The sequence below is a fragment of the Miscanthus floridulus genome, chromosome 3 (assembly GCF_019320115.1).
Source record: "Miscanthus floridulus cultivar M001 chromosome 3, ASM1932011v1, whole genome shotgun sequence".
In the NCBI taxonomy this organism is placed as follows: domain Eukaryota; kingdom Viridiplantae; phylum Streptophyta; class Magnoliopsida; order Poales; family Poaceae; genus Miscanthus; species Miscanthus floridulus.
Window position 1 is genome coordinate 60,598,545 of NC_089582.1, and position 72,089 is coordinate 60,670,633.

The following is a 72,089-nucleotide window of genomic DNA, read 5'->3' on the forward strand; positions in this document are numbered from 1 at the left end:
CTCCAAGTTTCATTCTAATTTGGTGGTAGCCACTTCGCAAGTCAATCTTGGTGAAAATTATAGAGCCACACAACTCATAAAGCATGTCGTCTAGCCTAGGAATAGAATGACAATACCAAATAGTAATATTATTGATGGCTCTACAATCAACACACATATGCCAAGTTCCTTCTTTCTTAGGAACCAAAAGTATAGGAACCACACAAGTACTAAGGCTTTCACATACATACCCATGGTCCAGAAGGTCTTGGACTTGCCACTGAATTTCCTTAGTCTCCTTAGGATTGGTTTGATAGGCAACACAGTTGGGCAAGGTTGCTCCTAGAATCAAATTGATTTGATGCTCTATCCCTCTCATAGGTGGCAGCCCTAGGGGTATCTCAGCTAGAAAAATTTCCTCATACTCCTACAAAAGGTTAGTGACAGCAGGAGGCACCAAACTAACAATATCATCAAGCAAAAACATAGCTCGTTTGCATACCAAAGCATAGCAAATATCATCATCAGAAATTTCAGCAAAGTCACATTTTGTTGCAAGCATAACACCACCCTTCAATTTAATCCCATCAGCCTTAGAAATAGATGTAGACTTATCCTTTTTAGGTGGGAGAATATAATTAGCAACTTACTAATTTTCAAATTAAACATCATTCAAACTAGCAACGGGTTCTCTATCAGCTTGTACAATTTGAGCAGGGGTCAAAGGTACCAAAGTAATTTTCTTTTCTTTATGCACACAAGTGTATTTATTACTTCTACCATGGTGTGCAGCATCATTGTCATGTTACCAAGGATGACCCAATAAGAGTGAATAGGCTTGCATAGGTAGCACATCACAATCATCAGAATTAGCATAAGAACCAATGGAAAATAAAACTCTACAAGTTTATGTTACCTTTGCTTTTCTAGAATCATTTAGCCACTAAATATGGTATGGACGTGGGTGTGGGCATGTGGTGAAGCCAAGCTTCTTAACTAATTTAGAACTCACCAAATTATTATAGCTACCTCCATCAATAATGACACGTGCTCGACGGTTGCTGATGATGAAGAAAATCTAGAACAAGTTATGGCGTTGTAGCTTCTCAGGTTGCTGTACTTGTGTGCTAAGCACCCGCTATACAATGATGCTCCTATAGGCCACCGTGGCCTCATCACCAAGGACTTCACCGCCCTCCTCATCTGTATCTTTGTCTTCTTCATCTTCAATGTCAGAGGTGCTGATGTAACCATCTTCTGTAGCAATGTATGCCCACTGACTTGGGCAGTCCTTATGCACATGGCCAATTCCATGGTACTCTTGGCAGGCACCTGCAAAGAATTTTTACCTAAATCTAAAGGCTGTGCAGGAGGTGCCTTAGGTGTAGCGGTAACTCCAGAGGCTGGTGGTCACTGTGGCAGAACCTCCTAAATTATAGGGCCCACATACACCTATCATTGTCTAATGACCACTGATGACTATGCATATGTTCCCAGTAACTTAAGAAGCCTGTCAGGTGTCCTCGGGAAACCTGAATCATCCATAATTTCTTCCGAGCAAGATCCATTATAGAGTCATTACAGTATTACAATAGTTTATTCATTAATTTACATCAGAGTAAAATAGCAGAAGTCTTACAATAACTTAGTTACAAAATAGTTGTTTCAAACCTTACAAACCAAGTACGATTATTATTACAAACCATAGTAGTGGAGTAGCATTAGTAACATAAAACAAAACACATAAATAAGGTGCCTTGCCCAAGGGCCACACATTTACTTATCATCTTCAATTTGAACAACTGTCATGCAGCACGGTCCAAAGCAGACCTGCTCATGAGGTTCACCTGTAACAACGATTAAAGAACCTTGAGTACAAAAGTACTCAACAAGACTTAACTGATGTAAAAATAGAGAAGACTCAGGGATGTAGGCTCAGGGATTTAAGGTAAGGCTTTGGCAAGAATCAAAGTTCTTTTGCGTAAAAGCTCTCTAACAAGATTCTTTATTTGAACCTTTAAATCATCATAAAGATCATAAATAAAGCTGACATGAGCCATATTGAGATCAGGAACTTCATATCAAACTCTTTCTCAAATCTTACTCAAGTTCTATTTGTTAACTACGATGATGAACAGTGAGTTGAGTCTCCATAATCGAGGAGCAACGGCGATTTGAACCGATTATAACCCAGCTGGGGATTCCCAACCACACGACATATGCAGGTCCCTGACCTACATATACCAACCTATCCTCAGATTCTCTAAAACAAGAACAGGTCCGCGCCACCCGAGAGCATAGTACTCCACCAATCTAGCCCATTGCCATGTGGGTACATGCTACTCTCACCATCTCTCCACTCCTAGTGCGTGAGTAGCCATTCTCGTAATAGAATAGCCAAGTGAAGGCTTACCGGAGTATGTGGCCAGTACTACAAAGTCTTACCTCATGCAATTCAACAACGGACGGTTCTTAATCGACACAGGCGGAAAGAACCCGCTCATAAGACATCCATGTCTTGTGGCTCTCATACACCGATTCCGCTCGGTCTAGATTTATTACTCCACATGATTATATCTCATGATTCATAAATAACCAAAAGTATCCAATAAACCATTTGTATCTCGCAGGTGACAAGTAATCACCTGACTTTTATCGGTCTAAGCATGGCTAAGTATAATTAGGCATTCTCGAATTAAAGCTGGTAACAAGGTTGATATGGAAAAACAAGGTTGGTAATGCACCAATTAGGTTTCCACTCAACTCATAATCACTTAATGCAACATTTAAAAATAAAAGCAATATAATTTGTAAACCACAAGGTAGGTTTAAATGCATCCGGGGCTTGCCTTGATTAACGGAATAGTCAGGTTCTGGAGTTGCTCCACATATATCAAACCTGACCTCAACAGGTGGGTTGACTTCCTCAACAACTTGGTTGACTACCAAGTTCTCACTTTCCTTCACTACATGTAGTAACAATGTCATGTTTAAAATGATGTGAGATACAAAACATGATGTTTGACGATGGATGCAAAAGTTAATAACTTGAATACAACTTTCCTTCATGGTATAGTTACAACTAACAACTAACTAAACCTTCTCTAGGGTTTACTTAGATTAACACTAATGACCTTAGTGGGATTATACTAATTAATATTTCTTAACCACAACTTGATCATAAACTCAAACACTTACTTAAAGTACCAAGGATCATTTTATGCTAATTACCCAATGTCATCACTCAATCCCAAATTCAAACAAAACCTAACTCATTAAGGTTTACTATTTGTTTTAATTAATTAATTAATTCAAAATTATGAAACAAATCAACTTTTTCCAAATGAGCCCCAAATTTTTGTGAAGGCTCATCACATGATAACTAAGGCCCCGTTTGGCACGGCTTTGGCTCGTGAAAAAATAGCTCTGGCTCTGGCTCATATGGAAAAGTAGCTTTTTCTGGCTCTGGCTTATTTTGTATGAAAATGTTTGGCAAAACAGCTTCTTCTGGCTTTTCAGATTGGAAAGAAGATGTCAAATGTCCAAAATACCCTTATATTTCTCTTTTTCTCTTTTCTTTTTCTTTTTCTTTTTTCTCTTCATTTTCCTTTTCATTTTCTTTCCTTTTGCCCTTCTCTCTCCTTATCCGATCGGCCTTCCCTTCTTTTCCCCTCCTCTCTCCTTATCCGATCGGCCTTTCTTTCCTTCTTTCTCTCTTGGGCGGCGTCTAGGCCACCACCCGTGCCCCCACCTCCGTGCTCTCCGATGGCGCATCAGGGGTCTACGCTGCCACCACCGCCGGTGCTCCACCCGCGCCGCTGAGCTCCGCCATGGATGCCACCTCTGCTCACGCAGTCAAGCTCCGCAATGGCCGTGGCCTCGGCATGCCACCGAGATCCAACATGGCCACGACCTCAGCACACCACCGTGCTCCGCTTTGGCTGCTGAGCTTTGGCCCGGCCATGGGCTCCGCACGCACCGCCGGCCGCCATGGCGTCCGCCGGCCACCACCCCCACCGCTGCCTCCACGCTGCTACCAAGGTCGTAGGCTTGCCTGATGGCAAATGTTTTAATTTCTATGAAATAGCAAGGGCACATGCATACTTTAGTATTTTGGGTGGAGAAATGAGCCGGTATGAGCCACTATTTTTGGCTTCTCATCGGCGGAAGAACCTAGAGAGCAGAAAAGGTGGGGCTTCTCCTCGCTTTTCCTCGTGAGCCATTTTGAGTTATAGTGTTTGGCAGGGCTTCACCATGAGCCACTCAAGAAGCCACTCGATGAGCCCTGCCAAAGGGGGGCTAAGTGTGAAAACAATTTTCATAATTTTTGGATAATTATTTAAACCTAGAAAAATCATGGAATGTTATTTATTAATTAATTTGAGCAATTTTTATCACTTTCAAAATGTACTAAAAAGTAACATTTAATATTTTTCCTAAATAATTCACATCTTAGAGAGGTCACACAAAAATTTTCATAATTTTTGGAGCTCTATTTATCTCTACACAAAATAAACAAATCACAACACTATTTAACCATTTCTACAAAATAGAAAAAAATCATTTTCACTTAAACAGCCACTGACAAGGTGACCCTACCGGTCAGCCCACGCTGACCACGATGGCGAGGTCCTCTGACCGACGATTACTCATCGGCGGTGAGGTCTCCGGCGGTATGGATGGAACCAACATGACCTCCCCAGCGCTGCGCTTTGACTAAGGGTACAGGTTGAACATCTAGACTACTACAGAGCCCTCACCGGCGATGATGGTGGCACGACGGTGTCCTGCCGAGATAGTGATGGCGATCTATGACTTTGCTGGCAAAACTAAAGTCTCTGGCATAGTTAGCACCTCCTAACGGATGTAACCGAGCACCTAATTGAATCAACAGCACTCCACAACACTAGCAGCGACGCCCGCAGTAGGCACGGTAGAGCAAAACTCACCGGCGTCCTGAGGTCCTGTGTCTACGACATGGTAGAGGTAAAATAGATCACACATGCATGATCAGTGGCTCACCCCGAAGCTGATGCGTGCGAGAACGACTGCTAAGGCGAGGCAGAGCTAAGTCGTCGGTGTTGGAGACGACAACGACGGCATGAACTCACGGCGAAGCTTCGTTCTGAGGAAAATAACTAACCAAATGATCAACGATAAAGCTCATGAACATTATGAGAGAATGAAGATCAAGAAACAACAAAAGATGAAGCAAGAGAACCACCCAAACTACCTGTCCAAGGTGGAATGGATCTCGGCGGATCCTCACCGAAGTTGGAGGAGACGAGGCTACGCTGGACAAATCAGAGGGATAGAAACTATGCAAGTGGGTGATATGGAGGCGCTAGGTGATGGCGATCATGGTGATGTGCTCAGCTGAGGCTGGGAGGGCTCTACGACTCCAGCATAAGCTCATCGGAGCTGGGCGGGGCTGATGGGAAATAGAGGAACTGAGAGAGCGATGGAGGGCGCTCTCAGACTTATCAGGCGAGCGGAGAGCGGCGGGAGAGATGCACTTTACACGTAGCGGCAACGCGGACATGTCAAAGCAGGAGGTGTCGCTCGCAGGCGTGCGTGGAAGCCGATGGAAGCTCGGCGAGAGTTGCCTGCTTGCACTGTTCAAGCTATTTATCGAATTGCCACTCGCTTCATTTTTCAAATTACTTTCAAATTTGTATGGTAACTCAAAAATCTCCAAAAATAAAAGTTGCTCCAAATTCAAAGTTCTACAACTTTGCTTTAATAACCATACTCAAATTCTATCTACATTTAACAATACAAGTTTAAAATAAAAAAGGGACACTTTAAGAATTTATCCCCTTTCAAATTACTTCAAATTTTATATAACAACTTTGAAAACTCCAAAAACCAACTTTGTACACTTTGACAAGCTCTACACTTTTTATTTTAGGCTCAACCCCAAATTGTGCTTAGATTTTGAATTAGGTTTTTCCAGAGTAGAATTAAATGTTGGAAATTAGGGTTTTGGAATTCCAATTTAACACTAAGGTTATGAACTTGATCATCCCATGCAAGTCAACACATATAATCATAAAAGTAAACGTGTTTTAGTGAATGCATATGAAAGTTTTCACTAACACAAGAATGATGTGCAATGAATATGATGACATGGCATATTTTAGTGTTTAAAACACCAAAGGTGTTACAACCTTTCCCCCTAAAACAAATCTCATCCCAAGATTTAAAGTCCTAGGATAAAGTAATGGAAAAGGAAATGTGTCAAGCAAATACATTCAAAACTTGACTATAATACAGCTAAAGTCCTTTTATAATACATGCTTTGTAAAGACATAGTACAACTAATAGTATTTTATATAGAAGCAAGGAACTCCGGAAACTATTCTACCAAGTAATCTTCGGATTCCCAAGTAGCTTCTTCTTTGGAATGTTGATTCCATTGTATCTTGTAGAACTTGACTGTCCTTCTTCATGTGAGATGATCTTTCTGATCCAGAACTTGGATATGATATTCAGAATAGGTCAAATCAGGTTCAAGTTCAACTCCTTCAACATCAACATTTTGATCAGGCACTTGAAGACATTTCTTTAATTGGGAAACATGGAATACATCATATACAACTGAGAGATGTTCTGGTAACTTCAAGTGATATGCCACCTTTCCACACCTCTCCAAAATTTGAAATGGTCCAATCTAATGAGGTGCCAACTTGCCTTTAACACCGGAATAGTTGACTCCCTTTATTGGTGATACCTTCAGATATACACAATCTCCCTTGTTAAACACCAATGGTTGACGTCGTTTATCTGCATAACTCTTCTATCAGGACTTAGCTATCTTCAAATTATTTTGTATCTGTCTAACCTTCTCTTCTATTTCTTTCACAAGGTCAACTCCAAAGAACCATCTTTCCTTAGGTTTAGACCAATTTAGCGAGGCTCTGCACCTACGACCATAGAGTGCTTCAAACGGAGCCATCTTAATGCTCTCTTGATAACTATTGTTGTATGAGAACTCAGCCAAAGGCAAACATTCATCCCACTTATTGGAATAGTTAAGGACACAACATCTTAACATATCTTCAAGTACTTGATTTACCCTTTCAGTCTGACCATCAGTCTGTGAATGATAAGTAGTACTATGCAGAAGTTTGGTACCCAACAGAGCATGCAAATGTTTCCAAAAGTTGGAGACAAATTGTGTACCTCTATCCAACACAATGGTCTTTGGTACACCATGTAAGCTCACGATTCGTGCTAAATACAACTTGGCATATTGGATAGTGGGATATATACTCTTGACTGGAAGAAAATGTGCTGACTTAGTTAGGCGATCTACAATAACCCATATTGAGTCAAAACCTTTTGATGTCTTGGGTAGACCGATGATAAAGTCCATACTAATATCCTCCCATTTCCAAGCTGGAATAGGCAATGGCTGTAACTCTCCAGCGGACTTCAAATGTATAGCTTTTACTTTTTTACAAGTATCACACTTGGCTATATATCGAGCAATCTCTATCTTCATTTTGGTCCACCAGAATCTCTGTTTCAAGTCATGGTACATTTTATTACTTCCTGGATGAATAGAGAACCTGGTGGTATGTGCCTCTTCAAGAATTGACTGTCGCAACTCAGGAACCTTTGGTACCACTAGGCGATTCTTGAACAATAGCACACCTACATCATCAATTTTGAAGCATGCCGCTTTTCCATTCCTGACTATTTCTTTGATATGGGCTATACCCTTGTTTTCTTTCTGAGCGGCAATAATTTGGTCTCAAACAGTTGATTCAATAGTTATATTGGTCAAACTACCTTATTGAATTATCTCTATATTCAACTTCTCTATCTCATGACATAAAGTTAGATCCATTGTCTTCATGGTCATGCAATTGCAATGACTCTTACGACTGAGTGCATCTGCAACCACATTTGCCTTACTAGGGTGCTAATGCACCTCCAAGTCATAATCTTTAATCAATTCCAATCATCTTCTTTGTCACATGTTCAATTCTGATTGAGTAAAGATATACTTTAAACTCTTGTAATATGTATAAATATGACAAGTATTACCAAGCAGATAATGCCACCAAATTTTCAAAGCATGGACAACTACGGCTAACTCCAGATCATGAGTTGGATAATGTTCTTCATGTCGCTTAAGTTGTCTGGAAGCATAAGCGATGACTTGGCCTTCTTGCATCAATACACACCCAACACCAATACCAGAAGCATCACAATAAACGTCGAATGGCTTCTCGATATCTGGCTGTGCTAACACTAGTGCAGTGGTTAATAATATCTTCAAAGTCTGGAAAGCTTCTTCATAGTCAGGTGACCAGACAAACTTAGCTTGGTTTTTCAACAATCCAGTGATGGGCTTGGATATTCTAGAGAAATCTAGAATAAAATGATGGTAATAACCCGTCATTCCTAGAAAACTTCGAACCTCATGAACAGTGGTTGGTGGTTTCCAATCTAGTATATCCTTAACTTTGCTTGGATCTACCGCAACTCCTTTGGCTAACAAGACATGTACTAAAAACTGTACTTCCTTTAGCTAGAAGTCACACTTACTGAACTTGGCATATAACTGATGTTCTCTTAGGCGTGTCAGGACAACTCTGAGATGTTCAGCATGTTCTTTCTTGCTCTTGGAATATATTAAGATGTCATCAATGAAGACCACTACAAACTTATCTAGCTTAGGCATGAATACTGAATTCATCAGATACATGAAGTGAGCTAGGGCATTTGTCAAACCAAAAGACATTACCAGGTATTCATATAATCCATATCCGGTGGTAAATGCCATTTTGGGAATATCTTCAGGCCTAATTTTGATTTGATGATAACCTGACCTCAAATCAATTTTAGAGAAAACTTTGGCTCTAGCCAGTTGATCAAAAAGTAAATCTATTCAAGGTAAGGGATATTTATTTTTAATTATCACTTCATTCAATGATCGATAGTCAACACACAATCTCAGGGTCTCATCCTTCTTTTTCACAAAAATTGTAGGACATCCCCAAGGTGATGAACTAGGTTGGATAAAACCTTTATCAATCAACTCTTGTAGAGTCTTCAACTCAGCTAATTCCTTGGGAGGCATCCTATAAGCTCTCCTAGAGATTGGAGCTGTTCCAGGCTTTAGATCTATTCCAAACTAAACATCTCTATCAGGTGGTAGACCGGGTAAATCTTTAGGAAAAACATCTAGAAATTCACAAACTACAGGGATATCTCTAATCTCCTTGATAGAAATTGCACAAACTTTTTCCACTGATCTCTTTAAGATTGGAAGTTGGATAAGAAGTTGAGAATTACTATCCGGCAAACTTAACGTTATTGTCCTATTCAAACTATCTACAACAGCTTTATGTTGATGCATCCAGTTCATCCCTAGGATTACATCTATATCCTGATCTTTTAGAATAATCATAGTGGTGGGAAAAATGTGCCCACCCAGATTTATGGGTACCTGGTACACTATTTCCTTAGTACACAGACGTCCCCCGGGCAATTGTATATAGAAATTTTCCTTTATTTCCCCAACTAGAATTTCATGCTTTATGACAAAGGTTCTATTGATGAATGTATGAGATGCACCAGAATCAAAAAGCATAACTGCAGGATGATCGGTGACAGGGAACATACCCAGCATCACGGGTTCCCCTTCTAGAATCTCCCCAGCTTGAGTATAGAAAACCCACCCTGTCTTCTTTTCATTTATGCCCTTCTGAGCATTTTGGTTATTGTTCTTGTCCTAAGCTTGACCCTATTGTTGATTTTCAGGAGCATCCTGAAAATTTAGATTATACTGCTTAGGATATAGACATTCCCTAGAGAAATGACCTGACTTCCCACAATTGAAACATGGGTAATTGTGGCCTTGAGGTGTTGGAGCACGAACACCAGGAACATTTGTCTGTTACGAGTTTGGGTAAGTTATGGCAGGACGTACATTTAGTCGTTGCTCGGTTTGGAACTGCGGTGGGCGATAAGGAAGACGGTAGTGATTCATCGGATGATAAATTATCTTCTGTCTCTTTTGATTACCACTGAAAGACCTAGATGGCACGCTCTTTTTCTTCTTAATTTCCTTATGCTGCCGATATTTCTCCTCTGAAGCAATAGCAATGTTAACTGCCTCATGATACGTGACATTTGTGCAGGTAGTCATCATGGTCTGAAGTTTGGTATTAAGACCATGCATGGACCACTTCTTCTTCTTGGCATCTGTGTTAACATGCTCATGTGCGTACTATGAAAGGTGATTGAACTTGCCCACATACTGCATGACTATTTGATCACCTTGCTTCAAAGCAAGAAACTCATCAAGCTTCATGGCCATAACTCCATCTAGAATATAATGGGCATGGAAAGTAGTGCAAAACTCGACCCAAGTTAACCAACTACTAGTGAGTTGCATGGCCATAAGGTTCGCCCACTAAGTACCTGCTGCACCTCTAAGCTGTTGGGCAGCAAAAATAGGCTTCTGGAACTCAGTGCATGGAATGAGGTCAAACTTCTGCTCTATGGTGCAAAGCCAATCATCAGCCTCGAGTGGTTTGTCAGCCTTAGAAAATACTGGTGGTCGTGTATCCATGAAGTCAACATAAGTAGCTTCTTGCCTTTGATGATTACAAGCACGATTCCCTTGCATCATATTTTGATTGCTTTGAGCTAACTCCCGAAGCAACTGAGCATTATCTACGGTCACATTGACTAGTGTCGTGATAGGATTAGCCCAATTTGGTGAAACTGGTGGTGGATCAGGAATATCACCCTCGTCTTGCGGAGAACCAGGAATATCCAAAGCCCGAGTACGAGGCATCTATTCATGACAAACCAAACTTTACTCACAAACATTTATTGAACTTTTAAAAGAGCTTACTACAAATACATTACATTGGGTTCACTTATTTATACACAAGTCTGCACTTAAGCAAGACTACCCAGCTTGCCTAGAACTCACTATATTATAACTCTACTCTTCTCCTTGATCACATCAAACCTCGTGATCGGTATCCATTCCAGAAACATTTTTGCCTTCCTCATCACTTTCATTGACCACCACTACTTCTTCTAGATCCTCTTCCTCTTTCTCTTCAGGTTCATTATCATCTGCAATGATGACACCTGGGCCCATTGCATCAGCTTGAGGCTCATGATTTGGATTCAGGAGATTGTTTAGCCTATGGACTTCTTCATGTAGATTGGTATAATATTCTTCTAAGTCTTCTACATAGAACTCTAACTCATGAACTCGGGCTCTAGCTATATCTTCTCTATGCCAAGCCTCATTTCTTCCTTCCACCATACGAACTAACATATGCTCATAGTTCTTATGAGCGGTGGTGAGATGCCTCAATTGATCCTGTAACTCACCCACCTGGATGGCATCCAAGGCCTTATCTCTAGTAGCCTATGCTAATTCTGCTGAAAGCCTCTGTACCTTAGCCTGGGGATCAGGCCTAAAGCTGCTACTGCTAGCATCATCACTCCTAGGGGCAAGCTAGTGATGAGGAATTCCTTTAGCTCCAACGGACTTATGGGGTGTTACCTTGGTATGAGCCATACTGTAGAAAGCAAGATTTAATAACAGTAAGACAATCTGATAAAAGTATAAAGAGTAGTAAGAATGGGATTTATACTACATAACCCAAACTAAGAGGGAAAGTAATAAACAAGTAGATTAATCATGATGCATGAATTGTCCATACGAAACTTAAACATCAAAGCTCCTAAGGTACATAAACAATAGTTCATATTATATAGGGCATAATAAGATTACTACTCCACCATATAAAGCTTTATTAATCAAATAAGGAATTACGAGAAGGAATTAAGATAAATCAGAAGCAATTTGGACCAAATTAACAGGTTAAATTTATTTTCCCCAAATCATTTTGAAGTTTTTGTAAAACAATACTACAAAAATCTTTATAATGATCGCTCTGATACCAGTCTATGGCAGAACCTCCTAAATTATAGGGCCCACATGCACCTGTCATTGTCCAATGACTACTGACGACTATGCATATGTTCCTAGTAACTTAAGAAGCCTGTCGGGTGTCCTCGGGAAACCTGAATCATCCACAATTTCTTCTGAGCAAGATCCATTATAGAGTCATTATAGTATTACAATAGTTTATTCATTAATTTACATCAGAGTAAAATAGCGGAAGTCTTACAATAACTTAGTTACAAAACAGTTGTTTCAAACCTTACAAACCAAGTACGATTATTATTACAAACCATAGTAGTGGAGTAGCATTAGTAACATAAAACAAAACACATAAATAAGGTGCCCTACCCAAGGGCCACACAATTACTTGTCATCTTCAATTTGAACAACCGTCATGCAGCACGGTCCAAAGCAGACCTGCTCATGAGGTTCACCTGCAACAAGGGTTAAAGAACCCTGAGTACAAAAGTACTCAACAAGACTTAACCGATGTAAAAATGGAGAAGACTCAGGGATGCAGGCTCAGGGATTCAAGGTAAGGCTTTAGCAAGAATCAAAGTTCTTTTGCATAAAAGCTCTCTAACAAGATTCTTTCTTTCAACATTTAAATCATCATAAAGATCATAAATAAAGCTGACATGAGCCATATTGAGATCAGGAACTTCATATCAAACTCTTTCTCAAATCTTACTCAAGTTCTATTTGTTAACTACGATGATGAACAGTGAGTTGAGTCTCCATAACCGAGGAGCAATGATGATTCGAACCGATTATAAACCAGCTGGGGATTCCCAACCACACGACATATGTAGGTCCCTGACCTACATATACCAACCTATCCTCAGATTCTCTAAAACAAGAATGGGTCCACGCCACCCAAGAGCATAGTACTCCACCAATCTAGCCCATTACCACATGGGTACACACTACTCTCGCCATCTCTCCACTCCCAGTGCACGAGTAGCCATTCTCATAATAGAATAGCCGAGTTAAGGCTTACCGAAGTATGTGGCCAGTACTACAAAGTCTCACCTCATGCAATTCAACAACGGACGGTTCTTAATCGACAGGCGGAAAGAACCCGCTCATAAGACATCCATGTCTTGTGGCTCTCATACACTGAGTCTGTTTGGTCAAGATTTATTACTCCACATGATTATATCTCATGATTCATAAATAACTAAAAATTATCCAATAAACCATTTGTATCTCGCAGGTGACAAGTAATCACCCGACTTTTATCGGTCTAAGCATGGCTAAGCATAATTAGGCATTGTCGAATTAAAGCTAGTAACAAGGTTGATATGGAAAAACAAGGTTGGTAATGCACCAATTAGGTTTCCACTCAACTCATAATCACTTAATGCAACATTTAAAAACAAAAGCAATATAATTTGTAAAACACAAGGTAGGTTTAAATGCATCCGTGGCTTGCCTTGATTGACGGAATAGTCAGGTTCTAGAGATGCTCCACAGATATCAAACCTGACCTCAACAGGTGGGTTGACTTCCTCAACAACTTGGTTGACTACCAAGTTCTCACTTTCGTTCACTACATGTAGTAACAATGCCATGTTTAAAATGATGCGAGATACAAAACATGATGCTTGACGATGGATGCAAAAGTTAATAACTTGAATACAACTTTCCTTCATGGTATAGTTACAACTAACAACTAAGTAAACCTTCTCTAGGGTTTACTTAGATTAACACTAATGACCTTAGTGGGGTTATACTAATTAATATTTCTTAACCACAACTTGATCATAAACTCAAACACTTACTTAAAGTACCAAGGATCATTTTATGCCAATTACCCAAGGTCATCACTCAATCCCAAATTCAAACAAAACCTAAGTCATTAAGGCTTACTATTTGTTTTAATTAATTAATTAATTAATTCAAAATTATGAACCAAATCAACTTTTTCCAAATGAGCCCCAAATTTTTGTGAAGGCTCATCACATGATAACTAAGTGTAAAAACAATTTTCATAATTTTTGAATAATTATTTAAGCCTAGAAAAATCATGGAATCCTATTTATTAACTAATTTGAGTAATTTTTATCACATTCAAAATGTACTGAAAAGTAACATTTAATATTTTTCCTAAATAGTTCACATCTCAGAGAGGTCACACAAAAAATTTCACAATTTTTAGAGCTCTATTTATCTCTACACAAAATAAACAAATCATAGCACTATTTAACCATTTCTGCAAAATAAAAAAATTCATTTTCACTTAAACAGCCACTGATAGGGTGACCCTACCGGTCAGCCCACGCTGACCATGACGGTGAGGTCCTCTGATCGGCGATTACTCATCGGCGGTATGGATGGAACCAACATGACCTTCCCAGCGCTGCGCTTTGACTAAGGGTACTGGTTGAACATCTAGACTACTACAGAGCCCTCGCCGGCGACGATGGCGGCACGACGATGTCCTGCCGAGCTAGCGATGGCAATCTATGACTTCGCCGGCAAAACTAAAGTCTCCGGCATAGTCAGCACCTCCTAACGGACGTAACCGAACACCTAATTGAATCAACAACACTCCACAACACTAGCAGCGACGCGCGCAGCGGCACGGCGGAGCAAAACTCGCCGACGTCCCGAGGTCCCGTGGCTACGGCGTGGTAGAGGTAAAATAGATCACACAGGCATGATTAGTGGCTCACCCTAAAGCTGATGTGTGCGAGAATGACTGCTAAGGCGAGGTGGAGCTAAGTCATCGGCGTTGGAGACGACAGCGGCGGCATGAACTCACGGCAAAGCTCCATTCTAAGGAAAACAACTGACCAAATGATCAACGATAAGGCTCATGAACATCACAAGAGAATGAAGATCAAGAAATGGCAAAAGATGAAGCAAGAGACCCACCCAAACTATCTATCCAAGGTGGAATGGATCTCGGTGGATCCTCGCCAGAGTTGGAGGAGACGAGGCTACGCCAGACACACCAGAGGGATAGAAACTGCGCAAGTGGGTGATATGGAGGTGCTAGGTGATGGCGATCATGGTGACATGCTCAACTGAGGCTAGGAGGGCTCTACAGCTCTGGCGTAAGCTCATCAGAGCTAGGCGGCGCTAACTAGAAACAGAGGAACTGAGAGAGCGACAGAGGGCGCTCTTAGACTTATCAGGCGAGCGGAGAGCGGTGGGAGAGATGCACTTGACACGTAGTGGCAACACGGACATGTCGAAGCAGGAGGTGTCACTCGCAGGCGTGCGTGGAAGACGGTGGAAGCTTGCCGACGGCGAGAGCTGCCTGCTTGCACTGTTCAAGCTATTTACCGAATTGTCACTCGCTTCATTTTTCAAATTACTTTCAAATTTGTATGGTAACTCAAAAATCTCCAAAAATAAAAGTTGCTCCAAATTCAAAGTTCTACAACTTTGCTTTAATAACCATACTCAAATTCTATCTACATTTAACAACACAAGTTTAAAATAAAAAAGGGACACTTTAAGAATTTATCCCCTTTCAAATTACTTCAAATTTTATATAACAACTTTGAAAACTCCAAAAACCAACTTTGTACACATTGACAAGCTCTACACTTTTTCTTTTAGGCTCAACCCCAAATTGTGCTTAGATTTTGAATTAGGTTTTTCCAGAGTAGAATTAAATGCTGGAAATTAGGGTTTTGGAATTCCAATTTAACACTAAGGTTATGAACTTGATTCATCCCATGCAAGTCAACACATATAATCATAAAAGTTAACTTGTTTTAGTGAATGCATATAAAAGTTTTCACTAACACAAGAATGATGTGCAATGCATATGATGACATGGCATATTTTAGTGTTTAAAACATCAGAGGTGTTATAGTCGCTTGCTCGATGGTGGAGGTGCCCGAAAAGTGGTTGGCTTGGTTAGCCCCGAAGATGATGCCGAGTGTGGCATGTATGTGGTGCTGACCTTGCTCTTGCTCTACTATTCATGCCTCTGCAATTCCTTTTCTACAAGCATAGCGAACTGAAACAACTGGTTGACAGTGTGAAATTCTTTATAATCAATAATGTCCTGAACCTCATGCCTCAAACCCAAATAAAAATGACAAATGGAATCTTTGTTCCCCTCCACAACACTACAATGCATCAATCCCTTTTTGAGCTCACCATAGTAATCCTATACAAATTTCTCTCCTTGTTCTAAACACATCAATTTCTTATGCAAGTCTCTATGATAAGAAGGAGGAACAAAACGATCACGCATAGCTATCTTAAGTTCTTCCCACGTACTAGGTAAAGCATTTTGTGCAGCTAGCCCATTCCACCAAATAATGGCAAAGTCCATAAACTCACTAGTAGCTTGTCGAACTCTATGTTGCTCAGGCACAAGGTGGGCACTAAACTTTTGTTCTACCATCATCTCCCAATCAAGATATCCCTCAGCATCATAATGACCTAAAAAAGATGGTATTGTGAACTTAATCTTAGCATAAGGATCATCGGGCACACGATGATTATTACCTTGATGGTGGTGGACACCACCCATATCTGTCGTGTTGTGGCGAAGACGTAATCATAATCTGGCTTGTCAGAAAGCTACTCGATCTATGTTCCCATTGGCATCATACACCGTGTCTTCTGGCAAGAGACCATTGGTGTTGCTGCCGGAGACATTGTGGTTGACCGCCACAAAGGTTTCCAACTCAGTAACCTTGTCGATTAGCATGGAAATTCATTTGTCCAATCTCTCCATGCCATTGCCAATGTTGAGTTCAATGAGTGCGTCAGTGATGGTCTTCCTGATGGCCTCATTCATCCTTTTTTGGGCATTCTCTACAGCAGCTTGCAGTTGCTCTTGGCTGACACACTCGTTGAAATCCTTGTGATTGTTATCTCTAGTCTGATCATCTCCTGCCATTGTAAACACAAAAATAGGAACAAACGGTAAAAGTTATCCCTACCAAATGACTACGTGGTTGTAGTGGTGTCACTTTTCATAGCAAGTGGAAGTGTCTTACCAAGCTCTTACAAAGTTCTTACCAACGCAAGCAGTGGGCGGTACAACCAGTGGCTGGTTCATGATACCTGTGAGGCAGTAGCACTGAGATTGCAAGGGCCTTTTTATATACTGATCTGAAGAGTTTGTGGAGCTTGGAAGGCACACAAAGAATAATATGTATAATTGTTACACAAGTCAGTAACATAAAGTAATGCTGAATTATAGTCTAAAGTACTTGTTCTCGTTGCTGGTCTAAAATGTTCCAAGTGCTAGGTGTGTGACAAACAAGTATGGTGGATAGCAAGATGCCAGGTGTGTAACAAACAAGTATGGTGGATAGCAAGAGCAACATGAACAAGGCACCAGACAGCACATGCTAACACAGCTCACTTTGGCCTTCTCTATGTGCTCCTTTAGATATTGTTCCACTTTTGCCCCTCTCTTTTTTCTATTTTTTTAGGCTGTCATTGTTTTTTTATGAAACTTTGACTTTTTTTTAATTCTTTTCACTTAGGAGCACAAAAGAAGTAACCATAGAAAATATGAGCTTAAACAAGAGAAAGGCGTGGCGTGTGGAAAATTAAGAAGACGTGCTTAAAATTGATAAAAAGCTTGTGACCACAAAAAGAGGATCTTGTGACCAGTTTTTGGCCAAAATAAACTTTTCAGAACCAAACAATATGGGGACAAACGGATCCAAAAATTTTTTCTAGTCAATTTTGATATATGGAATGTTGAAATCCAAGTTCGTATGCGAAAACTAGACCAGTTTTGAGAACTGACTCCGAATTAGAGGACAAAACGGGAACAATACACGCAAAATTGGTCACGACAGTAAGGATTTGATGGAAACGATGGGGAAAAATACACAAACTAGACTCTAACATGACCTAACCAGCAACAAGACCTCAACCAAGACACAAACTCAACATGATGGAATTTGAAAATGAAATATGCAATGGCTGTGGCGCGGAAAGTTCTAGGACAGAAAAAAAACGAGTATGGCACTGGACTATGGGATGAATGCAAAACACTCAAAACTAGGGGATAAATGTGAACTTGATGGTATACCTTAGCTCTGAATACCACTTAATGGGGATGGGGATCCTGATCTTCCATTAGGTAGAGGTAACTATCATTGTGGCAGAGAATGACACACCGATCCGGCTTCAAATCGAAAGATCGAACCCTACAATCTTAGCAACACAACTCCTCTGGTTATCAACCGAGACTCGGTTTTGGTTGACCTTGCCAAGAAGGCTAACCCATGCCTATGCAATGAAGAACACAAGCAAGAGCAAGAAAGAAAACTACCAAATTGTAGATGGATGATTAATCTCTCAATGTTGGGGTCTCACAAACCGATGAACGGCGAAACTATTCTTGACAGATTAATCTAAGCAAAACCCAAAACCCTAACTAGAGTGACGGCGGTATAATACATATTCTTGGGCATCACCCCCTAGACGCGCCTCTAATGGGCCCAAACATGATACATGGTCCAACAGACCAAAAGACGTGTCGTAGCACCCTGGTAGATTCTAGACGCTGACTTGTTTCGACGATTCCCGTTGATTCCGAAGGGCTTTTGACATGAGACCACTTGCATTGGCTTCCTTATCTAATTAGCTTTCCATCCTTAGGCCATAGCTCTAGGAGAAGAGGAGTAGACACACGAAGATATCCCTTTGTGCTTGGATCATCAGGCAACCTATTTCCTCAAAGGCAAGCCCAGGAGCATTCTAAGTCTCTCATGTTTCACAAAAGATCACTTGAGTCCTTTATGTTTGATGCATTAGGTTATAAGAATTGATTGGAAACACTTGATGCATAGAACTATCTTGTCTAGTTACATATACCTTTAACCATGTGTAGGTCCATGATCGAATATATGCTTAGCCATGCTTAGACCGGTAGAAGTCGGGTGATTTCCTATCACCTGCGAGATATAGGTGGATACCGAAGCACGGTTGGCTATATTTGCTATCATAGAAAAGAACCATGGGGTAATGTAAATGGAGGCCAGACGGAATCTATGTGTAGGTGGACTCATGTGATTCTGTCTGCGCCGATTAAGGACCATACCGTTGTTGGCACTTCTGACAAGATTGAACACATGCCTCTCACTTAGCTGGTTGAATAACTCATTCCAACCGCAAAGCTGAGTTGCTCAACTTAGGCCAGGCCCCATTTTATTAAAGTGTACACTCTAGATGGTAGTAAGGATGTGTGGGGAGCCAGACATGAGCCCAAGGGTAGGCCGGGCCTAAACATCCTGGCAGCTGGTTGCCCCTGATTATGCAGCGCTGGGCGAACCCGCAAAATGTGGACCTATTTTGTACCAAAGGTGACCTAAGGTGACCGTTGATCTGGTCTACCTATGTTTGTGTTAGGAATAAATTCCTAGTTGGTTGATATCGATTTGAATCACCTTCTCTCCTGGACAGTGAGAAACTTGGCTAGCCCCAACATCATAGTAATTGTGTTATGGAATGTGATGGTTCGGATGGACATGGAATTACTACACTAGCTATGGTTACTATTGTATGCTACTACATGATATACCATATGTTTGGCATAGGCTAGTTGCTAATCTAGAGATGAATAGCTATAATTAACTTGATTATCAAAGTATAATTGTATAACTGAGTTAGTCGCTTTTTATGCAAAATGTTGTCAAGCTATATTCACTTATAAAGCCTTGCATAATCCTTGGAGTCACCTTATTTTTGGTTTATGATGGGTAAGTCTAGCTGAGTACCTTCTCGAACTCAGGGTTTTATTCCCATTGTTGCAGATGGTACAGTTTATCATGGCTATTGCAAGAACTGCTTCTGTCCTACCATGGACAAGGAGTGAGCCCTGCGTAGGCATCTCTTATTAATCCTTCTTATATGCTTTTGTGGGAGTGTGATCACAAACTGGCACTATGTTTTTGAACTATGATGGTAGATGTTAGTTTTAAACTTTAATTTGCTTCTGCTACTATTTACTAAACTTAGTTTATAGTAACCTTAATTCATACTCTGATGAATGAACTATATTTGTGAACCTTATGTAACATGTGACATGTATGTTGAATCATGTACGATCTTGGTTGTATGTTGATGGTTAATCTAGACCCATCATGGTACTCGATGGACTACTAGGTTTATATGGGTTCAAGTATGACAGTGCGACAGCTTGTAGGCTACCATTATACTCGTGCTCTTATAAATTGGTCGGTTCTGCGACAACTGGCATTAGAGCAAGATTTAATATTAATTGCCACATGTGTATTTAAAACAAAGGTTTTGTTTTCCAAAACTAGTTTCTAGCAACTAATAGCTATATATAGGTGTTTTAAAACAGAGTTTGAATCTAAAGTGTGCCAGTGATCACTTCCTTTATGCCCAGTTAAGGACTTTAGGTGGCTATTAAGTACTAACTTGGGGTTTTTCCTTTTTGTCATCCATACAGCGTGCTATTGTATGGATGCCATTCATTTGAGTGGTAATGTATAGATCAAATGCTTCTATGCCCAAGGTAAGATGTCAATCATCATCACAGTGGCATGACCGCAAGTTGTGAGCGTGCGGTCTAATGGGAGAGTTAGCTTTGATACTAAAGTGTATATATGCCTCATATATATACATAAATATTTAATTATGGGTTAGCTTTGATACGACTATATATGCATATTTATATGTATATATAGGACATATTTACTTTTGGGTAGCTTAATATGGAAGTATATATATATGGGTATATATATATAGAAGTATTTAGGGGTAAAATGAAATTCTTGTGTAGGTACACTAACAGTGAAACGTGTAGCCCGACTAGTTACGTTATATATTAGAGAAAGTATGTATGCCACCGTGTATGCTGTTAGAAATAATTTTCTTAAGTTTGTAAGGACGTACAGAACGTGCATGCATCATGATAAATCATTATTTCATACTTGCATTGTTCCTCCCCTTATAAATCTCATACTCGGTTATGTAACTCTTATCCATTATGACTTTGCCTCACAAGAGTTGCACCATGTTGTTGGTATAGATGGCAACACTAGCTAGAAGTGAGAATTTCCTATCGATGTTTGGAACTCCTACCCTACTTTAGAGAGTCTTGCATTATGCGGGGTATTATGAACCACCCCTCTATTACTAGAATGAAGTATACATAGAGGGACAACCATGGTATGAAGTATAGCAGACCATACCAGCTCGTAAGCAAGCACCTTTCTGGCAGGAATGGAAGGCAGAATCTGAAGGAAGAACTCCTTGGGAGGCTATCCAAGTAGTGGCTTTTGAGGTGCTGAGTCAGATTTATCAGCAGCACGGGGATGAGTTTACTGGCAGTGCAACTTGTACTTTTCCTCGAGTGGATCCATCCACAATAGTATGGGTGTAGCGCAACAGCAATGCGCTGATTCGAGATCAGGATGAGCGAGCAGACAGTTCTAGTCTCGCTATGAGTGCAATGTTTGCAGTGATGAAGATGTTCTATACTCATCAGGACACTAGGGCTCTAGCAGGAGTCCTATACCACTTGCATGGATAAGCTCATGAGAGTCGAAGCTGCATAGCATAAGCTAAAGAAGCGTGTGCGCAAGCACAAAAAGCAGCAAGTGAAGCTCGATGGGAAACTGATCAAGCTTATGTAGCTTTGGGAAATCTCCACACCCAAATGGAGAAAGTTGATCAGTAGAGAGCTACCACCCAAGAGGCAAGAGCGGATGATCAAGCCATGCTAGCAGGACTATGGGAGTAGCTAGAGGCCGCCTGTGCCAAGGCGTTCATAGCTACGCGCCAGCAGATCCTAGCAAACAACTGTGCAACTATGGTAGAAGCAGAATGAGATAGGATCCAAGCCTTGAACATCTAGTAGGACCATGTAAAGAGGGACTTGTGCCAGCAGCTTGCACAGAACTAGAACATGGTGGTTGATCTTCAGCATGAGGTGCATTTCCTAAACAATCAACTGCACCTAATCCTTGATGAGGAAGAAGAAGATCTAGAGATGTTAGTTGAAGATGATGGTTGGGAGGAAGAAGAAGTGGAGATAGAGGATGAGGACGATCCTATCTCTAACCTCGACAGTGAGCACGTGGAAGATTAGAGTCACCTAGTGGCTAGTTAAAGCGCTAGATGTATCCCTATTATTTATGTAATGCACTAGTAGCTTGAAGTTTGATATTAGTGGTTTGACTTTCGTGTAATATTGGCACTCTACATGTTGTTTCACTATGGGTTGAACTTTAATGAAATTCTAGTTTCGTTTTACTAGTGATTATGACATGCATGTTAACACGCTGGGAACATGATAAGTGATCAAATTGGTGATATCATGTTGCGAGAATGAATTATTATGCCTCTGTTTTATTGTATGAATTTAAGATTCTCTCTAGTAATTTTAGTTTGGCATGATTATACAATTCATCTGCAATCTTTTGACATCATCCAATAATCACTTATTGTTGCAACTTTGCAGATGACTCACACTCGTGTTGGAGCCGGCAACAGCCAGGGTGGCAATGATGGTGACTTACCACCACCGCCACCACAATCTACGAATGAATTCTTTACACAGTTCTTGGGTAGTCAGAGAGCCTTGGAGGAAACCCTACACCTCATTGCACAGAACATGCTCGTGCCCGTTAGCAATAACAGGGGCCTAAGTCGAATCAATACAGCTCCAAGGATTTCCTAGACACCAAGCCTCCTATCTTCAAGGTGGCCGAAGAACCGCTCCTGGAGGATGAATGGCTAAACACAATCGAGCAAAAGTTCCATCTACTAAGGGTTACGGAACATCAAAAAGCAGAATATGCGTCTCATTAGCTATAGGGACTGGCTAGAATATGGTGGACCCATTTCCTATCCTCTCTACATGCCAACTTAAAGGTCACATGGGAGCAATTTAAGTTAGCCTTTAGGGGACATCACATTCCCCTAGGGCTAATGCACATGAAAGCAGCCGAGTTCATGTGACTCACACAAGGGACCAAGACCCTTATTGAGTACATGCATGCATTCAATAATTTGTCCCATTATGCCCCAGGGTTCATCAATACAGAAGAAAAGAAGATTGAAAGCTTCAAGTGAGGTCTTAGCACTAAGCTGACGAAAACCATGACCAACTCAAGGTGCACCACATACAATGAGTTCATCAGTGATGCCTTGACTCAAGACAACCAGAACAATCTGCATGCGACTGCAAAAGGCCACAAGAGAGTAGCTGAGGTAGGCACCTTAGGATCTTCCCAGTACATAACTCTAGTGGTGGCTAGGCCATAGTTTTGACCACCAGCGCCCAAGTTCAGGCCTCCTCCGCCAAAAGCCCAGTCCAACTGACCTTAGAAGGTGTTTCGTAAGGCATTCACCATCGCCCTACCCAAGGGGAACAGAGGGCAAGGAAGCTCAGTAGGACCTAGGAGAAATCAACCATGCTTCAACTATACTCAGTTAGGTCATTGGGCCAAAGAGTGCCCATCCTAAGAAGAATAGCAATCAAAACCAGGGCAATCAAAGATAGGTAAATCCTAAAGCATGTCCTGGATACATGCATTATATCACTGTTGAAGAAGTTCCTGCAGGAGAAGTTGTCACAGTCGGTATGTTTCTTGTTAACAAACATCCCACTATTATTTTATTTGATTATGGAGCTTCTCATTCATTTATGAGCCAAGAATTTGCATCTAAGTATGATCAAAAAATAATTTTGACTGGGGCTACTATCTCTACGAAGAAGATAGTTAGAGATGTGCTCATCTCTATACAAGAGAGGGAGTATACGATGAATCTGATAGTATTGCCTGGATTAGCCATAGATGTGATCTTAGGCACGAGTTGGATGAGTGACCATGGTGTTCTCATTGACACATCCACTCGGACAATTATGTGGAGGGAACCAAAGGGAGGTAATGCTTTTCTAGTACCACTTCCCCAATGTTATGATCTCCAAAACTTGTCTTGTGCTATCTAGGCCACTACCCTTTTATGATATTCTTGTGGTTTGTGAGTTTCCTGATGTATTTCTAGATGAGTTGTCAGGTTTACCACCTGATAGGGATGTGGAATTTAAGATTGAGTTAGTGCTAGGTACGGGACCTATCTCAAGAAGACCCTATAGGATGCCATCAAATGAGTTAGCTAAACTTAAAATTTAGTTACAAGAACTATTGGACAAAGGTCTCATTCAATCTAGTTCATCTCCATGGGGATGTCCAGCTTTGTTTGTAAAGAAGAAGGATAAGTCTTTGAGAATATGTGTGGATTATAAGCCACTTAATGATGTGACCATTAAGAACAAGTATCCTTTGCCTCGTATCGATATCTTGTTCGATCAGTTGGCAAAAGCAAAGGTATTCTCCAAGATTGACTTGAGGTCAGGCTATCATCAGATTAAGATCAGGCCAGAGGATATACCTAACACAACTTTCTCCACTAGGTATGGCTTATATGAGTATTTGGTCATATCTTTTGGACTGACGAATGCTCCTGCCTACTTCATGTACTTGATGAATTTGGTATTTATGCCCGAGCTCAACAAGTTTGTGGTTGTGTGTTATCGATGATATTTTGATTTATTTGGAGAATGAGGTAGATCATGTAGAGCATCTGAGAATTGTTTTGTCTAGATTAAGGGAACATAAGTTATATGCCAAGTTTAGCACGTGTGAAATTGGGTTTAGCAAAGTACTTTTCTTGGGTCACATCTTATCTAGAGATGGAATATCTATATACCCATCTAAAGTACAAGAGGTCATGGATTGGAAGGCCCCGACTTTGGTTCATGAAGTTCGGAGTTTTCTAGGGTAAGCAGGCTACTATCGTCGTTTCATTCCTGATTTCTCCAAGATAGTTAAGCCCATGACTAGACTACTTTAGAAAGATGAAAAGTTTAGTTGGACGCCAGAGTGTGAAGCTATTTTTCACACCCTAATGACCTTGCTAACTACAACTCCTATTCTAGCACAACCCAACATTGAAAAGCCTTTTCGATGTGTTTTGTGATGCATTGGGTATAGGTTTGGGGTGTGTGCTCATGCAAGGAGGAAGAGTTATTGTCTATGATTCTCGATAGTTGAGAAAGCATGAAGTCAATTACCCTACACATGATTTAGAGCTTGCAACAGTTGTTCATGCGTTGAAGATATGGAGACATTATTTGTTGGGAAACGTATGCCACCTATATACTAACCACAAAAGCCTCAAATATATCTTCACTCAACCTGAGCTGAACATGAGACATCGAAGATGGTTAGAGCTAATTAAGGACTACAATTTGGAAGTGCACTACTATCCAGGAAAATCCAATGTTGTAGAAGATGCACTTAGTCGGAAATCTCATTGCAACACTTTGGAAACCTTGTTGGAAGATAGATTTAATTTGTTACATCCTGTTATGCTACACAATATCACTGTCAGTTGCTCACTTGAGAACAAAATCATAGAACTACAGAAGACAGTTGTAGGTGTATTTCACATCAAGAGAAAGATGAAAGAACAAGAAACCAAGCATTCTAGGTTAGATGAAAGAGGTGTGCTATGGTTTGAGGACCGACTTGTGGTACCAAAAGACCATGAGCTTTGAAATCAAATTTTAGATGAAGCTCATTAATCCAAGTTGTCTATCCACCAGGGTAGTAGCAAAATGTACCAAGATTTGAAAACCCATTTTTGGTGGACCAAGATGAAAAAAGAGATCACCACCTATGTCGCTAGGTGTGATAATTGCAGTAGAGTAAAGGCCGTTCATTTGAAATCTACTAGATTACTTCAGCCATTGCCTATCCTAGGCTGAAAATGGGAGGAAATAAGTATGGACTTTATTATAGGCCTTTCGATGACACAGCAAGGTCATGATTCCATATGGGTCATTGTAGATCATCTCACCAAGTCAGCACATTTTATACCATGAAAACAAGGTATCACATGGGGAAGTATGCTAAGTTGTACGTTTCTCTGATCGTGAGGCTACATAGAGTACCTAGGACCATAATCTCAGATCAGGGACCATAGTTTATAGCTCATTTCTAGGAACACTTGCACCAAGCTTTGGGGACCAAACTAATCAGAAGTTCAGCATACCATCCACAAACTTCTGGACAGACCTAGTGAGTGAACCAGATCTTAGAAGATATGTTGATAGCATGTGTTATATCTTCCAAGGGTTCATGGGAGAAATGGCTACCTTTAGCTAAGTTTTCCTACAACAACAGTTATCAAGCGAGCATCAAGATGGCTCCTTTTGAAGCCTTGTACAGTTGGAAATGTAGAACTCCTTTGAATTGGATTGAGCCTGGCGAAAGAAGATACTTTGGCATTGACTTTGTCACCAAAGCTGAAGAGTAGGTACGCATTATCCAACAACATATGAAAGCAGCTCAGTCAAGACAAAAGAGTTATGCTAATAAAAGAAGAAGACCACTAACTTTTGAAGTGGGAGACTATGTATACTTAAAAGTGTCACCCATGAAAGGAGTACAGAGGTTTGGAGTAAAAAGAAAGCTTGCGCCTAGATATGTAGGGCCATACAAGATTACTAAATGGAAAGGAAATGTCGCCTACAAGTTACAACTTCCTCTTGAGATGAGTGCTATATTCGATGTCTTCCATGTTTCTCAGTTAAAAAGATGTCTTCGCATACCTGAGGAAGCCATTGCACCCACCAACATTAAACTCCAATCGGATTTGACCTATGAAGAGAAACCAATCCATGTGCTAGAAGAAATGGAAAGAGTAACATGGAGCAAGGTCATTAAGTTCTACAAAGTGGTGTGGAATAACCACAGTGAACAAGATGCCACAAAGAAACGGGAGGATTACTTGCATAAGGTTTATCCTGCCTTTTACGAAGAATGGTAGGTCTTGCAAATCTCGGGATGAGATTTCTATAAGGGGGAGGGGCTATAACACCCTTGTGTTAAGCTTTGCATTTGGCATTGGCATTGCATGAGCACAAGCATCATTGGTCATTCATGAGCATGAGCATCTCAATTTTATCTCTCGGATTGCTTATATCACATGTGTTTTTACTAAATGCTTTGCATATGCTAGGATTTACATTTGACCCATGTATAAAATGTTTGTGGGACCTTATGAGTACCTTAAACATGTTTATAATGTCACATGGAACAACTTTGGTATTCATGACTTGGACCCATTTGGCCTCTAAGTCATGGTTATAGTGTAGGCTTTCATTTTGAAGTTGTATGTTTGACCTAAGTTGAACTATAGCATAGAGTGTTTGCATGGTAGTGCACCCTTAAGAAAAGTTGTAGTACTTTACTAGCGTAACAACTTTTATTTTTGGGTCAAGGTCTAATTCAGTGCATAGCATGCTAAAAAATACCTCACAAGTTTCAACAAAATATTGTTTTGAGACTTGTGAAATTTTCTAAGTGTGGAAATGATTTTCAGTTTCAAAGTACCTCACTTTGGAGCAGTGTAATTTGTTAACTAGTGAGAATTATATGATGGTTCTTAAAGCAAAATTGTAGATGGCATGTAGCTCTACATTTTTTGTTATTGGAGTTTTTGCAATGGATGAACGGATTAGGAGTTACATAGGGTTGAAGTGGCACTGTCAGTCGTCAATCGTGGCGACTGAAAGAATCCGCGCCTCCGGCGCCGCCTAGCAGTGCCGAAACAACCATAGGCCAGGCCATTGCATGCGGCAGCATGCCAGTGTTGGCCCGCCAGTCAGGCTAGCGCACATGCATAAAGCGCGTACCCCGCCACTCCATCCACACGTGCGCTCCACTCCTCCTGCTCGCTCCGACTCTCCACAGCACACACCGAGCCTCGACGTAGCACCACCTCACCCGCTCACCACCAACGTAGCTCCATCGTAGGTTGATTCATCTTGGGCCATAGCTGCTATGCCATAGCCTCCACCTCCTCAAGCCACCAACACCACCTACGGACCACAGGTAGAGCGGCATTTTGCCTCGCCATAGCCGCTGTTGTCACCGATGGCCCCACCATCCCACTACATCATAGGCCTTTGTTTTCTTTGGTCTAGCACCATGCTAGAGTATAGAAGCTTAGGCTAGAGTTAGGGATGACGCCACCATGTGATGGCGCTGGAACGAGCCGCCGCTCCGCCTGTGCCTGCCATGGCCGCCATGACACTCAAGCTTGCCGCCGTCGAATTGGTTCACCGTCTCCCTCCTTTCTCGCGCGCCTTAGATCGAGTAACTCTAGGCCTCGCTAATGGCATGACGGAGACCCACCTTTCACTGCCATTTAGCCAGAACAGCATAAGCACCGCCATGCTCCGTGCACCGCCGCACGGCCATGCACGCGGCCGAGCTCACCGACGCCACCCCCGAGCCCTCACCTACGCAATGTAGCTTCACTAGGTCACTAGGATGGAGTAGCCATCCTCGCCTAAGTGTGCCATAGCTAGAGATGGCCGGTGTACCACCACTGACCTACGCCATCCACCATGGCCACCGTCGAGCTTGCTCCGACGAGCCACCGAGCCAGCTAAGCCAACCAGTCAATGCGCGTGGAAGAGATGAGTGTAGTGGTGAAGACGCTACCGCCGAAGACCTCACCATCGGTGAGTTCTCGCCGATCAGCACCATCCTCTATTTTGTCTCGCTAATGGGTGGGTCCCCGTTGACCGCACCCCTGGCTGTCAGTCTCTGTGATGTTTGATTTTCTGATTTATTTTTCTAGATTTGAATGCATGTTTCAAAAATTCATATCTCAAGCTAGGAGTGTTCAATTTTGATGAACCAAATTTTGTTAGTTTTATATTGAAGTGTAGTATTTAATAAAAATATGAGATGCACTATTTCTGGTAGTTTTCTAGGAGAATAAAATGTAGCTAGATAAATGCTTTTTAAATGGTTTCTATATTGTAAATTTTATAACTTGAGCTAGATAGGTGATAAAATTATGATTCTAATTTTGCTGGTCTTGTGTTGACATGCTCTAGCTAGGAAAAATACTAAACTTCAAGGGTCATACTTTGAATATGGTCTTCATATTTAATCCTAATTAATTGCTAGTTTCTAGTGAAATTAATTAGGGTAAAAATACATAACATATTATCATGCAAGTTTTTACACAGTATTCTTATGCTTGGAGGAATGTCATAAAAATATTAAATCTATTGGTTGACACTTTTCACTATGCTAAACTATTTTTGCTAAAATAAGCCTATGTAACTTGTCATTTTTGTAGAGGTAGTTGTACTCACCCAAATGACATGAAATTTGTACAGTAGACTATTGAGGTTATTTGTAGGCTATTGTAATTTTATCAAAATTTATTAAGCACTAGAATTATTTATCCTTTAAATCACCCTATTATTTAAGGAAAATAATAAATGGATATAAATAAGTTAGTTATGTTTAACCATGATGTTTTCTATGGTGCTTGTTATACATATGATCTGTTGATGTTATTAGTTAGGCTCAAAAGCAATGGGTTGTATGCAACCAGTTAATTATTGCTTTATAATTCAACTAGATGGCAACATGTATATTTTCGGTTGAGTTGATAATTTTATGATGATAATGGTCTTTTATGTAAAACTTGTTAATAACAAAGTTGTAGATAACTTACTTATATACCTTGTGTTAAATTTTCATAGTCATAGGCCTTATGATTTAAGAATTATGGCTATCAAAAATGCTTGCTCTCTGGACAGATCTAAGGGATTGATTTGTTTGACCTAGATAACTGCTGAATCACATTAAGATGATTAAAAGAAAGTTGTAGGAAATTTAATAAACTTTCTAGAATGTCCACAACCATATTACTTTGATGTGTATAACTCTAGTTATGGTCAAAACAAGTGGTTGTTGTCTTGTCGTCTAGAAAATGATTTACATAAGTGTTTGCTTAAGTAGTAGAAAAGATATATGCGCCCACTCAGTAAAATAAGATGCAACTTGTTATTACTTTAATGCAATGCTATTGAAAACACTTATGAAGATGCATTCATCACACCATATCATATTATACATGTCATCATATATGCATTCGTGATATCTTATGTCATGATCATGCATATAGGATTATCCGAAGAAATAACTCTGTTAGAGTTCAACGAAGAAGAGGAGGAGGATTAGTAGGAGATGTCTTAGGCCATAGCTCTAGGAGAAGAGGAGCAGACTCGTGAAGATCTCCCTGAGTGCTTGGATGATCGGAACCTCTTTCCTCAAAGGCAAGCCCTGGAGCATTCTAAGTCTCCCATGTTTTACAAAATATCACTTGAGTCCTTTATGTTTGATGCATTAGGTTATAAGAATTGATTGGAAACACTTGATGCATAGAACTACCTTGTCCAGTTACATAACCTTTAACCCTATCTAGGTCTAGGATCAAATATATGCTTAGCCATACTTAGACTGGTAGAAGTCGGGTGATTTCATGTCACCTGCGAGATATAGGTGGATACTGAAGCACAGTTGGCTATATTTGCTATCGTGGAAAAGAACCATGGGGTAATGTAAATAGAGGCCAAGCGGAGTCTATGTGTAGGTGGACTCATGTGATTTCATCTGTGCCAATTAAGGACCATACCATTGTTGGCACTTCTGACAAGATCGAACGCATGCCTCTCACTTAGCTAGTCAGATAACTCATTCTGACCACAAAGCTGAGTAGCTCAACTTAGGCCGAGCCCCATTTTGTTAGAGTGCACACTCTGAATGGTAGTAAGGATGTGCAGGGAGCCATACATGAGCCCAAGGGTAGGCCAGGCCTAAACGTCTTGGCAACTAGTTGTCCCTAATTGTGCGGCGCTAGGCGAACCCACGAAATATGGACCTAAGTTGTACCAAAGGTGACCTAAGGTAACTATTGATCTGGTCTACCTAGGTTTGTGTTAGGAATAAATTCCCAGCTGGTTGATATTGATTTGAATCACCATCTCTCCCGGACAGTGAGAAACTTAGCTAGCCCCAACATCATAGTAATTATGTTATAGAATGTGATGGTTCGGATGGACATGGAATTACTACACCAGCTATGGTTACTATTGCATGCTACTAAATGATATACCACATGTTTGGCATAGGCTAGTTGCTAATCTAGAGATGAATAACTATAATTAACTTGTTTACCAAAGTATAATTGTACAACTGAGTTAGTCGCTTTTTATGCAAAATGTTGTCAAGCTACCTCCACTTATAAAGCCTTGCATAATCCTTGGAGTCACCTTATTTTTGGTTTATGATGGGTAAGTCTAGCAGAATACCTTCTCTTGTAGATGGTACAGTTTATCATGGCTATTGCAAGAACTGCTTCTGTCCTGCCATGGATGAGGAGTGAGCCCTGGGCAGGCATCTCTTATTAATCCTTCTTATATGCTATTGTGGGAGTGTGATCATGAACTGGCACTATGTATTTGAACTATGATGGCAGATGTTAGTTCCAAACTTTAATTTGCTTCCACTACTATTTACTGAACTTGGTTTGTAATAACCTTAATTCGTACTCTGATGAATGAACTGTATTTGTGAACCTTATGTAACATGTGACATGTATGTTGAATCATGTACGATCTTGGTTGTATGTTGATAGTTAACCGAGACCCATCATGGTACTCGATGGACTATCGGGTTTTTATGGGCACAAGCATGAAAGTGCGATCACTTATAGGCTGCCATTGTACTTGTGCTCTTATAAATTGGTCGGTTCTGCGACAACGTGCTACTAGTAGGTAAGTCCATGAGAACCCTAGGTTTATGGTCATTCCATGCCTCGGTCATGTCCCCTAGAGGGGAGATCCTTAGCTTCTCGACCGAGCCACTCATATAGTTCCCGAGCCTATCTATCGGTGCTCGTGGGCTTGCTGCCTCCCTCATTGGGTCACCATGAGCGGCTTTGAGTCAGAACTCGGACATCGTTTGTCTAGACGGTTAGGGCACTTCTAGGCACCCTAGCTACAGCTATGTGGGCTTGTCTCCTGCATGTCCCTCACACTTTAGGTGCTTCGGGCAGCCTTGAAGCCTGGTGGGCCGGTCATAGAACCCTCAGTGATGCCCCTTCTAGGGGCCCCTAGACCATTGTGCGATGGGGTGGCCCGATCCAATGAAGGGCCTAGAGATAGGCAGGTACCTACAAAGAAAACAAAATGGACATAAGAGAAGGGGAAGATGACATAGCTGGTAATGCGGTGATCGAGGTTGTTCTGTTAGCGCCTTGTTAATCCCTTGCTAGGTCCTCTTGCTCCGTCCATCCTATCCCCGCCCTGCTCGGGGGCCTTCTGTGGTAGTTCTCCTTCAGGAAGGTCAGTAGGTGGTTAGTTCAGTCGATCCTTTGGTGTAGCCAAGCTTCTGCTAGGGTGGCTTGGGACAAAGGAGACAATTATAGAGACAAGCAAAGCAGAAGGGTCGAGAGGACAAGACTTATCTTAGTTTTTGTTGTTGGAGAGGTAGGCCGGTGAAGGAGGTTGGCGAGTGGGCCATAGCTTGGGAGACGGTGCTTCTAGGTGGATGGCTCGGCGTTCGTCTTCCCTCATGGGGAAAGGTCAAAACTCACCTCAATTGGGTTGACCCCTTTTGGGGGGCGAGCGCCTGGATGGAGGGGCTAGCTGAGCCACCGCTGCCGCCAGGAGCCCTATCTGCCTCACTGTTGCTTAGTTGGTCGAGCACCACTACTACCTTGGCTACTTCCTCCACCGGCACCCTTCCTGTGTCACAGCCGGAGCCATCGAGATCACAGGGGGCAATGAGCGCTGCTGCTTGGGCGATGCAGTCCTGCTCATAGCAGTAGGCTTGCTCAAAGCTCCCCTTGATGGTGATGACTCCCTTTGGGCCAGGCATCTTGAGCTTTAGGTAGGTGTACTTGGGGATGGCCATGAACTTGGTGAAGCACGGTCGACCAAGGAGGGTGTGCTAAACACTAAGGAAGTCAACCACCTCAAAGGTGAGTGGCTCCTTATGGAAGTTGTCTGGCTGGCTGAAGGTGACATTGAGCCAGATACGCCCGAGGGGGGTGGCTTCCTTTACTAGCATGATCCCATAGAATATGTTGAGGCCACTGCCCCTGTCCATCAACACCTTGGTGAGACACATGGTGCCCACGAGTGGGTAGCACCCTAGATGAGGGGCACTGTCAGGGTGGTCTTCTTGGTCAAAGGTGATGGATGTCTAGGACCATCGGAGCCGTGTTAGAGCGGTGAGGGTGTGAACGGCGTTCACCTCTTGTTCGGTGATGCGGCGCTACCAGCGGGATTCATAGGCGTGTGTTAACGGTAGTTAACAACCATTATAAACCATCAATATAACATGTGTAAGGGCATGAAAGTAATCTCCAACATAAACTTAGGGGTTTAAACTAACAAATTCCATAAGTCTTGGTGAATCTATGTTTTCTATAGGATTTATCTAGGAAATCATCAAGGTGGACCAATATGTCAGAATTAATCGTGCTTATCCACGGCATAAACAACACTAGAAGGATCTAGAGGACACCACACTATGGCGGAGGGCGAGAGGCCGCCAGGTGGGACCAGTCGGTTCCACCTATAGGCCGATCGGTCTATGGGGGCCACCATCAACCTCCACCTCATGATGTCGGTTCTCCACCGCCTTAAGGATTGTATCTACACTATTTATTCAAGTTGGTTTGATCTAAGGGTCCAAAATTGATGCTACCCCCTATATATATGGCCCTGTACCCTCCACCAGAGAGCCATCCTAAAACCCTAAACCATATCCATCTCATCAGGATCAGAGCCAGCTATCAAGAGAAGATTAGTCCTCTATAGGATAAAGTCTTATAAATAGAAATAGTGAGATAGAGAGTGAGGGAAGAGTTTAGAGGAGGTGCCAGCCTATCGGTGCTCTCTCTATGGCTTGTACCTTGGCAGATCCAAGATGTACTTGAGCTTGCTTCTGAGATTTCTCTGGTAATCAACTTCTGATTTAGGTAAACATCTTGTTTATATTGTTCATCAGGACCACAACACTTTTGAGTGTTTTATTCTCTTCCTAGGGGAGTAAAGTATTAATTGTGAGTGTAACCATGATGCTTAGACTTGGGTTAATCATGGATGCACCCTGCATTCTGAACCGGTGGTAGATCATGAAGTAGCGTTAGAACGCAAGTGTGACACATTCATTGAGTCCTCTATGGTCCACCTCCCATTTGTAGGCCAAGTAGTACCCAGTTATGAAGGAAAGCATCCTCTGCTGATGTCTTTCCCTAGTAATGTCCCCAATTGAATAGTAGAAGACATAGCTTACCAAAGTTAGAACTAGAGAACCTTAGTTATCCTCTCTACTCTACTATTTATTCTAGCCTTGTTGCTACCCTTAGTTAAGTTAGATTGTAGTTAATCTCACATGTTTCCCTATGGATATGATACTTGGAATATTTTTGAGAGAAAGCTACAGCGGTATCCGTGCGCTTGCGGATTTATCTATGTGTGTTAATAAATACCAATAGCGTGGGAGCCCCCGAAGATCATGAGGCAATGCTCGGCCTCTGGGAACTCATTGTCTTCCTCCTAGGCACCTCCCGCTGGGTCATTGGCCTTTAGGGCAGGCCTCTAGGCCTTGCCCTATTGGCCCAGGGTGCCACAGATGTAGCCCTTCAAAGTGGTGTAGTCCTTGAGGAGGTGCTTTATCTGCTCCCTATGGAATAGGCAAGGGGCTCGAGCGCCCTCTTGAAGTGTTCTAGGCATGCGCCTCACTCGTGGGGCTGAGGTTAGGTGGCACTATCAGCCGTGGCCATCAACACCTCCCTACAGCACTTCTGGTCCTTATTCCTCCTATCACAGCGTCACTGGAATGAGGAGGGGTCATTGTCGTCGTCGCCTTTGTTGAAGTAACTGGCAGCCTTGGCCTTGCCACTAAAGTTGGCCTGGACCACCTCCTCACTGGTGGCATACTAGGTGGCAAAGTCTAGGAGCCAAATGTCATGTGTGGGGTCTCGTAGCCGAGCACGTGGATGAGCGCCTCGCAGGTCGTGCGGTAGATGAAGGCGTTGATGACATCAGCGTCGGTGATGTTGGGGAGCTCATTGTGCTTCTTGGAGAAATGTTGGATGTACTCTTGGAGGGTCTCATTGGGCCTCTGCCTGTAGCTATAGAGGTCCCATGAGTTACCAGGCCGAGCATACATACCTTGGAAGTGGCCGATGAAGATAGAGCAGAGATCACCCGATAGCGGATGCTGCTAGGCCCGAGCTGCTCGAGCCAAGGTCTAGTCACACTTGACAGAAGCAGAGGAAGGTACTGGATGGTGAAGTCATTGTTTGACCCCTCGGCCTTCATGGTGAGGCGGTAATCCTCTAGCCAGTGATCGGGGTTGGTCTCACCATCATACTTGGAGATGTGTGTCGATGGCCAGAAATGCCTAGGGTAGGGAGCCACCTAGATCACTGCCACAAACACCAGAGGGGCAAGTGATCTAGGGTGGCGCCCCCACCCTGCCGCTCAGGGGTATGGGACTACGCCTGAGTGTGATGCCTAGCCTCGATGGTGTCGCAGACGTCACGGTCATCGCCAATCTGGTGGCGCATGGGGGACACCGAGGAGAAAGGTCCCACCTTCGCTCCTACCAAGGCTTGGCGCCCTAGGTTCGTGGTTGGTCAGAGCATGCTGGAGGTGTCGCCACTGGTTCCCCTGCTTTTGGAGCAGTCCCTGTTGAGAGTAGCCATCATCTAGGATAGTCGAGAGAGTGTGGTGTGGTGCTAGGATGCCGAGCTCTTGGCCTACTGCTCAAGGGTGACATGGAGGAGACACTTTGGCTCATTTAGTTGCTCGTTGGTCTATGGGTCTGGCATATCAGAAATGTCTTCTAGGTGGTAGGAGGCAGCCGCCATGTTATACACCATGCAGGGGAAGTAGAAGCCACTGGGAACCCCCACGTAGGCATCATCGTCATCACCGAGAGGGTGCGTGGCTTTTTGCCACACAAAGTCCTACCTTTGGTGCTCGAGCTCTGCCTCTGTGGCCCCCAAGTCCACCTATCGAGCTCATGAGTGGTCCGCCTCCTCCTGAAGGTAGGCTGCACACCTACGGGGACTTTGGTCTGGTGGCATGAGCTTGGGAGTCTCATTAGGTAGAACCTTGCTATCGATGTGGTAGCACATGCAGGGAGGGGTGTTGCAGTTGATGTCATCAAAGTCATACTCCAAGTCGCTCCCTGAAAAGATCTCGAGGAAGGCAAATAGCGATGGGACATTGGTCCCCACCGCGCCAGAGAGGATGTTGCTTCATGGTGCCTCACGACTACTGAGCTGCTCTAGCTCCATCTGGAAGGACGCTGCCATGTTCTAGATCCCAAAATGTAGGTCTTGGAGGTAGTATGAGAAGCAATCAGATGGTGGGAGAACCTCACTAGTGGTGATCTGGTGGTGGACGTTGGCCAACATGTAAAACATCTAGCGGCGGCCCGACATAGTGGGGTTCGGGCCCAAACCACGCCGGATCTGTCAGGCCAGGACCTTGAGATCTGCTCTGAGAAGTCCTATGGAGCAGGTGGCACTGGGGGATCGATGCCCACCAGCACCACCTCTTAGAGCAGACAAAGCTCACTATAGCAGTCAGTGACGTAGGCTAGGCTCTCAAAGTTGAGGACCTCGCCCAGAGTGAAGGTGTCGGTCATGATGGAGAACTCATCGGGGAAGTGGACACCGCCGTTTGGGGTGGCACCGCATGCCCTAGTGATGAGGCAGGTGGCTCCAGCCACCATAGAGACAGAATCACACTTGACGTTGCCCCCTACCTGGCGTGCTAGCTATCATAGGGTTAGAACTATGGTAAGCATGTTATTTGAGTCAATGTCAGAGTATGGGTCTCCAGTGGCTCGGGTGGACTCAAGAACACAAGAATCACAGAGAGGACGTAATGGTTTATCCTAGTTCGGGCCAATAGATGCCCTATGTCTAGTAGCTAACGATCCTTATACTCAAGAGCTCCCAAAATTGGGGGGTTACAATAGGGTTGTAGAGAGATTTGGTAGGGGGTTAGCTCGATGCTAATCCTAAGGTTGCCTCACCACTGGTGGAGCCTTCCCCTCATCGGAGAGGAGGAAGATGGTGGGATATAGAGGAGGAGCTCTCGGTGGCCCTCCGTGGGTTGCCTTGCTCTCAGTGCTGAGTAGAGGCCAAGGAATGGAATGGAATGATCTGTCTTCTGATGATCTCCCCCTAGGTCCAACCTTATCCCTTATATAACAAGATAGGTTGGGTACATGGTAGTTTGGGGCAACTAGTCTATGGTCTACATGTGCTGGAGTCCAGGAGGGCCTTACAGTGATACACTATGGACCGTGGCAGTGTCGTGGAGCCAAGAAACCTTCGGCTTCGTCCAACTGCTCTGTTCTGACACCCTGCATATTAGACTATGTCAGCTTAGACCAGCCTCCCTCGGGTGGACCTTTTGGAGTCTTCTTGGCAATGAAGGCGGTCAGCTCCAGGGGCTGATGCATGGGCTCTGGAGCCCCCGAGCCCTTGGAGGCCGCTGGGAAGCTTTGTCTTGTGCCATGCCCTATGCGTGACCTTGTCGGGAAAGTGGCTAGTAATGCCGTGCCCAAGGGGCAGTGTCGGGGAGCCCTCAAGCCTTGGTAGCTCAAGGCTTGTCTTCTTATGCCTAGGCCATGGCTGTTGTCATTGGCGGGGTAGCAGTCGAGGGCCGGACCAGAGAGTCAGCATAGATCGGGTGCCTCATGGATCAGGCGAGCCCCCAAGACCCAGGCAGAGGTCGCGGCAGAGTTAAGCTCGGTCGGGTTTCTTCTCAGATGGTGCGCATGAACATACCCAATGGGTATAGCCCCCGAGCCCTCAGGTGATCCTAGAGGAGTTAGTCGAGGGGTCTTCTTTGTTTAGGAACCATTGGACCTAAGGCTTAACATACCCATGTGTTAGGATCTCATCACTAGGTGTTCAATTTATTGAACTATAAATGATAGTAGATCCAAGTATCAATTGGTGTGTTGGAGGTATCCTACTTCCCTCGACACTGGGCCCTAGTATAGGGGCAACCAATTTATTGAACTGTATATACACTCCTATGGTCCTACCACACCTTCCTCCCATCCATTCCCCACTCTGCTCCCTAGATGAAAGGTAGCCTCTCGCGTGCTCACTGCTCCTTCACCTCCAACCTCGCTGGCGCACAAATCTTCAGCGTGCCATCCCTACTTCTCTGCTCCATCCAGATCTAAGGTAACTGCACTAGATTTGGTCCTTCACCAGATTCTATATTCCTTTGTATTACTCTCTCATGCTCTCTACTCCTTCACCTCCAACTTAGCTACAGTAATTTTGTTAGATCTGCAGATGAAAATGCATCTTCTCATTCTGGAGTTTGTGGCCTTGTATATCCATGGAGTGCAGCTTGTGAGCCTTATTGCCCTCAGTATTGGTTCACCGAATCAGTGCTTTGTGAATAAAGTCAATGAGCTAAATGAAAGTATGCCAATGGATGTGGACAGGGTTGTACTGGTCAAGGCTTGGGATGACATAGAGATTGACAATGATCCCATGGAGGTTGATAATGATCTGTAGGATATTATGGAGATTCACAATGATCCCATGGTGGTCGACTAGGATTTGCATGGAGAATGATTAAGTATGCAACCAATGATGTAGATATGAAGGCCTTTTAACTTTTGCATAGTGTCGGCTTAATTAGTATCTGCATTTTAGCTTTCTGCATGCTTGTTAGCTTGGTAGTGTCCACCTACTTATTTGGTATGAATGTATGAAACTCAAGATGGATTCCTTTCAATTCAAGGGTACTGGCATTGTGCTTTCCTTATGTTTTCTAAGTGTGTGTGTTTTGGCCTTCGCCTCTGTTGATGGTCGTTAACATCAAACATAAAATCATCGATATAACCTGCATATATACTTAATTCTATGACCAAACATAGGTCTAGAGGTTTAAACTAACAAATTCCACATGTTTTGGTGAATCTATGTCTTCATCAGGGTTTATCTAGAAAACTATAAAGGAAGACCTAATCGTCAGATCAAATCATGTTTATCCACGACAAAACCGACTTAGGAAGACTCTAGAAGCATCTAGATGACAACTCACCGAAGATTGGGCTAAATGGTGTCGGTAGTGGGCCGGCCGGCCCAACCCCAAGGCTGGCCAGCCTGTGGGTCCCACCTATCAGCCTTCGCTTCAATGTCGGTTCTCCACCACCTCTAAGGATCAATCTTACATCGTTGCTTTAAGTTAGTTTGATCCAAGGGTCCAGAATTGATGCTACCCCCCTATATATAGCAGCCCCTACCCCCCTCCCTAGAGCCATCTTGAAAACCCTAATTCATATCTCTCATTCAGATAAACACACACCAGGAGGATTAGGTCTAGAACTCTTCAATGTAGTGGATTAGTAGCTGAGGAGTGAGGGTCGAGTTGGGCTCATGCTCAAGTTCTGGATCTAGTCTTGGATGCTCGACAAAGCCTTGTATCTTCACTTCTACATCTTGTAAGACTTATTATCAATTCATCATATTCCTATCTACATGGCTATGCTTACTTTTAATATGTATCTTGCTTAGTTGAGGCTATCTTTACTTTTGTGTGTAGGTTCATAGAGCGCTTAGCCTGCTAGTTTATCGATTGGGCTAAGTAGCCGAGCCTCCTATAAGCATGGTGCTTATATGATACTCTGCCTATGAGTACACCCTATTCCCTAGCCGTGTGGTAGCAGTGGGAGGTGACAGCCCCGTTTATCCTCTGTAGTCCACCCCATGTGAGCAGGTTCTTAAATTGTAGGACCATAGTCACGCCAGTAGAGTTATCCTTTTGCGGTGCTCTACCGTCTAGCGGCATCTCAAAGTGCACAAGAGTAGAGTGAGTATTAGCTATAGTCAGGTATATATATACTTCGATCCTATAATAAGAATATCATAGGAATCTACCTCACCCGTTGTTCTCCTGAGTTAACTAGTTTATAGTATCCTAGTGATCTATCCCCTGAGTGTCATTATGCTTAATTCCTATCATTACCTTTACCCCTTGCTCTAGCTATGATGGTATGTTGACTAATAGATATTCCTTTATTACTCAATAAGTCTTTACTCCATTGTTTTCCTGTGGTAAAATATAAATAACGATACTTGGAATACTCCCGATAAAATGCTACAATGGTATTATGTGCGCTTGCAGAATCCTTTATATTTTTTTGCACTTATAAATACCAACAAGCATTTTTGGTGCCGTTGCCGTAAAAACAATTGGTGTAAAAGATTTAGATCATTAACATACCATTGTTCTGTTATATTGTGAAATAGACAGGACAACATATGCTGTTTTGACCTTCCGACAAGCTTCCACAAGAATAGAAGAAACATTAAAGAACCCAGGGTGCCTGAGCATTCAAGATCCATCAACACTGGGACCCTGCCATCTCACATGTTTGTATAGACATATACATATTTTGTAACCATTTGTAGATTTTAGAAAAAGGTCATCGTCACAAGAATTCAAATCACGTCTCAAGTGATGGAAATAGACGCTACACTACTCACAAATTCCATCATGTGAGTCATGGTAAGTATGATCAAGAAAGGTGAGATAGTCTTGCTCATGGACTTTAAACTTAATGAGTAGTTATCTTTTAATTTTTGCGTTCCACTGCATGTTTACTTTGAATAATCCATGCATCCTTTCTATTTAGTTTGGATTTTCAAATCCATAGCTTGTTTAGTTCCATTCATATATCCATCCCACTTGCATCTTTATTAAACAAAGAAAAAAATATGGACACGTGAAGGCCCAAGTATAAAAAAGAAAAGAAAAATGAGCACATGAAGGCTCATGATTAGTAAAAAAATCTCTCACCATGATCATGCTCTTTCATCTCTATGTGAATAAATCTCTATAATACTTTCATGCTACCTTTGTTTGCTATAGTATGCTTAAGGTTTAGAGTATGTTCATATAACTTTTAAATTAAGCATTGTGCTTAGTTTAGGAGTGCTGATCTTACTTCCAAAAGCTTTTTAAATTAAGTGTGGTGCTTAGGTTAAAATGCTTTCCTAGATTAAATTAGACATGGTGTCTAGTTTGATTTTTGAACCAAGAACATGTTGTAGTAGATAATGGTTATTTTGTTAGACTAACCCCTATAGAAAACTCTCAAATTCAATTTGGGAAAGTCCCGAGATAAATTCACGTCAGAGATGAATCAAGGCATGCGATGAACTCTAACAACTCTGCGCAAAAGAAGACACAGCTCATTCTTCATGGAAGGAAGAACTGTTAGTATCAAGGTTTATTCAGTTATCTTTTGTTGTGGTTATCTTTGGCTTGAACCATGCTAGAATGCAGCAAACACATAAAATTTCTACAAGAACATCTATGCTAAACAATCCTAAAATCATCCTTCCATTAGCATAGAGGAAAATCACAAAAAAAAATATGGACAACAACCCGTGTTTCAAATTTGTTATATTCCATCGTGTATGTGTCCAGTAATATTTTGCAGGAAGAATCAATAGAAGCTATGCCTATTCATGGTTTTGTATGAACCTACGAACCCAATCCAAACTGCCACTTTAGTAATGGAACAAAATGGAAGAAGACAAGTGCCATAAAAAGCACTCACTCATAGGAAGTGGAAAGACAAATCAATAGGTGAGCAACATCAAAGACATCTTAGCATTAAACCTTCCTAAGACAAGCTAAGATGAAGACAAGAAGCAAGGATGCAACCCACCTTGTATTAGCTAGAATATGCCTGCTTTCATCATCTTTGAAGGGACCAGCTCACGCATTGGCAACAAGGACCAAGACAACGAGATGCCACTATGTCATGGTGTGCATCATCGTGTCAACAAGCATCAGTAATCAGTGAGGTCTATTGATGGTGTCTCATAAAGCCACAAATGACCATGGATGTGAGACAACATCCCTTAGTCATTGGAGATGAAACTTTCATGCAAGTACCAACGAGGGTTCCTTCTTTGATCATCAAGACGGTTGGCGTACTGCTAACAAACAAAGAAGAACAACTCTCCACCACACCATTAGAGGATGAAGACAATCAAGGTGGAATTTGTGTTTGTGTCCCCAAAGAACCCCAACTTGTCAACCAAGAATCAACAAAAATCAAGAAGGGTTGATGAGAGAAGAACAAGTAATTGTCCAAATAGTACAAAGAAAAGGAAAGATCCTGCTCAATGGACTACAAGCCTTCACTGATAGGAATGAAACAATGAGAGGAGTAGAAGGTCCAAACAAAGTGTCGAGATCCACAAAAGAATGGACAAAGGATGGCATGATAAAAGGATGAGAAAGAAGGAGTGCAACATAGGAGACAAGATGCTCATGAATAAGCTAAAGCATGGAAAGCTCCAAGAAGGAAGAAAAGACCACCACAAGTCATCTACCCTTCATCACAGGGTGTCTTCATGCTCCAATAATGAAGGTAACATCTTAAGGTAAGTGGTCATTATTCAAAAAGCTTTCTTTTGATCTTGCTCTTTACACAAATGAAGAAACAAACATGTTTGAGTTACAACTTTGGTTGATCTAACCTAATTAACTCAACATGTTTTGTTCCTTAAGTTTGTTCATAACACCACTTTCTTGATCTCATAGTTTTAACCAAATGAACTAAAATGTTGCATATCTTATCTTTGGAAGATGATAGTCATAATCATGTAAAGTTGGATACATTTTGTAAAGATGGACAATCCTTCCATAGGTTAAGCAACTCCACTCTTTTTGACAAATGTATTAAAATGCCACATTCATACTTATCCTTCTAAATGCACATAATGTCAACCATAACATGATTCGATGTACCTAAGGCTAGAGAAAAATAAATAAATAAAGATTGGTTCTGTTGGTGTTTTTCCACCAACAGAGCCCATGCACTTGATCTGTTCCCCGTCTTTATGAGTAGAACACACTTCAAGTAAAGTGTGGAGGAGTTGATCTCCCAAATTCTACAAGTGGAAGTTCTGAATCAGCAACAATGATGCACATAAGATGTCACCAGCTTATACTGCTTATCATTGACTTCGAAACACTGAACAAGGAGGAAGAACAAGGCAAGAAGAATGAACCTATCAAACCAAAATCAAATTCAAAACCAAGATGGGTTTGGCAAAAGAAGGTGGCACCATCATTGAAAGCGCCACTACTAGAGGCGCCACCTCAAGAATCCTCATCTTCAAGAGCGAACCGAGGTACTCAATCAATGAACTTCCATGACTATTAAGGGCAAGATTATGAAGCAACCTCAAGGGCATCAGGGAGGATGCAAGTCTTTCTATGGGCCAAGGGTATCATGACTCTTAGGAGGCCTACCATCGCTTCGACAACATACTTGTAACCATTGAAGAGACAAATGCTGCCATACAAGATACGTTACACAATCATGCACAATGGTTGGTAAGCATGGGACATGAGATGCCCAACCTCTAGCAACAACAGCAACAATAAAATCAAAATTGGGAGGCTCTGTTCCAGCACCTCCACATTCGGCCACCTCGTTGAGCAACCACGACAATAACCAGCTTGGGGAGAAGGCATCCCCCGTGTATCTAGATAAGTATTTCTTTTCCTTTTATTATTCTTAGTTTGCTTTATATATATATTAGAAAAAAAGATGAATAATTGAAAACAAAATAAAAAGAGTGTGTCTAGTTTGCTTTAATTTCTTTTAAGTGCTAAATAAATAAAAAGGGACTCTGAAGACGTCTCTTAAAATGAAAATGATGAATAGTTGCTCTATTGTAATTCCTTTCAAGTACCTAGTTTTTAGCCTTGAATTCTTCTGAGTTTTGGATAAGATTGTTTTGATATAAGGATTTACTCTGAACTTGAAACTCGTGGGTAGCATATGCTTGATCTAAGTCTAGGCAATTGATGGATATGATTTGAGAAGGTATGAGCTGCTATTTATCTTGTTCCAAGTGGCACTAAAACTCTAGAGATTTATCTTTTGAAAAACTCAAATGTTATATGATGAGTTTCTGTATGACAAAGCTTGAATTCCTACCAGAGCCATACATGTTATTTAGGCTAGGAAAACTTCCACTTATATGCTGCTTGTTTTGCATTGAGTTTTGTCAAGCTTTGTTGACCCTTATGAGAGATTTGTCATGCTCTTAAAATCAAGATCATGTACACTCAACCCAAATATGCACTACTCCTACACTGGGGGTAGGCACAAAAACATGCCTTCCATCTAGATCCACCCAAAAATGTTTTACTCCAACACTGGGAGTGAACACAAAAAAATGCTTGATAGGTTTTTCCATCCACTAAATAAATGCTCCAAAGTTCTTGTTGCTATCTCTCAAAAGTTCTGTTGTAGAGAAGAGGCATGGACTATGCAAAAGTTATTCATAAAAAAGAAAAGAATTAGAAAAAATGGACAAGTGTCTAAGATATTGAAAAACAATGGGTACTTAGATGCCTGTCTGAAAAGAGAGAGAGAGATAAATAAGATAGCCCATGTTCTCTTGTAAAAATGTTTCCAAGTTTCAAAAGAGAGATATGTTTTCAAGGAGCAAAGTAGAATTAGGTTAGCCACCACATATATCCACCTCATATAGCCATACACATGCACATCTTGACTTGATTGTATGACTCAACTCTCTTTGGATCCGTTGTTTGACTTTACAATATATGCATTGCAAGTATGCTCTAGCTTTCTCCCTACCTATCAACTCCACCTAAGCTTTAGTGGTAGGAAGAGATAAGGCACAACATCATTTTATGCCTGGGTAAGGATCCACAAATACCACATATATTAAGAAACTTGAGAGTGTCATACAATGAAATCTCTGAGTTTTATTTTGAAAATGTATAAAAACTCTAGAACAATGGTGGAACAAAGAACTTGAGACATAGTGCTTGACTTGATTGTTCTGTCTTTCAATTACTCAAGACCCAAGTGAAGGCTAAGAAGCCCCATGGTTGAAGGTACTATGAGTAAGTTTGAAAGTTAGATTAGTTTATTCTAATCCAGAGGAGAATTTTTTATTGAACATATGTGTAGTTTTGAGGCATAAAAGCATTGTAGCAACTCCTGATCCATCACTGAGTTTGGCTTTGCTAAGGGACTAGCAAAGGTTAAGTGTGGGAGAGCTTGTTGATGGTCGTTAACATCAATCATAAATTGTCAATATAACCTGCATATATACTTAATTCCATCACCAAACATAGGTCTAGGGGTTTAAACTAATAAATTCCCCAAGTTTTGGTGAATCTGTGTTTTCAACAGGGTTTATCTAGAAAACCGTCAATGAGGACCCAATCATCAGATCAAATCATGTTTATCCTCGGTGAAACCGACTTACGAAGACTCTAGAAGCATCCAGAAGATAACTCACCGAAGATTGTGCCAAATGGTGCTGGTAGTGGGCCGGTCGGCCCAACCCCTAGGACGGCCGGCCTATGGGTCCTATGACAGAACCACCCAATTTATACAAGATCAAGTATGGTTGTCCCCGTTTAACATGTTGACGCATGTATACTTTCACTTATATAAACCCAGTAGTCTACCGAGTGTCATGAAGGACCTCAGTAAATCAACATCCTAACCAAGATCGAGGGATTAAGCAAATACACATCACATACAAAGAGTTATAGTGGAAATAATATTACAAATGGGTTCACAAATAATAGTACAAGTTTGGGTTTCAAAACCAATTAGTGAAAACAACATAGCTTTCAAATGATTATATTAATATATGTTCCAAATACATTGCTAGCATAAGTGACATCATCTGCTAAAAGCATTTAGATGAGAAATAAATATAGAGTCACTGAGCCCATCAGCGGTTAGCCACCATCTTTAGCAGGCCGAGAACTTCACCTGCAACATGGTGGGATAAACCCTGAGTACTCGAATATACTCAGCTAGACTTACCCATCATAAACCAAAAATAAAATGACTCCAAGGATCATGCAAGGCTTTATAAGTGGATCTAGCTTGACAACATTTTGCATAAAAAGCCACTAATTCAACTATACATTTTATAATTCGGTCATCAAGTTAATTATAGCTATTCATCTCTAGATTAGCAACTAACCTGTGCCAAACATGTGGCATAGCATTTAGTAGCATAACAATAGTAACCATAGCCGGTGTAATAATTCCATGTTCATCATAACCATCATATTCTATAATCTAGTTACTACGATGTTGGGACTAGCCAAGTTTCTCATTGTCCAGGAGAGACGACGATTCGAATAGATTTCAACCAGCTGGGAATTTATTCCTAACATAAACCCAGACATACCTGCACCAAGGTAGTGTTACGTCACCTTTGGTACAACTCAGGTCCACATTTTATGGGTTCGCCTAGCACCGCACAATCAGGGACAACCAGCAGCCAGGACGTTCAGGCTTGGCCTGCACTTGGGCTCACATCTGGCTCCCCGCACATCCTTACTACCATCCAGAGTACGCACTTTTACAGAACGGGGCCTGGCCTAAGTTGAGCTACTCTGCTTCATGATCAGAACGAGTTATTCGGCCAGCTAAGTGAGAGGCATGTGTTCAATCTTGTCAGAAGCACCAACAATGGTACAGTCCTTAATCGGCACAAACGGAATCACATGAGTCATCCTACACATAGACTCCGCCCGACCTCCATTTACATTACCCCATGGTTCTTTTCCACGATAGCAAATAAAGCCAACCATGCTTCGGTATCCACCTATATCTCACAGGTGACAGGAAATCACTAGACTTCTACCAGTCTAAGTATGGCTAAGCATATATTCAATCCTGGACCTACACAGGGTTAAAGATATATTGCTGGACAAGGAAATTATATGCATCAAGTGGTTCCAATCAACTCTTATAACCTAATGTATCAAACATAAAGGACTCAAGTGATATTTATAACAACATAGGAGGCTTAAAATGCTCTGAGGCTTGCCTATGATCCAACACTAAGTCAGTGTTTGTTAGATGACACTCGCTTGGCGATTATCTCCCATTCAGGCATGTACTCCAGGGGTCCTTCCATCTTTAGGATAGGTCCACCATACACCGTCTTTAGGTTCGGTTCCAACATCACGTCCTTCCCATGGTTCATCTAGCATACCTAGATGAGATGCAAGATGCAAGTGCATGAATATGAAGAATGGTAATATGAGATGCATCACATAATAGCATTCAAGGCAAACATAAGATCATGCAAGACATAGGCACCTAGAGTTATTTAACAAACATCACACAACCTATTATAGAGGGATAGCAAGCATATTAGGCATGTCACACAAGTCAACTTAAGTTCAGATATTGCACCCATGCATTGATCAAGAACTAATCAACATGTTTAGCCAAAACAAGAGCAAGTTAAAGCGATCACCTAGCATATGTATAGAAATCTGGACAGCAGTCACTTGTTTTAACCATAACTAGACATATAAGCATCCAAAAAGGGTGACCCTAGACTTTGCGGAAAGGTAATTAAATTTCCTACAACATTGTTATTATGACCAAAAGCTAATTCCAAAGCTAACCAGGTCAAACATGCTAATGTTTTAGATCTGCATAGAACTAGGACAGAAAAGTAGTAGTAATTTCAACAATGCATTACTAGAGTTATGGACATCAAACAAGCATGAACCTTATCTTTATACAAACCTTATTAAATTATCTAAAACATGTTTATTATTATCACAAGGTGATTCCACTATTAACAAGGTCAATCAAGCACAATTGAGCACCTCTGTCTAGACTTAGACAGATTCTGCCATGCAACTTCCCAAGCTTATAACTGGAGATTTAGACCACCAAAAGGGGTGATATTTAACAGTTTGGAAATATCATGAAAAGAACTATACTTATTATATTAACTCCAAGACATGATTCAAAGCTTAGTTATGTCAAACAACACAATCATTCAGATCTATACAGAGCAGAGACCAAACATGACAGATCATTTTTTCAAATTCATAACTCCTAAACTATCTGGACTATGGTCATGCAATTTGAATACAAGCAAGATTATGAAATTATCTACAACTTTGGTATTCACTACAACCACAGCAAACATCATTTCCACCATGAAAATAATTACACAAGCAAAACTGCACATACAGCCCAAACAGCAGTGGTACAGAAACTGATAAGAACTTCAAAGAAGCATAACTAGAGTTCTAGACTTCCAACAAATATGAATCATAACTTTTTGAAAATATTATAAAGTTACCTACAAATTTATTATTATCATGTTAAGATGATTCTATACCTAACAAGGTCAATTAATCCAATGAATGCATCTCTATCCAAAACATTGACAGAATTTGACATGCTACTTTAAATAGCTATAACTACAATTATACATGTCTAATAAATGTGGTTCTAGACTTTTTAGAAAGCCTAACAAATTATAAACAACTTTGTTATAAACACCAAGAGCTAATTCTACTATTAAAAAGGCTCCACAGTACCAACAAGGAAACCCTGTCTGGGTTTGGGCACAAACAGCCCTAGAAATTTAAGCAACTATGACTAAAAATCTACTCAACAGAAAATTATGCTCTTTATCTTTCTAAAAAGTTTAAGAAAATTACTACAACTCATTTATTATCATCAAGGCATCATTCATAACTGAACTGAGCCAATTAATACAAACATGCAGGCCTATTCAGAATAAGAGCAAAGCAACACAGAGCATTTGTTATTTTTATATCTCTTAAACTATCAAACCTAAAGGCCTGAACTTTTTATCACAACATACACATATCATCAGAAGCCTTCCACAAAAATTTCATATTTATTTGAGCAAAACAACTGCAGTTATGAAAAAGACAAGACACAACTAATATTAAAAACCTAACTGCATAAATTGATTTTTATAGCAACAACTTTAAACTAAATCATGCCATATTATAGATCTAATGCATACATAATTTCACAAGGATTCCAAAAAGTCCTCATTTGCTATTTTTGGATTATTCTACAATTTACTATGATTTTCCACAATTTCATCCAAATTAAATGCATAAAGGAAAAACACAATTGCATCGAGGCCCTGAGTTTTTCCTGAATCAACCCGCAGTCGGCTGCACTATTCAACTAAGTCATAATTTCTGCACTTAGGCCCCTTCCTTTTCCCTTATTCAAGCCCAGAGTCCTTCTTCCTTGAGTCGCTGTAGGGAGCAGGGGAGGCCGGCATCGACAATGAGGGAGAGGCGCCAGAGGGGCGCAGCAGCAGAGCGTGGCCACGGGCTCATGCAGCCTGGCCTGTGATGACCGGTGGTGCCCTAGCCACGCACACATGCTGCAGCCGCGATAGCTATGTCGGTGGCGGCGAGCTGTAGGGGTGAAGCCAGTGAAACAATTTAATGGGGAGGTGCAACACGAACTGAGGGAGGAGGCGGCGGGGTTGGTTGGGCCTAAGGAAAAGCCAAAGTAGAGGAATGGGGCAGCCATGGAGCTCGGCGGCGGCATCCATTGTGGCCGTGCACTGGTGCACGCGTGCAGTGCAGAGGGCGAGGGAGGAGGAGCGAGGGAGGCTCGACGTCCACTTCTAGAGGGTGCAGGGATGCAGAGCGGAGCCAGACAAGGACATAGTGAGGCAGGGGTGCGGTAGTGGAGGTGGGGCACACGGCGTCCATGCACGGTGGCCATGCGGTGTTTCGTTGAACACCTTGCGGGCAACGACTTGGAGAAGGTGGGACGTGGTTCGGGCCCGATCTGGGTCAAATCAGACATTGGGCCCAAAATGAAGTTTGTTCTACACTGACTGCTCTACAATCTTCATTTAGGGACCATGGTCATTAGGGCACTAGATTAGCGGTTAATTACACTCCAAGACGACATTGTCAATGCATTGATGGTAATTAACAAATTCCAAAATTGATGGTCAAAATGAAGTCAAACTGGTGCCATCTTTTTGCACGCTCTTCTCCACAATGAATACTCCAACTTTTGTCTTTGGACCAAATCAAGTTGTTTAACAAAATCATGAGAACGTGAGATGCCAATGTTGATGACGATGAATTCCAGACTTAGAAAAAATTTAAGTATTGAAAACAGCTATAGATTCAAAGTTTGAGCCTTGGTTTGACCTTCTTACAAGCTAATCTAGCTCTTAGTCCAAAAACAAAGTTTGTTCTACTCCTCTCAAACTTCAACTTTTATTTAAGGTGCAACTCCATGCAAGCACTATAAGTGATCGGTCAACATAGGTCAGAATAGCATCACGGTAAAACTTAAATTAGAGTTTTAGACCAATTGAGGCATTGTCTTGACTTCTGCTCAACATGAACCCTTCATGACTTTTGTTCATGAGTGTAAGTAGATTTGTTTGAGCTAAGTTGCATGGTTTGTTTGACATCCTATGTTATAGTTCACTTAAAACAACAATTCAAGCAAGGATGTAACTCATCATTTCATGTGGCTTCTTGATTCCAAACTTCATGAAACTTTTCCACTGGTCAAGAAGGATGCATGTTGATGTAACGTACATGAAATAAGCATGTTTAACATTACTCTTTCATAATCTTAACAAGGGTCCACATGTAAGTAAAGGTGTGTTGTCCAAGTTTAAGTTGGAGCTCACTCTTGTAGATTTGATCTTGACACCTTCATCACCACTTAACATGTCATGTTTGAGCTTGAACCCATTGCTTAACTGGTGACAAACACTTGGGGTGTTACAGGTACCACCTGTTAGCCTCCGCCTCAACGTCAATTCTCCACTGCCTCTAAGGATCAATCTTACACTATTGTTTTAAGTTAGTTTGATCTGAGGGTCTAGAATTGATGCTACCCCCTATATATAGCAGCCCCTACCCCCCTCCCTAGAGCCATCTTGGAAACCCTAATTCATATCTCTCATTCAGATCAACATACACTAGGAGGATTAGGTCTAGAACTCTCAAATGTAGTAGATTAGTAGCTCATGAGTGAGGGTCGAGTAGGGCTCATGCTTAAATTTTGGATCTAGTCTTGGAGGCTCAGCAAAGCCTTGTATCTTCACTTCTACATCTCGTTAGACTTATTATCAATTCATCATATTCCTATCTATATGGCTCTGCTTACTTTTAATATGTATCTTGCTTAGTTGAGGCTATCTTTACTTTTGTGTGCAGGTTCATAGAGTGCTTAGCCTTCTAGTTTATCGATTGGGCTAAGTAGCCAAGCCTCGTGTAAGCATGGTGCTTATACGATGCTCTGCCTATGAGTATGCCCTATTTCTTAGCCGTGTGGTAGCAGGAGGAGGTGACAACCCCATCTATCCTCTATAGTCCACCCCATGTGAGAGGTTCTTAAATTGTAGGACCATAGTCGCATCAGTAGAGTTATCCTTTTGCGGTGCTCTACTGTCTAGCGGCATCTCGAAGTGCACAAGAGTAGAGTGAGTATTATCTATAGTCAGGTATAGATACACTTTGATCCTATAATAAGAATATCATAGGAATCTACCTCACCAGTTGTTCTCCTGAGTTAACTAGTTTACAATATCCTAGTGATCTATTCCCTGAGTGTCATTATGCTTATTTCCTATCATTACCTTTACCCCTTGCTCTAGCTATGATGGTATGTTGACTGAGAGATATTCCTTTATTACTCAATAAGTGTTTACTCCATTGTTTCCCTATGGTAAATGTTTACACCAAAATTTGGGAAGACAAGAACGTGGGAATTCGAAGCTTCTAAGATTATATCATCAAGGGATCGATTAGATGTGAATCGATATAGTCGGTTTTGATGCGGTATCAAAAATCGGCTATTTTATAGATGATGTCAGCAAATAACATCAATGGATTACGTACAGATGGCATCGGGGGAGGAAGATATGTTGGACTCTACAAAAAGGAAAGGATTAGGGTCCATGTTATCTTAAATTAGGAATGTTTTCTTTTATTTCAAAGATTGTAATAAGTCATGTTTGAGTAGGATTCATGTTTTATTTTCAGGTACAAATATTGGACCTCGGCTATTGTAAGAGACATCCAATCAATCAATACCAATTACTTTTTTGGCTTCATGCCAACCCTTAGGAGTAGGAGTATTGTAGATCTCGATGAGTTCTTCAACAAGCAGGGCTGCATCGATTCGATCAACCTCTGGCTTGTTTGTAAGTATCGTCATGGCTTATATTTTTGTTTGTAATGCAGTATCAGTCTGGCTGACCTCTTACGAGCTCTAGTATAAGTTAGTTATCAATCCTTATTTAGTTCAAGTATGGCTACATCGGTTAAGTTCGACCTCCACTGCTCGAATTAGATTAAGGTCAAGTTATCGGCTCTACCTAAGGGTGGCATCCTTCGGATAGATTCATTAAGCTACCAATCTTGCTGATGTTCTTGTTGTCATTAGTATTCAGCAATATCAACCTACCCGGTCATGATCGATCTAGATCGGCCTCACATCCTTTTAGTCCATCATTTATTTTGTCACATTGCAATGGTTCTTAGTTTAAACAATGGATTATGTTTTATCGGCCATTCTACTTCGATCTTGATCGTGCATAGTATGTGGCTAAGGCATGTCTGATCTTGAGAAGGTTTACTAGCTAGTTGAATCTGGTCTATACCTCGCTATTATGGCTATAACGATCTGGTCGATCCCCACTATTAGCACCCTTAAATCGGAGTATGCTAGTTGGTAGATTTGCTTTCAATCAGGTGTGACCTTGGCTATGTGCTATGCCTGCATCGGCTAAATAGTCGATCGCCTGTACTTTAATGCTTATAGTGTGTCTTTATGATTCTATTAAATGTGAATAGATCTATTTATTTTAAAGGTTTGATCTGTTATCTTTATCATGGCTGCCATCGATCCAAGCGAACTATTAAGAATAATAGTTTAGATCTAATGAGTTTATGGATCTATCAATATTAAACAATCGATTGTTCACATATTGTAATCCCTTTTCTACCCAAATTTTAGTCGATTCACCTGTGCTTTCATAGATATGGCACGCTTCATAAACCTATTGAAGTATGGTCGGTTCTATGGATTTTTTGGTTCTAGACTATCATCGTCATCATAGCTGCATCGATCTGGTCGAACCTCACTGTTGACGGTAATAGATTAGATCTAGATAGTTTGTAGATCTGTCTATATCAAATAGTCAATTGTTTCCATGGCATATCCCTTTTCACCGGATTCATTGGCTCTACACCATGTATTGATCAAATCCAATTTAGCCAGTGATGCATCTTTGACGCATACATGTTAATCGCTTAAGGGAAAGGATCATTAAAACTGGGTGCATTGTATTCATTACTATAAAATCAATCATGATCCGCGAGCCTTACAGTCCTTAACAATCGATTTCTTCTCATATCGGCTATTTAGTCGATCTTCCCGTCTGGCCGCTCCCGAAGCGACACACTTAGAACTGTCTGGGCAAAACTAGCATGTTCCACCCTAAATTACCGATAAACTTTCTCTCCTTGTCAATTGTAGGTCAAATTGATTGGCACGCCTTTGGGATTGATATTATCGGCTAGTCCTATGTCGAAGCTAAGGGATCTCTAGGCTTACTCCAAGCAGATCCTTCCAGCTTGCTGTGTGTTGATCGAATCACCATATTTTTGTGTCGACACACTTTTTGGCACTCCCGGTGGGACCCAACAATCGTCATGGCAACTCACAACAATATGGACATTCTTATGGTGCCTTATTAAGACCTACCTGATGAGGATAAAGATGTCATCAGTAAAGCTATAGAAGAATTTCAGAACAAGTGTTTGTTGTCCTACACCAAGACACATGACAATAAAGTTATTCAGAAATATCCACTACCAAGAGCTTAGATGCATGGGCAGTTAGATACAGACGTAGCTGATAATAGGTGTTTCTTTGTAGATGTTGTAAATAAATCTATTCATGATGCCATGTTGAACCATAATACAGCTTTCTTGAACACATTCCACAATACCATAAAAGAGGTGTTTCATGGATGTCCAATTGATCAGGTTGGACCGGCTTATTACAACATTCCACATCCGTCGACTCAGGGGACTAATCAAGCCAGTACTAGCCATCAAGAAGCAGCACTAACTGGTAATGATGATGTCCAAGCAGTTCAAAGCTCATCTGAGCAAAGTACAAGGTACCACTACTAATCAAATACAAAATAATCCTAGATCATCAGTGTAGTATGTGCAACAGCCGATGGGTTAAGTTTAGAATCAAGTAGTTAATTTTGGCACATCAGGCCAAATACCACCGTCGGCTCAAAAAATAGCACCATTAGTTCAAAGGATTCATAGAGATACAAATCCCAACATCTATAACCAGAGACTTCAAGTAGCAAATCAGCAAAGGACCCAACAGATAGAGATTCTACAAGGATGTCATTATGGAACAGATTACAATACCCTTCATATGATTCCAAATCTAGGGTATCAAGGTGCCTAAACTTTTAATCCATAGATGTGTCAACAATTGTAGAGAAATCTAGATTCAAATACTGATGAGTTGTTGCTCAGAGTGACCGAGATGATGAAGAATCAGTTTGGTTTAAAACCAAAAGGGCAAACATTTTTGAACAAACATCCATATCTAAAGTGGTATGATTTGGTCGCTCTTCCTACAAATTACAGGCTTCTAGAGTTTGCTAAGTTCACTGGCCAAGATAGCACAAGTACAATAGAATATGTCAGTTGGTATCTTACATAGTTGGGCAAAGCATCCATTGAAGAGGCTCATCAAGTTTGTTTCTTCTCCTTGTCCCTGTTAGGACTAGCCTTTACTTGGTTTTCATCGTTGCTAGTTAATTCCATTGCCAATTGGACTGACCTAGAGAAGAAGTTTCATACATATTTCTATACTAGGATAGGAGAAAAGAAAATCATAGATTGACGACCATAATGCAGAGAACTAATGAATTGGGTACCGAGTTTCTTTAGATGTTCTGAGAGACCAGAAATTTGTGCTTCTCATTGAATCTAACTGATGATCAGCTAGCTGCTTTAGCTATTCAAGGAATGTTGCCAACATGGAGGGAGAAGCTGCTTGGGCAAGAGTTTAAAAATTTAGGTCAGTTGGCCCAATGAGTTGCAGCGCTCAATAGCTAATTCTAGAATATGCGCAGAGATACCCGATTCTAGAAGAGTGCCACAATTGCTGAAGCCTATCATCCATATTCAGTAGATGACGACAATGAGGACAATGAAGAAGAAGAGATTGCTACGGCCAAATTGAATTGGTGTAAGAACGTAGTGATGGTGTGGGGAAAAGAGGTTAAAGAGAGCTATGATTTCGACATCACAAAATCAAACAAGCCCTTTGATTTCTTGCTTGAGAGAGGATAGATCAAGTTGCCCACCATTCATGTTATGTTACCTCCTGATCAGTTGAAGAATAAGAAGTTCTGCAAATTTCATAATGCTACTTCTCATTCTACTAATGAGTGCAGAATTTTCTGGCAACATATATAGAGGGCTATTCAGCAAGGAAAGCTTAAATTTGATGCACCTTGGAAGATGAAAGTTAATGATAATCCTTTCCCAAGAGATCAGAACATGGTTGATGCTAATTTGCTCAAAGGGAAGACTAAAGTCCTAACATCAACTAGGGCCAAAGAAACTAGAATAGTCAATCCAGAGATGCAAATATCGGCTGATGAATATAGAGAAATTAAGAGGCGTCATGACCAATAAAAGAGCCGATATGAGCAGGGACAGATGTCAAGGAATGGGGCGATAAGGCCACATGTCACATCTCAAATTTTGTTAAATAAATGGCAATGGTAGAAGGAAAAGGATTATTAGCATTGGTTAGAGGAGAAAGAATATCAGCGTCAACAAGAAGAGGAGAGGTATGAAAGAAAACAAGCTGAATCACATTGGAACTATCCTTTCTTCAGATATTGTTGGAATGAAGGTTTGAAATTGCCTACTAGAAATAATTGCCCAGAATGTAGTGAGCAATATTGGGAGTTTAGGCAATCTCAAGCCAACCACCGGTCTGTCTGTGCTCAAAATGAGTATCATCATAATAATATGGATCGGCGCTTAATAGAAGTGTTCACAATCAGCTCGAGAAGTGAGTTGTTGATCAAAACTAGGCTGATTATGAAGAAGAGGGTGATAATAAAGAATATGTTTGGCAGAAGGGCAATGGTGTATAGGAGATTTGATAAGAAGCCAGAAAAGAAGGGTACAACACCTAAGGAACAAAGAGCTAGAACAGGCTCAGGCATCTGGTAGACCTCAAGTGTGGCATGCTAAACAAACAGCTGATAAGGGTCAACCATCAGCTAATATTCAAATGGCTTTTTTGTTGCCGTCAGAATTTAGAGCTCTAGTAGACCAAGAAGTCTATTCAGATTTTGATGAATCGGAGTATGAAGAGATAGTTGCCACGTTGACAGTTATACAGCAACCTATATTCAATAAGCGAGTCAAGCATCGGCACTTAAAAGATTTATATGTAAACGGTTTCATTGATGGGAGGCCGATGAGCAAAATATTAGTGGATGGAGGTGCTTCTATTAATCTTATGCCTTATACTACTTTTCGCAAGCTTGGCAAGGGACCAGGAGATTTGATTGAGACTGACATGATGCTTAAGGATTTTGGGGGTAATGCATCCAAGACAAGGGGCGCAATAAACGTCGAATTGACAATCGAAAGTAAGACTTTGCTCACCACATTCTTCATCATTGATGGAAAAGGTTCATATAGTTTACTCCTTGGTCATGATTGGATTCATGCAAATTGTTGTGTACCATCAACTATGCATCAATGCTTGATTTAGTGGCATGGAGATGATGTTGAGCTAGTTCATGCTGATGATTCTATGAGTATAGCAACAACTGATCCAATGTATTGGGAACTAGAAGACTTCGAGTGTTTTTCTAACAAGCTATGGGAAGGAGGCTTCATAAAAATCAATGATGAAAGTCAATAGTCGATCTAAGCAGTCGGCTCTAAGAGTTTGTTTTAATGGATAATCCAATAGATGGTACAGATGGTAAACTAGGACATGGCTTTACATCGGCCGATGAATTAGATGAGATAAATATTGGTCCTAGAGATAGGCCTAGGCCGATGTATGTAAGTGCTAAGTTGGATCCTGAGTATAAGCAAGAGTTGATAAATTTATTAAAGAAATTTAAAGATTGTTTTGCTTGAGAATATTATGAGATGCCTGGTCTAGATCGATCAATTATTGAACATCGGTGCCAATCAAACCTAGATATCAGCCTTTAAACAAGCTCCGAGGAGATTTAACCCAAATGTTCTTGATGATATAAAAAAGGAGACTAAAAGATTACTAGAAATGAAATTTATCCGACCGTGCCAATATGCAGAGTGGATATCGAGTGATGTTCCTATGTATAAGAAAAATGGGAAGTTAAGAGTTTGCATCGATTTCAGAGATCTATACAAGGCTACACCCATGGATGGTTATCCGATGTCGATAGCCAATATGTTGGTAAATGCAGCAGCCAGGCACAAGGTTATTAGTTTTTATGGGTGACAATGTAGAATATAATGGCTAAGGAAGACATCTTTTAGGTGCCCTAGTGCAATCGGCTTATTTGAATGAGTTGTAATGATCTTTGGTCTGAAGAGTTCTAGTGCAACCTATCAAGAAGCGATCAATGTAAAATGTCTAAAGGAACACTATCCTAGCATTTGGATTAATACTTGACAGCTGATTTGTTCAGTCATCGGCTCTAATAGCCGGTACTAGAAGGGTATCACCTTAATTACCCTAAAAGGGGGAAAGCCGATATGATATGTATCGCCTGTAGAGCAAAAAACCAACACAGAAACTATTATGGTATACACAAGACATTGCAAAAAGTACACTGAGATATGATCATAGAAAAATAGAAGACTTTATTCATTGATTAGTTTGCCCTAAGTGCAAACTAGTCAAAGACATTGTTTACCATGTCCTAAGCGGATGTAATGTCCACGATGGCCTCCACTGCATCGATGAAGTCCTCGATCAACTCCTCGTGCTCCTCGGGGCCATCGCCCATCAGGAAACCAGTCTCCATGGTTTGGAGCTCATACCTAGTTTCAACCTGCGCCACAGCTAGTGCCACCGATGCACCACGATGGATGCCATAGAGGATGATCTCCTAGACACGGGTTGGGACATCATGGAGGCGGGCATTGATGAAGGGGCCCCGAGCATTATCAGACATTGTAGCCACGTTTGCCGCTAGCTGGAGGTTCTCCAACTGCATCGTCAGGGCTGGCGATCATAGAAACAAAGAAGATATCAAGGCAAAGACAGTGGAAATTAGAAGAAGAGTTTTCTTGGAGTTCATCTTACCCGCCACCATGGTGTCAGACTTGGCTAGCCACGCCCGAGCAGCGCTGGCCTCTTCCTTAGTGACGAGGAGGGTGGCTTGAGAAGCCCCAAGGCAGATCTCAAGCTGGCCATTCTCTCGAGTTGCCTCAGAATAACGGTCCTGGGCCGCACTCCACTCTTGAAGGAAATGCCGGGCATCGTCACCATTGTAAGAATCAAAGGAGTCCGATGATGAGTCCGACGCGGAGGCAGCATCAGATGCAACATTGTAGGGCTCACCGGCCCTGGGAGGAAGTGGACAAAGGTGTCATTTAGTACAAACCTATAAACAAGTTAGAGAGATCCATTGCCATGAGTAGAGGATGTCGATCTCACCTCATACGACAGAGACACTGGCTCACTATCAGGTTCTCCTCCGGGACCTCTTCTACCGCGTGCTTGCCCCGATTGTCCTCGCCAGCCATGCGGTTTGGTTAGATCTACTAAGAGGAGGAAGAAAACCACAATAGGGTTAGTGAAGGCAAAGAAGCACAAAGAATAGAGGAAGTTGCAAGTATAGATGTGTTTGAGGCTAGAGCCCTCGGCTGGTATTTATAGCTACAGAGATGGGATGGTAGATATCTTGAGACGTGCAAAGAGTAACTACAATTAATAGAAGGCGAAGCGCCGCCTCACTAATGCTAAAGAGAATGCAGCATTGATAACTGAGGACAGAAGATTGAGGAGTTTTCTTAATGAGCACCATGTTTTTAGACTTAATTGGATTGAGGTCAGAGGTCTGGAATCGACTATTTTCAAATTGGCTCTTTAGCTGAGACAAGAAATACAATAGATCAGCGAGAAATATGGTTCTCATTAGTTTCACATGAGATATATGTATTGCAAGTAGTGACATCACAAATTCAAAGCATCCCGGATTGCCTTCTGTCGACACAAAGATGTGGCGATGTGATCGACACACAGCAAGCCAGAAGGATCTGCTTGGAGTAAGCCTAGAGATCCGCCTGGCTTCAACGCAGGACCAGTATATCTTGTGAAGTCCCAAGGGTATGCCAGTTAATTTGACCTACAATTAACAAGGAGAGAAAGTTTATCAGTAATTTATGGTAGAACATGATGGTTTTGCCTAGACAGTTACAAGTGTGCCGCTTCGGGAGCAGTCAGATGGGAAAATCGACTAAATAGTCGATACGAGAAGAAATCGGCTATTAAGAACTGTAACGCTCGTGGGTCATGATTGATTTTATAGTGACAAATGCAACACGCCTAGTTTTAATGATCCTTTCTCTTAAGCTATTAACATGTATGCGTCAAAGATACATCACTAGCTAAATTAGATTTGATCGATACGTGGTGTAGAGCCAATGAATCCAGTGAAAAGGGATATGCCATGGAACAATTGACTATTTGATATAGATATATTTACAAACCGTCTAGATCTAATCTATTACCGTCAATAGTGAGGTTCGACCGGATCGATGCAGCTATGATGATGATAATAGTCTAGAACCAGAAAATCCATAGAACCGACCACACTTCAACATATTTATGAAAGCGTGCCATATCTGTGAAAGCACAGACGAATTGGCTAAAATAGACGATTCAGGTAGAAAAGGGATTACAACATGTGAACAATCGACTATTTAATATGGACAGATCTATGACCTCATCAAATATAACATGTTATCCATAACAGTGGGGTTCGACTAAATCGATGGCAGCCATGATAAAGATAACAGATCAAACCTTTAAAGTAAACAGATCTATTCATATTTAATAGAATCATGAAGACACACTATAAGTGTTAGAGTATGGGTGATCGGCTATTTAGTTGATGTAGGCATAGAAAACAGCCAAGGTCACGCCTGGTCAAAAGCAAATCTACTAGCTAGCATACTTTCATTTAAAGTGCTAACAGTGTGAAAGCATCTAGACCCCTAGTTGGGTTTCGGTGATTAATGACAATACGAGATTACTATGACTAACGTGTGTTTTGCAGAGGCAATTAAGTTAGGTCATGGTACTAGCAATTGATTGGGCAATCATGGTTGTCATGCCCCTATGATGGAAATCATTTTGGTTTTCAAAGGATGGACGACAAGGTTAAGGATGGACTAGTTCTAAGTATCGTTTGGTGTTGAAGAGACACTTAGAGTAGTTTAGGACTTTGTTTTTCCTTTGGCCATACTATTAAGGGGGTATGGACTAGTAGCTTGACCTAGGTGAGTCTAGTGGGTTAGGTGTGGTCCACACTTGTCAAATCTAGCACTAGGTAGCTCTGGAGTAGCCCTAAGATCAATTGGAGCAAACTTCATTCACATATGATTTCGAGTTGGAAGTGAATGGATGGTCAAATGACTGACCGGACATGGGTCTGGTTGTGACCGGACACTGAAGGGTGAGTCCAGTTAGTTCATTTGATCAACTAGAGCCATCTAGTTGAGACCGGATGCTGAGTAAAAAGTGACCGTACGCTAGGTGCTAGAGTGCGGTCAACTCCAAAGAGGTTCTAGAGAGGGAATTTCCTAATTGGATGCGTCCCGTCAGTGCTGACCGGACGCTGGTCATGATCTGGTTACTGACCAGACTCTAGGCGCCATCGTTTGGTCAACATCAGTAAGGTTCTAGAGAGTAGTTTTCATAACCGAACATATCCGGTCAGTGCTGACTGGACGCAGGTTAGAATCCGGTCACCTTGACCGGAGCATCCGGTCACCCCGCAGAGTGCTCACGCAACCTCCTAATGGTTCATTTTGAATGAGGGGGTATAAATACTTCCTCTATTCATCCAAGGGAGGTCTGTCGCCCATTTGTTCAGCTGAAAAACACCCTTGAGAGTGCTAAGGAGAGCAAGAGCCTAGTGAGGTGATTGAGATTTGAGAATCCAAGATTAAGGCCTCATTAGTGCAAGAAGAGTAGCAAGTGTGCATCCACCCTTCTCATTAGGCCTGTTGTGGTCAAGTGAGAGTTCATGCTTGTTACTCTTGGTGATCGCCATCACCTAGAAGGCTTGGTGGTGATCAGGAGTTTGGTGATCATCTGGTGGAGCTTGTGGATGACCCAACTTAAGTTGTGAGCGGTTGTGGGCGATTCACCATGGCGGAGTGTTGAAGAATCAGCCCATAGAGAGCACTTGATCCTTGCACGGATCAAGGGGGAGCTATACCCTTGTGTGGGTGCTCCAATGAGGACTAGTGGGGAGTGGCGACTCTCCGATACCTTGGCAAAACATCACCGCATTCCTTCTCCTCTCTTTACTTTAAGCATTTACATTTGAGCAATTCAATTCTTGTCTTTACATTCTTAGAATTGCCATGCTAGAGTAGGATTGGAACCTAGGGTACAATACTTTTGTGTGGTAGATCAATAGGAACACATTCTAGGCACAAGGGGTGAAGTGGGCTAAGTGTAGGGTTTAATTATTGCAAAGAATTTTAGAATTAGCCCAATTCACCCCTCTTGGGCATCTTGATCCTTTCAATTAGTATCGGAGCCTTGTGCTCGCTTAATTAGGCTTAACCGCCTAGAGAAAGATGTCCCATGGGGATGGACCTCCTCCTATCTTTGAGGGAGATGATTTTCCTTATTGGAAAATCCATATGGAGGCTTACTTAGAAGCTCTAGATGTTGGAATTCTTAGAGCCACATCTCAAGGTTTCCCAAAACCTAGGGATCCCACACACCTTCAAGGCGATGAGGTCAATTATGAGAACTGGAATGCTAAGGCTAGAGGCCTTTGCAAAGATGTGTTTAACTGTGTGCGTAACCACAAGGATGCCCATGCACTATGGTCGGACATTTGTGCGCTCCATGAGGGAAGAAAGAGTGAGTGTGAGGAATGCTATCATCTTGTTATGAAAAAGCTTAATTCATTTGAGATGCTTCCGAAAGAAAGTGCTAATGAAATGTACTCACCCTTAAATGTTCTTGTAGAGGAAGTCAATGGGCTTGGACTTACACAAATGCAACCATCCAATGTTGTAAGAAAGATCTTATGTGTTCTCTCCATTGACAAATATGGGCATATTGTGACCGTGCTTCATCAAGGTGATCTTTCCACCGCTACACCAACTCAAATCTTTGAAAAGATCAACGCTCATGATATGTATATGCACATCACACCACAAGATGTCTCTTCCTCTTCCAAGAAGAAAGACAAAGACTTGGCATTCAAGGCTAGCCAAGAGAAGGGCAAAGCAAGAGTTGAATATGAGAGCTCAAGTGATGATGAAATTGATGATGCTAGTCTTGCTCTTATGGTGAGAAGAACTGCCAAGATGCTTAAGAAGCTCAACAAGAACGGTGTCAAGTTTGATGGCAAGAAAAAGAAGTTCTTCACTAGCAATAGAAGGAAGTCAATCTTCGAGATGGATTGCTATAATTGTGGAGAACTTGGTCATCTAGCACATCAATGCCCCAAGCCAAAGAAAGACAAATACAAGAAGAAGAACAAGGGCAAGAAAGATGACTCAAGTGATGAAGATGAAGATGAGAAGAAGAAAAACAAACCATACCAGAAGAAGGATGGCAAGAAGAAGGATTTCCACAAGAAGAAAAAAATGGCAAGGCATACATCATCGGTGATTGGCTCATGGAAATTGATTCATGAAGTGGCTCATCCGATGATGATAGTGAGAATGAGAAGGTGGCCGCTATTGTGATTGACTCTTCATCATCTTCACCGACACCACCGCCACCATCCTCTACACACCTATGTCTTATGGCTAAGGGTGAATGAAAGGTATCAAATTGATGAGGACATCACTCCTTTAGATATACCCGCTGATCCTCCAACCGTTATGCAAGGTCCAATGACCTGAGCTCGAATGCGTCAACTCAATTTATAGGTGAGCTCGTTCTTAAGCAATCCTTTTCATACTTTTGAGAATAGATTACTACCTAATGATGTTATCTTGCTTAGGAACATAGGAGAGGATCATGATGAACTTGGAGAAAGGCATAGAGGTGGAGAAGACTAACAAGGACAACCAACACAAGCTGGAGGCCCAGTCCAACTGAAGTTGGAGCCCATCTTGGGTTCTAGGACCAGTCTATCATAAAACTAGTCACACGGGCGTGTCTGAGCTCCGTTTTCGATGATCCACATATGGATAGGAAGCTAATTATATAAGGAAGCCAATGCAAGTGGTCTCGCATCAAAAGCCCTTTAGAATCAATGGGAATTGTCAAAACAAGTCAGTATCCAGAATCTGCTAGGGTGCTGTGACACCGTCTTTTGGTCCGTTGGATCATGTATTGTGTTTAGGCCCATTAGGGGGTGCGTCCAGGGGTCTTGCATGACCCTAGAGTCTTCATAAACAGCTACCACCCTTCCATTAGGGTTTGGGTTTTGCTTAGATTAATTTTGTCAAGAACAGTTTCGTCGTTCATCGGTTTGTGAGACCCCAACATCGTGAGGTTAATCATTCATCTGCAATTTGGTTGTTCTCTTTCTTGTTCTTGCTTAGGTTATTCGTTGTGCAGGCAGGGATTAGCTTTCTTGGCAAGGTCAACTGGATCCATGTCTCGGTTGATAACTAGAGGAGTTGTGGTGCTAAGATTGCAGGGTTTGATCTTTCGATCTGAAGCCGGATCAGTGTATCATTCTCTGCCACAACGATAGTTACCTCTACCTAATGGAAGATCAAGATCCCCATCCCCATTAAGTGGTAATCAGAGCAAAGGTATATTGTCAGGTTCATATTTATCCCCTAGTATCCTAGTTTTGAGTGTTTTGCATTCGTCCCATAGTCCAGTGCTATACTCGTTTTTTTCCTATCCTAGAACCTTCCGTGCCATAGCCTTTGCATATTTTAGTTTCAGAGTCCATCGTGTTGAGTTTTTGTCCTGGTTGAGGTCTTGTTGCCGGTTAGGTCATGTTAGAGTCCAGTTCGTGTGTTTTTCCCCATCGTTTCCATCAAATCCTTGCTGCCGTGACCAATTTTGCGCGCATTGTTCCCGTTTTGTCCTCTAATTCGGAGCCAATTCTTAAAATTGGTCTAGTTTTCGCATATGAACTCTGATTTCAACGTTCCATATATCAAAATCAATCAGGAAAAAAATTCAAATCCGTCCGTCCCTAGGTTTACTAGGTTTAGAAAGTTTTATTTTGGCCAAAAACTGGTCACAATATCCTCTTTTCGTGGTCATAATCTTTTTGTCAATTTTGAGCTTGTCTTCTGAATTTTCCACAGGCCACGCCTTTCACTTGTTTAAGCTCATATTTTCTACGGTTACCTTTTTTGTGCTCCTAAGTGAAAAAAAATATCAAAAAAATAAAAAAGAAAAAGTCAAAGAATCCCAAAAAAACAACGACAGCCCAAAAATAGAGAAAAAAGAGGGGCAAAAGTGGAAAAATATCTAGAGGAGCACATAGAGAAGGCCAAAGTGAGCTGTGTTAGCGTGTGTTGTTTGGTTCCTTGTTCGTGTTGCTCTTGCTATCCATCATACTTGTTTGTCACACACCTAGCACCTTGCTATCCACCATATTTGTTTGTCACACACCTAGCACTTGGAACATTTTAGACCAGCAGCGAGAACAAGTACTTTGGACTATAATTCAACATTACTTTCTGTTACTGACTTGTGTGCCAAATATACATATTATTCTTTGTGTGCCTTCCAAGCTCCACAAACTCTTCAGATCAGTATAGAAAAAGGTCCTTGCAATCTCAGTACCACTGCCTTATATGTATCACGAACTAGCCGCCGGTTGTACCACCCACTTCTTGTGTTGGTAAGAACTTTGTAAGAGCTTGGTAAGACACTTCCACTTGCTATGAAAAGTGACACCACTGCAGCCACGTGTCATTTGGTAGGGATAACTTTCACTATTTGTTCCTGTTTTTGTGTTTATAATGGCAGGAGGTGATCAGAGTGGAGATAACAGTCCCAAGGATTTCAACGACTGTGTCAGCCAAGAGCAACTGCAAGTTGTTGTAGAGAATGCCCAAAAAAGGATGAATGAGGTCATCAGGAAGGCCATCACTGACGCACTCATTGAACTCAACATTGACAACCGCATGGAGAGATTGGACAAACAAATTTCCACGCTAACCGACATGGTTACTGAGTTGAAAACCTTGGTGGTGGTCAACAACGACGTCTTCGGCAGCAACACCGATGGTCTCTTGCTAGAAGACAAAGTGCATGATGCCACTAGGAACATAGATCGAGCAGCCTTCTGACAAGCAAGATTATGATGACGTCTTCACCGTAACACGACAGGTATGGGTGGTGTCCACCACCATCAAGGTAATAATCATCGTGTGCCCAATGATCCTTATGCTAAGATTAAGTTCACAATACCATCTTTTTTGGGTCATTATGATGCTGAGGGATATCTTGATTGGGAGATGATGGTAGAACAAAAGTTTAGTGCCCACCTTGTGCCTGAGCAACATCGAGTTCGACAAGCTACTAGTGAGTTTAAGGACTTTGCCATTATTTGGTGGAATGGGCTAGCTGCACAGGATGATTTACTTGGTACGTGGGAAGAACTTAAGATAGCTATGCGTGATCATTTTGTTCCTCCTTCTTATCATAGAGACTTGCATAAGAAATTGATACATTTAGAACAAGGAGAGAAATCTGTACAGGATTACTATGGAGAGCTCCAAAAGGGATTGATGCATTGTAGTGTTGTGGAGGGGAACGAAGATTCCATTTGTCGTTTCTATTCGGGTTTGAGGTGCGAGATTCAGGACATTGTTGATTATAAAGAATTTAATACTATCAACCAGTTGTTTTAGTTCGCTATGATTGTAGAAAAGGAATTGCAGGGGCGTGAACAGCAGAGTAAGAGCAAGGTCAGCACCACATACACACCATGCTCAGCTCCATCTTTGGGGCTGACCAAGACAACCACTTTTTGGGCGTCTCCACCTGCGAGCAAGTGATCAACAGCGTCTGGAGTTACCGCTACACCTAAGGCACCTCCCGCGCGACCTTCAGATTTAGGTAAAAATTCTTTGTAGGTGCCTACCAAGAGTGCCTCATCCATTGTATCGACGGGATGCACTTTGGGCATTTAGTGCCACCGCTACCATGGAATTGGCCATGTGCACAAGGACTGCCCAAGTCAGCGAGCATACATTGCTACAGAAGATGGTTACATCAGCACCTCTAACATTGAAGATGAAGAAGACAAAGATACAGATGAGGAGGGCAGCGAAGTCCTTGGTGATGAGGGCACGGCGGCCTATAGGAGCATCATTGTACAGTGGGTGCACAGTTCACAAGTACAGCAACCTGAGAAGCTACAACGCCATAACTTGTTCTAGATTTTCTTTGTCATCAGCAACCATCGAGCACGTGTCATTATTGATGGAGGTAGCTGCAATAATTTGGTGAGTTCTAATTTGGTCAAGAAGCTTGGCTTGACCACATGCCCGCACCCACGTCCATACCATATTCAGTGGCTAAATGATTCTAGAAAAGCAAAGGTAACACAAACTTGCAGAGTTTCATTTTTCATTGGTTATGTTGATTGTGATGTGGTACCTATGCAAGCCTATTCACTCTTATTGGGTCATCCTTGGGAACATGACAATGATGATACACACCATGGTAGAAGTAATAGAAACACTTTTGTGCATAAAGGAAAGAAAATTACTTTGGTACCTTTGACCCCTACTCAAATTATACAAGTTGATAGAGAACGCGCTGCTAGTTTGAATGATGTTCAATCTGAAAATTAGCAAGTGGCTAATTCTATTCTCCCACCTAAAAAGGATAAGTCTACATCTATTTTTAAGGTTGAGGGGATTAAATTGAAGGGTGGTGTTATGCTTGCAACAAAATGTGACTTTGCTGAAATTTCTGATGTTGATATTTGCTATGCTTTGGTATGCAAATGAGCTATATTTTCACTTGGTGATATTGTTAGCTCGGTGCCTCCTGCTGTCACTAACCTTTTGTAGGAGTATGAGGAAATTTTTCTAGCTGAGATACCCCTAGGGCTGCCACCTATGAGAGGGATAGAGTATCAAATCGATTTGATTCCAGGAGCAACCTTGCCTAACCATGCTGCCTATTGAACCAATCCTAAGGAGACTAAGGAAATTTAGTGGCAAGTCCAAGACCTTTTGGACCATGGGTATGTACATGAAAGCCTTAGTCCTTGTGTCATTCGTATACTTTTGGTTCCTAAGAAAGATGGAACTTGGCGTATGTGTGTTGATTATAGAGCCATCAATAATATTACTATTCGGTATCGTCATCCTATTCCTAGGCTAGACGACATGCTTGATGAGTTGTGTGGCTCTATAATTTTCACCAAGATTGACTTGCGAAGTGGCTACCACCAAATTAGAATAAAACTTGGACATGAATGGAAAACCGCATTTAAAACCAAATTCGGGTTGTATGAGTGGTTAGTAATGCCTTTTGGTTTGACAAATGCACCTAGCACTTTCATGCGCTTAATGAATGAGATTTTAAGAGCTTTTATTGGTCATTTTGTGGTAGTTTACTTTGATGATATATTGATTTACAGCAAGTCTTTTGTTGAACATATGGATCACTTACGTGCTGTTTTTAATGCTTTACGTGATGCATGTTTATTTGGTAACCTTGAAAAGTGCATCTTTTGCATGGATCAAGTTTCTTTTCTTGGTTATGTTGTAACTCTACAGGGAATAGAGGTGGACGAGATAAAAATTGAAGACAAAGAGCTGGCTGGTTCCCCAAACTATCACATAGGTGAGGAGTTTTCTTGGTCTTGCAGGATTCTACCGCCGCTTCGTCAAAGATTTCAGCACCATTACAGCCCCGTTGCATGAGTTGATGAAGAAAGGGGTGGTGTTTCATTGGGAAAGGCACATGAGGAGTCCTTTGACACTTTGAAGGACAAGCTCACACACGCACCATTGCTGCAACTTCTAAACTTTGGTAAGACTTTTGAGCTAGAATGTGATGCTAGTGCAGTTGGCATTGGGGGTGTTTTGATGCAAGATGGTAAACTCAGTGCTTACATTAATGAAAAATTGCATGGCCCTGTTTTGAATTATTCCACGTATGATAAGAAATTGTATGCACTTGTCCATTCTTTAGAGACGTGGCATCATTATTTATGGCCTAAAGAATTTGTTATTCATTCTGATCATGAATCACTTAAGGGTCCGTTTGGTTGGGCTTTTGGCTTTGGCTTTTGGCCCCAAAAGCCAAAAGCCCAACCAAAGGGGCTGCTTTCGGAGGCTGTTTTTTCAGAAGCAGCTGCTTTTTCGTAGTATATTTTTGAAAGCTGGTTTGACCCTGCTTTTGGCTTTTGGCTTTCTGCTTTTCAAAATTAGTGGAATAAAAAACTCTTCCATAGTTGTTTCAAGAGAGATAAAGATAGAAGGTATATTTTATACTTGTTTAACCAAACAGCTTTCAGCTTTTCTATAGCTCATAGCCCACAGCAGCTTTCACATAGCTCACAGCCGACAGCAGCTTTTTCCCACAGCCACAGCTCAACCAAACACACCCTAAGTATCTTCGCTCTCAACATAATCTGAATCGTAGGCATGCTAAATGGGTTGAATTTATTGAATCTTTTCCTTATATTATCAAACACATGAAAGGGAAGGATAATGTGATTGCTGATGCTTTGTCTAGACGATATACCTTGTTGTCCCAACTTGATTGTCGGATTTTTGGGCTTGAATCAATAAAAGAACAATATGCGCTTGACCCTGATTTTAAGGACGTGTTGCTGAATTATAGAGAGGAACGTACATGGAACAAGTTTATGATCAATGATGGGTTTTTGTTTAGAGATAACCGCCTATGCATTCCAGTTGGCTCTGTTCGTCTTTTGTTGTTATAGAAGACACATGGAGGTGGATTGATGGGATATTTTGGTGCCAAGAAGACGGAGGAGGTGTTGTCCACACATTTCTTTTGGCCAAGGATGAGGCGAGATGTAGAACGGTACGTGGCTCGGTGCGCCACATGTCAAAAAGCTAAGTTACGGATGAACCCACATGGTTTGTATATTCCTCTACCTGTTCCTTCTACTCCTTGGGCTGATATATCTATGGATTTTGTGTTGAGTTTGCCAAGGACTAAGAGGGGGAGGGATAGTATTTTTGTGGTGGTTGATCATTTTTCTAAGATGGCACAATTTATTCCTTGTCATAAGAGCGACGATGTTGTTCATATTGCTGACCTTTTCTTTCAAGAAATTGTTCGCTTGCATGGTATGCCTTCTACTATTATTTCAGATCATGATGCAAAATTCTTGAGTAATTTTTGGCGCACTTTGTGGAATAAATTGGGGACCAAGCTGTTGTTTTCTACAACATGTCATCCCCAAACTGATGGGCAAACTGAGGTAGTGAATCGAACATTGTCCACCATGTTGAGAGCAACTTTGAAGCGCAATTTGAAGATGTGGGAAGAGTGTTTGCCGCATGTGGAGTTTGCATATAACAGGGTGGAACACTCCACCGCCAAGGTAAGTCCTTTTCAGGTAGTGTATGGTTTTAACCCCCGCGCTCCTATTGATCTTTTGCCTTTACCTACCATTGAGAGAACACATAGTGATGCTAGAGAGCATGCTGATTTCATTCGTAAGTTGCACGAAACAACTAAAGCAAATATTGAAAGAATGAATGAAAAGTATAGAATTGCTGGTAGTAAAGGTAGAAAAGAAATTAAACTTGAACTAGGTGATTTGGTTTGGTTACATTTGAGAAAAGATAGATTTCCTGAGCTGCATAAGTCTAAATTAATGCCAAGAGCAGCTGGTCCTTATAAGATAATTGAGAAAATAAATGATAATGCCTACAAACTTGAGTTGCCACCTGAGTTCAGGGTTAGTCCCACCTTTAACATTGCAGATTTGAAGCCTTATTTGGGAGAAGAAGATGAGCTTGAGTCGAGTACGACTCAGTTTCAAGAGGGGGAGGATGATGAGGACATGACTCCTTCAGATGTACCCGCTGATTCTCCAACCGTTATGCAAGGTCCAATGACCCGAGCTCAAATGCGTTAACTCAATTTATAGGTGAGCTCGTTCTTAAGCAATCCTTTTCATACTTTTGAGAATAGATTACTACCTAATGATGTTATCTTGCTTAGAAACATAGGAGAGGGTCATGAGGAACTTGGAGAAAGGCATAGAGGTGGAGAAGGCCAGCAAGGACGACTAACACAAGCTGGAGGCCCAGCCCAACTGAAGTTGGAGCCCATCTCGTTTTCTAGGACCAGACTATCATAAAACTAGTCACACTGGCATGTCTGGGCTCCATTTTCAATGATCCACATGTGTATGGAAAGCTAATTAGATAAGGAAGTTAATTCAAGTGGTCTCACGTCAAAAGCCCTTTGGAATCAACGGGAATCGCCAAAACAAGTCAGAGTCTAGAATCTGTCAGGGTGCTGCGACACCGTTTTTTGGTCCGTTGGACCATGTATCATGTTTGGGCCCATTAGGGGACACATCCAAGGGTCTTGCATGACCCTAGAGTCTTCATAAATAGCCACCACCCCTCCATTAGGGTTTGGATTTTGCTTAGATTAATCTATCAAGAATAGTTTCGCCGTTCATCAGTTTATGAGACCCCAACATTATGAGGTTAATCATTCATCTACAATTTGGTTGTTCTCTTTCTTATTCTTGCTTGTGTTCTTTGTTGTATAGGCAGGGATTAACCTTCTTGGCGAGGTCAACTAGATCCGTGTCTCGGTTGATAATCAGAGGAGTTGTGGTGCTAAGATTGTAGGGTTCGATCTTTCAATCTGAAGCCGGATCGGGGTGTCATTCTCCGCCACAACGATAGTTACCTCTACCTGACGAAAGATCGGGATCCCCGTCCCCATTACAAATGATGATGATAGTAGTGGTGATGATCATGGTAGCAATGATGATAGTGACCTGATGATGAATTTGAATCACCTTCTTATGATGATCTTGTCAAGTTGCTTAACCAATATACTAAGATCATTAGAAAGACGAGCTAAAAATGAAAAGCTAGAACTTAATAATGACTCTCTTTTAGCTAAATGTGACATGGCAGAAAAGGCTAGTGTTGAGCTTAGAGAAGCAAATGAAGTTATGTCTTCCAAACTCAAGGAGCTCAAATTTTCTAAGAAAGAGCTTAAAGAAAAACATGATAAACTTGAGGGGATACATAATGTGCTCATCACTAGCTACAATATGCTAAAAGAAGAATATACAAATCTCAAGATCAATCATGATAATCTTGTTGTCTCTAATGAGCTATTATCCAATGAGCCACATGATGCTACTAACCATGTTGTTAAGATTGATATAGCTACATCATGTGATGATTTGATCATTGAGAGCATTGAGCAAGGTTCTAGTAGCAAAGGCAAGCAAGTGGTTGAGTCCAACAACTATGATGAGTATGTCAAGATCAAGAATGAGAATGAGAAGCTTAAGAAAGATCTTGAAAAGCTATCAACCACAAACACTATTGTGATAGAGAACCTTGACTATGATAGTGATCTAATTCTTGAGAATGAGAAGCTCAAAGAAGAGAATAAGAGACTCAAGAAGGAGAAAAATCATGATGAGCTCAAAGAAGAGAACAAGAAGCTCAAGCTAGAAAAGGAACATCTCAAGACCGGGTTGAGCAAATTCACAAAAGGTCAACATCTTCAAAGTGAGCTACTCATGAACACCATCATGAAGATGGATAGAAGTGGAATTGTATACTTGGGACATCAAGGGAAGAAAGCTCAAGCTCAACACCAACAACAACACAAGTCAAAGTCAAAGCCAAAGAGGTGTTTTGAGTGTGGACAAGAAGGTCACTTTGCCCATGAGTGTCAAACTCCACCACAACCCTTGCCCAAGCATGCTAGACCTTTTGCTTTCAATGCTCATTACATGCTTAGAAAGGACTCTAGTGGAAAAATGAAAGTCATATTCTTAGGACCTCCCAACAAGAATAGGCCTAAGAAAATTTGGGTTGCAAAGTCACTTGTTGAGAAAGTCAAGGGTCCTCAACAAGTTTGGGTCCCTAAACAAGCTTGATCTCTTATGTGTAGGTGAACTACAAGACCGGTGGAAGTCATTGGGTAATTGATAGCGGTTGCACTCAACATATGAC